The 72,089-nt window shown below is 44.9% G+C and overlaps 3 protein-coding genes across 4 annotated transcripts; all 3 read left to right on the plus strand.

The window, feature by feature from the left end:
- Positions 1-13,113: 13,113 nt before the first annotated feature.
- On the plus strand, positions 13,114-22,239 carry LOC129699378 (uncharacterized). Its single transcript, XM_055639100.1, has 2 exons — positions 13,114-13,338; positions 18,825-22,239. Exon 2 carries the CDS (start codon positions 18,843-18,845, stop codon positions 20,874-20,876), a length of 2,034 nt encoding a protein of 677 aa, XP_055495075.1. The 5' UTR covers positions 13,114-13,338; positions 18,825-18,842; the 3' UTR covers positions 20,877-22,239.
- Positions 22,240-26,099: 3,860 nt separating this feature from the next.
- LOC129699380 (uncharacterized) lies at positions 26,100-45,387 on the plus strand. The gene is made up of 2 exons (XM_055639101.1): positions 26,100-26,379; positions 39,955-45,387. The coding sequence occupies exon 2, from the start codon at positions 39,973-39,975 to the stop codon at positions 42,070-42,072; it is 2,100 nt and encodes a 699-aa protein (XP_055495076.1). The 5' UTR covers positions 26,100-26,379; positions 39,955-39,972; the 3' UTR covers positions 42,073-45,387.
- A 14,200-nt stretch (positions 45,388-59,587) lies between these two features.
- On the plus strand, positions 59,588-70,833 carry LOC129699381 (uncharacterized). Of its 2 annotated transcripts, none has more exons than XR_008723834.1 (2): positions 59,588-63,782; positions 68,703-70,833. XR_008723834.1 is itself a non-coding variant. In XM_055639102.1 (2 exons), the coding sequence occupies exons 1-2, from the start codon at positions 60,285-60,287 to the stop codon at positions 69,320-69,322; spliced, it is 1,116 nt and encodes a 371-aa protein (XP_055495077.1). In that variant the 5' UTR covers positions 59,588-60,284; the 3' UTR covers positions 69,323-70,833. The 2 variants fall into 2 exon arrangements, 1 of the variants encoding a protein (XP_055495077.1); XM_055639102.1 differs by having other exon boundaries at positions 59,588-60,780.
- Positions 70,834-72,089: the final 1,256 nt, after the last annotated feature.

Below are 72,089 nucleotides of genomic sequence, written 5' to 3' on the forward strand. Positions count from 1 at the left end.
CTCTATATGCAAACTGATGCTGATCCAGGGTGGGTGGGAGTGAGGATTTAATGTGGACCTGCCTCTCAAAGCACTTCATCACAGTTGAAGTGAGAGCAACAGGTCGGTAGTCGTTCAAGCTGGTGATAGATGTTTTTTTGGGAACAGGCAGAACAGTCTTGAAGCATTTAGGGGCAGTGCATGTTGACAGAGAGAGTATAAAGATGTTGCTAAAAACCTCAGCTAACTGGTCTGCACAGTCACGCAGTACTCTCCCTGGGATGCCCTGGGCCAGCAGCCTTTCTGGGGTTGACGCTGTGGAGTGCTCTCTGCTTACAACTCAATTGTATGAACATTGAATTTTCTAATTTTAGGCAACCTTTAACAACCCCTCACCCTCCCCTCCCCCTTTCCACCCACACCCCTCTTTTGTCCCACCCGTTCCTTGGTGCTGGACTTGTCCCTATTTCTCCTCTCCCCCTCCCCCTGAGATCCCTGACTCTCAGTCTGATGAAGGGTCTCGACCCAAAATGTCATCAATACATTCTCGCCAGAAATGATACCTGTCCTGCTGAGTTACTCCAGCATTTTGTGTCTATATATGGATAGAGTTCCCCTGGTCTTTGCCTTTCACCCCACCAGCCGCCGCATCCAACCCATCATTCTGCAACATTTCTGCATCTCCAATGTGATCCCACTGTCAGTCGCTTCTTCCCATCTCTACCCCTTCTGCACAGAGCACTCCCTCCCTCCGCAACTCCTTGGTTCCCTCATTGACAATCATCAAAACCACCCCCTCCCAAAGTACTTTCCTCTGCAACCACAGCAGGAGTAAACCTGACCTTGTACGTACATCCTCCCTGACCTCCATCCAGGGCCCCCAGCAGTCTTTCCGGGTGCAACAAAAGTTCACGTGCACCTACTCCAACCTTATTGCTGTGTTTAATATCCCCAATGTGACCTCCAGTACAGCGGGGAGACCAGACATTGACTCGGTGACTATTTTTCCGAACACATGTGCTCGGTCCGCCATGGCCTACTTGATCACCATGTTGCTAACCATTCCCTACCCAATGCCATGCTGACCTTTCTGCCCTGGGACTCCTCCATTGCAGCTAGAGTGAGGCCACATGCAACTTCAAGGAACAGTAACTTGTATTCCACATATGTAGCTTACGACTCCATCGTTAAATATTGAATTTTCCCGTTTTTGGTAACCTCTAACAAAGCCGCACCCTCCTCCTACGCTTTTTCACTCACACCCACATCCTCTGTGCCTCACCTGGACACTCCCCTATTTCTCCCTCCCCCTCTTCTATTTTTGTTCTGGCTTCACAATCCACAACCTTTTCTCTCACACCTTCTGTTTTTTTTTTTGTCATTTCTGGCCTCTTAAAGATAGCAGAATCAAGGGATAGGGGGAAAAGGCAGAGGGGTACTGATTGTGGATGATCAGCTATGATCACATTGAATGGTGGTGATGGCTCGAAGGGCTGAGTGGCCTACTCCTGCACCTGTTGTCTATTGTCTAACACTGCTATGGTAATCAACAGACGAGTCAAACAGAATCCAAAGCAGCTTTTCTGGGAATCAGTAACACACTGCGAGTTCGGTGCTGGGTTTCAAAGCATCTTGATTCGCAACTTACAGTTGTCACATCTTCAGACAAGAGGAGCTGACTAAGTCACGGAGTATTTCTGTGGGTAGAGGAAAGGTAGTAGGCAAGTTGGTTGTGGTGTTTACAGTTTGGGCTATTCCCTAGGTTGGCGTGGCCATTAACAGTACATGAGGTGCTAATTTCTAAGGTAGAAAGGGTTGAGAGATTGGCTAGTTCATATATTAGAAAATAGTTAGGAGTTCCATGGTGTCTTAGTAAAGTGGCTTTATATGGTAATTCTCCATTTACCATTGGATAGTCTAACAGCAGTGTGCTAAGGTGAGGTTAGAGTCACAATTATCAGGGAGCAAGAATACCGTAGTTACTACTGTACTGGCCTCCCTCTGAGGCAGAGAATTCCACAGATTCAATCTCTGTGTGAAAAAGTGCTTCCTCATCTCCGTTCTAAATTGCTTACCGCTTATTCTTAAACTGTCGCTCCTGGTTCAGGATTCCTCCAACATCGGGAATATGTTTCCTGCCTCTAAGGTGTCCAAACCCTTAACAATCTTATATGTTTCAATAAGATTGCCTCTCATCCTTCTAAATTCCAGAGTATACAAGCCCAGCCGCTCCATTCTCTTAGCATATGACAGTCCCACCATCCCTGGAATTAACTTTGTGAACCTACGCTGCACACCCTCAATAGCAAGAATGTCCTTCCTCAAATTTGGAGACCAAAACTGCACACAATACTCCATTAAGAGGGAGGAAGTGGAACTCAAAGTAGGCAGTACACAAAGCACAAGCAGCTCTGAGGCATACATACATTGTTGGTAGGGTGCAGCAAGGGAAAGGAGGCTTAAGATGGTACAGGGAAACTAGTGTGGAGTAAGGCAGGCTCAACAGAGAGGGGGGAATTGGTTGTTGAGCAGGTATTCATCAGGAGGAAGCAATGAGACGTATAAGGGCAGTAGCTCAGCTTAAGCAGGAAAATGGATGAATTGGGAAAGTGTAGAAAAGAGGAAGTTTAGCTGGAGGGACCTGTGGTGCATAGTGACAGTTCATGCAAGTTTCCTTATAAGGGCTATTTATGATGTGCTGCCATCACCACAGAACCTCAAACAATGGGTAGGTGGGGACATGGCGTGTTCCCTGTGTTCAGAGGTGGCAACATTGAGGCATATTTTGTCAGGGTGTAAGACCAGTCTTTCTCATGGTTGGATTACTTGGTGGCATAACTAGGTCTTGAAGTGCATATCTGCAGCAATGGAGAGGAGGAGAGCACAAGTGAATTCAGTAGACATCAGGACTGGGAGTGTAGCTCTTCATTTGGTCCGTGGGGGGTGGAAAGGTAGAGGAGGAAAGATTTCAGACAAGTATGAGTTAGGTCAGCTACGGGGAGCCAATGATTGAGAGACGCAGGTAGATTTGGCAGGAAAGCTTGTCATTCCGCAGGAAATAATTACTACCTGTTTGAGACCTGATATAGTGTTGTGGTCAGTTAGTCAACAGATAGTGAATTTTGTAGAACTGACGGTGCCTTGGAGAATTTAGTGGATGAGGCTTATGAAAGGAAAAAGCTCAGATATGTAGATTTGGCAACAGAAGTTGAGCAGCGTGATTGGAGAGCAAGACTACATCTGGTAGAGGTGAGTTGTAGAGTTTCATCGTGCGATTGACCACATCGCTATTAGGAGAGCTAGGAATTTGCGGACAGAGTTTGTGTCAGGCTGCAAAGCAGATGTCAGAGGCAGTAGAGCAAGGCAGTAAGGTGGATTTGGTAATGAAGAAATAGTGTCAGTTGCGGGCAGAAAGGAAATATATAACATACGGTATGTGTATTTCTTTGTAAGTGTTTCTATGTAAGTTTATCCCAGTGTAATGCAAGGTTGATATATGAGGCGTTACCACTGTTTAATGGAGGTTAAGTGAGTCATAGGAAGTGAGTGTTTAGCATTTGTTTGAGTGAATTAATCATCTGCAGTTTCCTTTATTCGGTAGATACTGGTAGCATAGGTGGTGAGAGCAAATATTGAAGGGGAGGGGGGTGGTTCTGGGACACCAGAACTAATTGTTGAGCCTTCCCGAGATGTTGTGTGGTGTCACTGAAACACCAGTGAAGAGAGGTGCCCACTTGATAACCCCAATGATATACTTGATATCTACACAATCAGCTGTTATGGATTAGCACTTCATTGCAGCAGTGGTGTACACCGTAAACAGTCTCGCTGCACTACTAAAAGCTAGGTTTCACGGTTTCAAGGTCAGTTTATTGTCACAAATAAACAGCAATAATAAAAAGATATCCCAAGAGTCTGCGAGAGCAGGGGCCGAAAAAGACACAGGTGGATTACCCGGCTCCAGACCATGGAACGGAAAAGACTATGGGTAGGTTTAGTGCCCCAATGAAGGACAGGGGCTCTGTGGTAAAGAAGCACCAGGTCTGCTCTTGTGGTGGCAGTAAATTACAACAGCAAAGGGCCTCAAAATACATCAGGGTAGGAAGAACTGCTTGTTCGAGGTAGTGCAGGGAAATCACATTGAGCAGTACTTCTTGAGAAGTCACGGTGGCTCAGCGGTAGAGTCACTGCAATGAATGCAAAGCCGGAGACCCGGGTTCGATCCTGACTACGGGTGCTGTCTGTACGGAGTTTGTACGTTCTCCCCGTGATCTGCATAGATTGTCTCCAAGATCTTCGGTTTCCTCCCACACCCCATAGACGTACAGGTTTGTAGATTAATTTGCTTTGTATGTGTAAAAATTGTCCCTAGTGGGTGTACGACAGTGTTAATTTGCGGGGATCGCTGGTCGGCGCGGACCCGGTGGGCTAAATTACATTGGAAAGCAGCTTCTCATTTCCTATAAATAAAACTAAAACTATGTTGCTGATTCACAGAAAGGCCACTAAGGTGTCAGCTTGACTGGTCTGTCGATTACACAGCAGTGCAAAATTATGTGGGATATTAAGGTTAATAAAAGCAGTTAAGAAGTTGTTCAGCTTAATGTATCATCTGAAGGATCAGCCCTTTCTCATAACTGCGCCACACATAGCTCGGCATTCCCTCAGTAGTGTCACACCTACAAAGCTTTGCTCCTTTATTACTGCCCTTCGCATAGCATGGCATTTCTCCACTACTGTCCCTGGCACAGTGTAGTGCTCCCTCAGTACGGGCCCAATATGGTTTGGTCACATATGTTTTTTTAACTTCATTATTTTTTTTTCCCCAACTGTTTGAATTCTTTCCTGACTTTAAAGCTTATAAGCTATGATGCTATAATCATGAAAGTTTAGTCCAAAATAACAGATTTATGAGAAGGCTTTGGAGAGGTTAACATATGTGCGTGATGTAACAATTGCTAAACGATTGTTTGTGCCAAAATGTTATGCAGTAAGAATCCTTGTTCTGTTTATACTTTTACAATATAAAATTGTCCCTAGTGGGTGTACGATAGTGTTAATGTGCGGGGATTGCTGGTCAGCGCGGACCCGGTGGGCTAAATTAGTCAATTCAATCGAGTGAAGTCCAGCAACGGACAGAAAACCACAGATCGCAGGATATTATCACCCATGTCACTGATGAGAAGGGAACAAGCGCTGTAGAGGGGGATGTAGCTGGTGGTGAGGTTAATCTGCCAGACAAGGAGAAGAACGGTGGGAGGAACAGGAACAGGAACAAAAACAGGAGAGTAGACTATTATCTGAATGGTGGCCAATTAGGGAAGGGGGAGATGCAACGAGACCTGGGTGTCATGGTACACCAGTCATTAAAAGTAGGCATGCAGGTGCAGCAGGCAGTGAAGAAGGCGAATGGTATGTTAGCATTCATAGCAAAAGGATTTGAGTATAGGAGCAGGGAGGTTCTACTGCAGTTGTACAGGGTCTTGGTGAGACCACACCTGGAGTATTGTGTACAGTTTTGGTCTCCTAATCTGAGGAAAGACATTCTTGCCATAGAGGGAGTACAGAGAAGGTTCACCAGACTGATTCCTGGGGTGTCAGGACTTTCATATGAAGAAAGACTGGATAGACTCGGTTTGTACTCGCTAGAATTTCGAAGATTGAGGGGGGATCTTATAGAAACTTACAAAATTCTTAAGGGGTTGGACAGGCTAGATGTAGGAAGATTGTTCCTTATGTTGGGGAAGTCCAGAACAAGGGGTCACAGTTTAAGGATAAAGGGGAAATATTTTAGGACCGAGATGAAGAATCTTTTTTCACACAGAGAGTGGTGAATCTGTGGAATTCTCTGCCGCAGAAGGTAGTTGAGGCCAGTTCATTGGCTATATTTACGAGGGAGTTAGATGTGGCCCTTGTGGCTAAAGGGATCAGGGGGTATGGAGAGAAGGCAGGTACAGGATACTGAGTTGGATGATCAGCCATGATCATATTGAATGGCGGTGCAGGCTCGAAGGGCCGAATGGCCTACTCCTGCACCTATTTTCTATGTTTCCATGTTTCTATGAAACCTAGTGCTGAAAGGCCAAGGGCAAGTAAAAGGAAGGAATGGGAAACAGTTAATATAGATTAAAGGCATTAGAGAGACTGAAAGGGTCAGTGGAAAACAGGATAGATAAGATGGGAGAGAGTATTCATCAACATGTGCGGACAGGTTTGGTGTTATTGCGAAAAAGAAGGTGCAGGTTCTACATGTGGTTATCTCTGGATGAGATCTAGAGATAAAAACCCTCTGCAGGAGCACAACACTTCCTTATCACCCTGACTCTTGCAAAGACACAAACTTATTTCTCTTCTCCCCTCCCCCTCCTCCTCTATTCCTTTCTATGGCTTCACAATTCGCAACCTCTTTCTTTTTATAACCATTTATGGCCTTATAACATCTCTGTTGTATTCTACAAATGAGTCAAACAGAAACCAAAGCAGCCTTTCCAGGAATCAGTAACACAAAATTGCATTTTTATTTATAGGAAACGAAAACCTGCCTTTGAACGACCACACGTCTCAATCACATGAAAAGTTTAATCAAAAGCAACACAGAGGCCATGTGTTGGAAGATATCTTCTTTATCGAGGATGAAAAAGAAGATATCTTCTAACACATGGCCTCTGTGTTGCTTTTGATACCACTTTTCATGTGATTGAGACGTGTGGCCGTTGAAAGGCAGGTAGGTAGAGAGACAGGTGGTAGAGAGACAGGTCATACATGACCTGCAGTTGGAGGGGAAAGTACTTTAGGTGTGCGTAATTTGTGTGGGTGAGTGAATCAATGAGTTGCATGGTGAATGGTCTGTGCAGAAGGTAGAAAGGGCTGGAGATGGGGAGGACTGACCGATGATGGTATTACATTGGAGGTGACAGAAATGTGTTGGATGAGGAGGCTATGGGGTGAAAGGCAAAGACCAGGGAAACTCTATCCATATTCTGTCTTGTGGGAAGGAGAGGGAGATAGAATGATGGGATACAGAGGGGACATGGCTGAGGGATCCATTGAACACAGCAAAGTGAAACCATATTTTCCAAAGAAAGAGGACATCTTGTGTGTCCTATGAATGGAAATTGCAATCTGGGGAGCAGACGCGGCAGAGACGGAGGTGATGAGTAGGGGACAGCACCTTTGCAAGAGGCAGTGTAGGAGGAAGCGTAGTCCTTCTGAGTGAAAGATTGTTGCTGTTTGCCCTGCACTCAGCAACTTTTTATTAAACTCGCCGTCAACGGTGTTGCCACTGTCGTCTGGCAGGCTGACACCTACCATGCGCTAGTTCTTGGATATCTCCTCATGCCTTCGCCTTGACCATGACCACACAGACGGACCCCAAGCCATCATCTCCCAGGCTATGTCTGATCTCATCACCTCTTGTCTTAGCGCATTCGTCTCTTTTGTTGTGAAGTTGTGACAACTGTGAATAAAGGAGCTTTGACACCTACCACTAAACTCTGAACATCCGTGAATAAAAGAAGTTCTCAGCCGTAGCCTCTATGCTGTGAGTTTCTGAATGAATTGCACATTTTATGCTTTCAATTAAACTGTCTATGTGATTGAGATGTGTGCTCATTGGAAAGCAGCTTCTCATTTCCTATAAATAAAACTAAAACTGTGTTGCTGATTCACAGAAAGGCCGCTAAGGTGTCAGCTTGACTGGTCTGTCGATTACACAGCAGTGCAAAATTATGTGGGATATTATGGTTAATAAAAGCAGTTAAGAAGTTGTTCAGCTTAATGTATCATCTGAAGGACCAGCCCTTTCTCATAACTGCGCCACACATAGCTCGGCATTCCCTCAGTGGTGTCACACCTACAAAGCTTTGCTCCTTTATTACTGCCCTTCGCATAGCATGGCATTTCTCCACTACTGTCCCTGGCACAGTGTAGTGCTCCCTCAGTACGGGCCCGATATGGTTTGGTCACATATGTTTTTTTAACTTCATTATTTTTTTCCCCAACTGTTTGAATTCTTTCCTGACTTTAAAGCTTATAAGCTATGATGCTATAATCATGAAAGTTTAGTCCAAAATAACAGATTTATGAGAAGGCTTTGGGGAGGTCAACATTTGTGCGTGATATAACAATTTGCCAAACGATTGTTTGTGCCAAAATGTTATGCAGTAAGAATCGTTGTTCTGTTTATACTTGAATAATTTATAACTCTGAAGCCGAACATACATTTGGGTTGTTACTTTTGACTTCCCTTTGTCCATGTACATTTTAGCATATTGCTTGATACAAACACGCCAGATATCGTGATGTCTGCCATTTAGTTGCTATGCTGAGCTTGCTTAATACTCATTGTGCCACCACTTTGTTGTACCATAATGTACTGTAATTAATTGCTGTAATAAATATTGCAAAATCACCATGGTTTCAGTGCATCTGAAAATACATGGATCTCAAGATCTGCATTATAAACTGCTAAAGTGAGCTTCTCTTAAATATTTAGAGATGATATACAGAATATTTTGTTTTAATGGTCTAAGCCATTATTGAAGGATGGCTTGTATACTTCTCAAGGTTCTTTGGAACATAGGTTTAAATAACAACTCACTAGAACATGGGTTGAGAAAAGCTATCTTTGGCAGAACATGCATCACTAGGACTTGTTTTCCATGATTGCTAAATAGAATAGGAATGATCCCTGTAATTATCAGATCCATTTGAGGAACCACTTCCAGCTCCTGCGAAGGAATTATTAATTAATTTGTGACTGTTGAACAACCTCTTGTATATTTATTTTACTCTTCTTTAGGATCATTTTAAGCACACTGGAATCGAGGAAGTAAACTGGAATACAAAAAAATCATGCATTTGGCCAAATTCTCACGCTCTCACGCTGATCACAAATTTCTCACACTCTGTCGTGAGAAATTCCGTGATCAACGAAAATTTGAAAACTCATATCAAGTGCATAGGCCGCGGGTGTTGGAGAGCCGGGTTGGAGGGAGGGATGGAAGTAGAAGCAACGGCGGGGGCAGATGCGGACGGGGAGCCGGGGCTGGTGAGTGTTTGCCGGGCTGACGAGTATTTGCCAGGCTGGTGAGTTGTTCGCTGCAGCTCCGGCCATGGAGCAGCCTCAGTGCAAGGGTCCCGGGCTGTCGGAGGCATCGGAAGCATTGCGCCGCTGCCGTGAGAGTCTCTGTGCTGAATTCGCCCAGTGACCAGCATGGACCAGGCTGCGGTTCGGTGCATCCTTGAGGACAACCAGTGGCTGCTTGAAGTAAGTACCAAGCACTGGGTAGATGCGGTGGAAGATAGTGGCCTTCAAATGGAGGTGGTTGGAGAAAGCATCCTGCTTGCCTGCTGGATTTTCACTTACTGTAACTGCAGGAAAAAAAATCCCAATGTTGGGGGAGTTCAGAACCAAGGGTCACAGTTTAAGAATAGAGGGGAGGCCAGTTAGAACTGAGATGAGGACAAACTTTCTTCACGCAGAGATTTGTGAATCTGTGGAATTCTCTGCCACAGAAGGCAGTGGAGGCCAATTCACGGGATGTTTTCAAGAGTTTCATTTAGCTCTTGGGGCTAGCGAAATCAAGGGATATGGGGAAAAAACAGGAAAGAGGTACTGATTTTAGATGAACAGCCATGATCATATTGAATGGCAGTGCTGGCTCGAAGGGCCGAATGGCCTATTCCTACACCTATTTTCTATGTTTTTATGCTTGAGTATATGGTAATAAAACTCGACCACTTGATTTTGAAGCGTTCATGTATGGTGGAGGTATAATGTAGTCATAGAGTGATACAGTGTGAAAACAAGCCCTTCGGCCCACACCTGCCAACATGTCCCAGCTACACTACCTGCTTTTGGTCCATACCTCCAAACCTGTCCTATCCATGTATCAGTCGAACTGTTTCTTAAATGTTGCGATAGTCCCTACCTCAACTACCTCCTCTGGCAGCTTGTTCCATACACCCACCACCCTTTGTGTGGAAAAAGTTATCCCTTAAAAAGTTACCTAAGAATACTTCAAACAAAATTCATACTTCTACAATACACTAAAACATGATTTTAATACATCAAATTTCAAAAAGTGCTTACTGTGGGACAGACACCCCCTCCCACACCCTCCCCCCACTCGGTTGCTCCACTCCCTCATCGGTACCCCCAAGGCCAGTGATCAGTGATCGCTCGGCCCCCCCCACTTTCAAAAATGCTCCGCGGCCCCTGGTTCAGACGGAGAACACTGCCAGATGTGAATGGGGAACTGAGGCCAGCTGTCCGTGATGTCTGGATCCCAATGCTCAGCGCTTCTTTTTTCAGAGTTGGCTAATGTTATTTATTTGTAGTAGTAGGCCCCCTTCGGTCATGACCGGATGCAAGCCTGGGTGATGTCATATGGGGGACAGGCTGTTGCCCATGCAGCACGTCCCCCCTCTCCATGTCGCTGATTGATCCAAAGGAACAGCAGGGCCATTACAGTTTGACACCAGTGCCATCGCGAGGTTGTAGACAACAACAAACTGCCTTAGGGGTTCTGACTACGGATTTTCTTGAGGTTTACTCCTGGAGCCTTTTCCAGGACTGGATATGGTCACAAGGCAGTGGAGGTTTTAAATCGGAGTTTTCCCTCTCCTAGATGGACTGTCTAACCAGGCTGACGAGCCCCATCTGCCCGAGACTCGTGGGGGCGGGAGCGTTTACCTTCCCGTGCAGGTGTATAGCACCTGCCCACTGTAATTGGCCTGATTTGTAATTAGTTGACTAAACCTTAATTTATTAATCCGGAATATCCAAGGGGATGGGATAAATGTAATATTAAAATGACATGCAAGGTGTCAGGCTGTCTGTCACAACATACAGCCCGATAACCCATTATTTCTTTCAGTTAAATATTGGGAAGGTAGCACTATTGTCATTTGCTACTAAACTATTACGTTTGTTTGTCTCACTATTTCTAACCCCCCCCCCCCACAATATTCCTTTGACAGGTTGAATAGAAATGTCCCCAATCTCGTCGTTTTATTAATTGAACACATAGATGGACATCTCAAGGAGTGTAATCAGATGGAAACGGATTCAGATGCGATGTTTAGAGCTTGTTCAAAGAAGGGGCATATTTTAAAGGAGTGACAGAGATACTTGCAGGGGAATGTGTGAGGAGGTTATTATTTGTCTTTAGTTTTAGCTTCACCAGGACATAGAAACATAGAAACATAGAAAATAGGTGCAGGAGTAGGCCATTCGGCCCTTCAAGCCTGCACCGCCATTCAATATGATCATGGCTGATCATCCAACTCAGTATCCCATACCTGCCTTCTCTCCATATCCCCTTAGCCACAAGGGCCACATCTAACTCCCTCTTAAATATAGCCAATGAACTGGCCTCAACTACCTTCTGTGGCAGAGAATTCCACAGATTCACCACTCTCTGTGTAAAAAATTATTTTCTCATCTCGGTCCTAAAAGACTTCCCTCTTATCCTTAAACTGTGACTCCCTGTTCTGGACTTCCCCAACATCGGGAATAATCTTCCTGCATCTAGCCTGTCCAACCCCTTAAGAATTTTGTAAGTTTTTATAAGATCCCCCCTCAATCTTCTAAATTCTAGCGTGTACAAGCCGAGTCTATCCAGTCTTTCTTCATATGAAAGTCCTGCCATCCCAGGAATCAGTCTGGTGAACCGTCTCTGTACTCCCTCTGTGGCAAGAATGCCTTTCCTCAGATTAGGAGACCAAAACTGTACGCAATACTCCAGGTGTGGTCTCACCAAGACCCTGTACAACTGCAGTAGAACCTCCTTGCTCTTATACTCAAATCCTTTTGCTATGAATGCTAACATACCATTCGCTTTCTTCATTGCCTGCTGCACCTGCATGCCTACTTTCAATAACTGGTGTACCATGACACACAGGTCTCGTATCATCTCCTCTTTTCCTAATCGGCCACCATTTAGATAATAGTATACTCTCCTGTTTTTGCCACCAAAGTGGATAACCTCACATTTATCCACATTATATTGCATCTTCCATGTATCTGCCCACTCACCCAACCTATCCAAATCACCCAGCAGCCTCATGGCATCCTCCTCGCTGCTCACACTGCTACTCAGCGTTGTGTCATCCGCAAACTTGGATGACACAATATTTAATTCCCTTGTCTAAATCGTTGATATATATTGTAAATAACTGGGGTCCCAGCATTGAGCTTTGCGGCACCCCACTAGTCACTACCTGCCATTCTGAAATTCCTACTCTTTGTTTCCTGTCTGCCAACCAGTTCTATATCCATGTCAATACCCTACCCCCAATACCATGTGCTCTAATTTTGAACACTAATCTCTTGTGTGGGACATTGTCAAAGGCTTTTTGAAAGTCCAGATGTACACCACATCCACTGGCTCTCCCTTATCCATTATACTTGTTACATCCTCAAAAAATTCCAAAATATTAGTCAACCATGGTTTTCCCTTCATAAATCCAAGCTGACTTTGATAGCTTCTGTCTACTTTCCAAATGTGCTGCTATAACATATTTAATAAATGATTTAAGCATCTTCCCCTATGGTCCATAATTCCCCTTTTTCTTAAAAAGTGGGGTTACATTGGCTACCAGGTACACAAACATGCTGGAGAAACTCAGCGGGTGCAGCAGCATCTATGGAGCGAAGGAAATAGGCGACGTTTCGGGCCGAAACCCTTCTTCAGACTACATTGGCTACCCTTCAGTCCACGGGAACTGATCCTGAGTCTATCGAACATTGGAAAATGCTTATCAATGCATCCACGATTTCTAGGGCCACACCTGAGTACTCTGGGATGCAGACTGAGCCCTGGGGATTTATTTGCATAGTCTCAACACTTTACCTTACACCATTTCCTGACTAATGTTCCAGAGTCCGAGTCTCTAACAATACCTGTTTATATATAACAAACATTTTATTCTTCGTGAGAAGTTGTTAAATGTGTTTTGTTAATATAAATTAGATTTATAACTAATCGACACGGAGGTTGAAATGTACAGATTCCCCACCCTGGGAAGCCAGTTGTAGCGTTTCCTGTTTTTACAGTTTCGACTGGTTGCTGTGGGAGAGACTCGAAAGCTGTCGAGCAAGTTCTTGTTTTGCTGGAAAGAAAGGCAGCTGGGAAGCGTTGAGCACATGACAGGAAGCCAATCGACCCAGGCCACAGCAGCCAAAGATACTAGAGGAGCACCTCTTGTATCTTTGACAGCAGCGGGCGTGGCGAAGAGCTAGGAGCTTTGTGGAAAGACGCGCATTCACACGGCAGACAGTGGGGTCTGCGAGTCCCTTCCTCTTCAAGCCTGCCGGATCAGAACTGCAACTACAAACCACCCGCAACGCCCGAGGTACATTATTACTTAAACATAGTGTTCCTGTTCCGCCCATTCTCATTTCTAGCCTTCCTGTTGCAATCCCACCCCGGTTAGAGTGAGCACACCCCAGGATGTAAAGGCAATGTCTCAGACTGTAAGTGGGAGAGGCTGTGCGGCGCTTACTCGGGGCCTCGGTTCATTTTACTGAAGGATGCTGCCCAGTAAAACCAGCTCATAAAATCGTCATTTTAAAGGACACACAGTGTGCTCGCCCTTTGTCTCGTCCCCCGAGGACGATACGGGGGATGAACAGAGCCCGCCAGTAGTGGGGTTGACACCAGTAACAGCTGGAGGCTGTCAGAGGGCAGGCGCTGTCTGGGGGAGCCAGACATGAGGTTTAATGTCTTCAAATTTCTCAGCAGATGGGGGAGCGAGACTCTGGAAGGGGGTGTATGTAACAACGTTACAACATTTTGACATTTTAAAAATCAAGACTGCAATTTATCCCATCAGATAAAGCATAAAAATAAGTTTAATTTGACACCTAATTCACTTTCATATCTTCAGTATTAAAAAAGTTATGGCCATTTAGCATCTTGTTCCCTATTGATTTTCCATTGACTTAACACAAAAGCTGTGATCGAGGACAGTGAAATGGCCATAACTTTATTAAAAATTAAGAGAACTGAAATACATTTTCAGTTATTATAGATTGAAGCATTCTGAAACAAATATGAAACAATCTTACTTGGATGACCTGAAATTAAAGCATATTAGTTAGTTACCCAATTGTAGCTAATTCCAAACTTCAATTACTAGATCTAAACATCTATCCATTTCTTAAGAAAAGATTAACATTTTTAAATAGCCTAAGTGTCCAAATAACATTCACAAAGAATTCACAATAAAACATGATTTTTAAATCTCATTTACATTAATCTATAGGCCAAATGGAAGGAATTTAGTGTTCAATTGCTGTAAATTAATGGCCATTTAAATCGGCTTTCAAGTGGGATCCTGTGGAACTTTGTGGAACGCGCTGGTTTGGAACGTTTCCATTGCGGTAGATTTGTACCCCCATATGCCCAGAAAAATACTGCGGGATTTAATGGGGCTACTCGCAACATAAAACTTTGTATAAAGGGATCTTAAGAAGCCCTTTTTAATGTAAAAATAAACAACCTACCTTCCGTTGTCCCCTGTATGAGATCCGTCCCGTTGTCGGCGGTCGCGGGTATAGAGGATAATTTTTAACCTACTATAACAATTAAATTAACCAATTAAGTTTAAAAATAGCCGCAGCGAATGAACCTCGCAGCAATTGTTCATCAGCAACTAAGTAGGCTGAACAACCTTGATTTGAATAGCCTAGGGAAAATCGCGTTTTAAACCCGTCCCTCTCTCAATGGCGCCAAAATCACGCACACGGGCTGGGACAGATCTGCAGCCCCGCTGAAGGTAGGTTTTGCAACATACCTAGGGTATGGTGGCAGGGGTGGAGAAAGAATGAGGGGTATAGTAAGGGGGATGATGGAGAGAGAAGTGGAGTGATAGTGAGGAAGTTGAGGAATGGATGAAGGGTGAGCCAGTGGTGATGAAGGTGGATGGTGAGGGAGCTGGGTGATGGTTAACGTGGGGCTGGTGATGACCCCTCTCCCCTCAACCCTCTCCCCTCACCCTCTCTCACCCCTCTCTCCTCACCCCTCTCCCCTCACCCCTCTCTCCTCACCCCTCTCTCCTCACCCCCCTCTCTCCTCACCCCTCTCTCCTCACCCTCCCTCGTCACTCCCCCTCTCTCCTCACCCCTCTCTCCTCACCCCTCTCTCCTCACCCCTCTCCCCTCACCCCTCTCTCCTCACCCCTCTCCCCCTCTCTCCCTCCTCCACTCCCTCCCCCTCATCCTCCCCCCCTCTCTCCCCTTCCACCGCCCCCACCCATCTCCCCCCTCTCCATTCCCCCTATCCCTCTCTCTCCTTCCCCACCCCCTCTCTCCATCCCTCCCCCACCACTCTCACATCCCCTCTCCCACCCCCTACCCTCTCTCTCCCCTTCCCCCCTGCCCGATCTTCTCCCCCTCCCCACACCCCGCTCTCTCTCCCTTCCCCTCCCCCCCCCCCCAATCTCCCTGCCATCACCACTCTTCCTCCTCCCCCTCTCTTCTGACACCCCTGTCCTCGCCCCTCTCTCCCCACTCTCCATATCCCCCTCCTCACCCCCCCTCACCCCATCTCCTCCCCCTCCTCTCACCCCATCTATTCCTCCTTCCTCTCTCTTCCTTCCTCTCTCCCCCCCTTCTCCTCCCTCCCTCCCTCTCTCTCTCTCTCTCTGCCCCCCTCTCCCCGCTCTCCTCCCCTCCCCCTCCCCACCCTCTCTCCCTCCCCTTCCCCCCCTCTGCCCCCCCTCTCCACCCTCCATCTCCTCCTCCCTCCCACCCGCCGCTCTCTGCGCCCCACCCAACTCCCCTCCTCTACCCTCCTTGTCCCCTCCTCCAACCCCCCTCTACCCCCCCCTCCCCCCCCCCCACCAACCCGCCTCCCCCCTCCCCCCTGTCCCCTCCACAACCCCCTCTCCCCTACTCCAACCCCTCTCCCCCCTCCAACCCCCCCTCCCCTCTACCCCCCTCCCTTTCCCTCTTCCCTCTCTCTTCTTTCCCCCAACCCCCCCCCCCCCTCTCTCTCCCCCCCTCAACTCTCTTGCCCCCTCCCTCTCTCTCCCCTTCTCTCTCTCCTCCTCTCTACCCTTTCCCCCCTCCTCTGTCTCTCCCCCTTCATTGGCTATATTTAAGAGGGAGTTAGATGTGGCCCTTGTGGCTAAAGGGATCAAGGGGTATGGAGAGAAGGCAGGTACAGGATACTGAGTTGGATGATCAGCTTGAATGGCGGTGCAGGTTCGAAGGGCCGAATGGCCTACTCCTGCACCTATTTTCTATGTTTCTAAAAAGTACATCCTTCCTTTGGTTGGAGACTGGTCCTGTGCACAATAATCCAATGACCTCTCATCAATGTAATTAAAACACACTATTTCTTCTAAAGATAGGCCCGAGCAGAAACGCTGCCTGTCCAATCCCATCACAGATGCTGCCTCACTCACTGAATTAAACCAGTGCTTTTGTGTTTTGCTCAAGATTCAAGCTTCTTATACTGAAATCTTGTTGCAATAAAAGCCGACGTATTGTTGGTCTTCCTGATGCTTTGCCGTACATAAATGTTAAAGTTCAAGTGGGTACAAGAACACCCAAGTTCTTTTCAACACTGATACCTTTCTGTTTAAATGGGAGGAACGCAGGAGAATGGGGTTGAGAGGGAAAGGTAGATCAGCCATGGTTGGATGGCAAAGTAGACTTGATGGGCCAAAAGGCATAATTCTGTTCCAATAACTTATGAGTTTCATCTTTCTAGTTTTATCACTACATATCAAGGAGGAAGTAAATACATTTCTGAAATATCAGAGAATTGAGCACGATGAGAAACTGGCACAGAAGAGGAGTTGGGGCCTGGTGCAGAGGAGGCATGATCATATGAATGGCAGGACAGGCTGAATGGCCTACTTTGCCCCTATTTTCTCAAGGTCTTTTCTGTGGGTGATGTTATATCCATGTTCTTGTGTGTTTAGTTAACCTGTAAACATCTCCCTGAAGTCTCTCTGCATTCTCCTCATGGCCCACAACGCCGGTGCCCAGCTTTGCTTCATTACTAAACCAGGATATATGGCAAATAATGCTCTCATGTGTCACTGATACAGATTGTGAACACCTGGGGCCCCAGCACTGATCTCTGCAACACCCACTAGTCACAGCTTTCCAACACTTTTATTCCAGCATTGTTGACTATTAGTTAATCAATCGTCATTCCACTTGTACCTTACTTGTAATACCATGTGTGCTCAAATGTTCCTTAATAATCTATGGTGAAGCACCTTGCTGATGGCTTCTGTAAGTCTGAATACATCACTTATCCATCCTGAAGATCGACACAAAATGCTGGAGTAACTCTGCAAGTCAGGCAGCATCTCTGGAGAAAAGGAATAGGTGACGTTTTGTGTCGCGGCCCTTCTTCAGATCTGTTTGTCCTTCACTATTCTGCTTATCAAAATAGACTCAACAAACTCTCCCTGGCTTGTCAAAAACCTGACATTTCATAAATCCAGGTGTGCTCTGTCAAATCCTACCATTAAGTTCTAAGTGTTTTGTAACGGCTAGGGCGTAAGGGTGGGGTGGTATTGGCAAGCAATGGCTGTTGGGACTCCGTGGCATGTGTAGTTCCTGTATTTTTCCAGTTTAGAGTGGAGTCAATGGGGATTTGAGGTCTGTTGCCAGGTTACCAATCATTTTAACATTACTGCCAGCATTTTCTTTATCAATTGTTCAGCATTTGAGCAAATTTGATCATTTGAATTTACAAATTGTAAGATGGGGTAGAATATAAATTAGCTTAAAGTAATTACCACAACAAGGAAATATTTACCTGACTGAAACCTTGATGGGCTGTCTAGTCTCATGAGGAAAGATTGGACAAGTTGGGCTTGTGTCCACAGGAGTTCAGAATAGTGTTGGGTGATGTAAATTGTAAGATGCTGAGGAGTGTGGGCAGGGTGAGTGTGGAGAGGACATTTCCTTTTGTGGGACAATGTGAGACTAGGGATCACTATTTAATTGATTTTATTGATGTACAGAGGGATCGTGGAGTCCAAATCCATAGCTCCTTGATAGTAGCGACACAAGTGGTCAGAATGGTAAAGAAGTGAATGGCATGCTTGCCTTAATTGGTCAGAGTATTTAAGTATAAGAATCAGGAAGTCCTGTTTGGCAGTTTTATAAAGCATTGGTAAGGCCACATTTTGAGTATTGTGTGCAGTTCTGGTTGAACTAATACAGGAAAGATGTTGAGGCGTTGGATAGAGTACAAAAGAGGTTTATTGGGCTGCTGTCCAGAGTGGAGGGTATTAGCTATAATAAAAAGTGATACAAACTTGGATTGTTTTTTCTGGAATGCCGGAGGTTGAGGGGAGATCTGATGGAAGTTTATAAAAGGCACGGATAAATTAGACAGTCAGAACTTTTCTCCCAGGGACGAAATGCCAAATACTAGAGGGCACAGCTATAAGGTCAGAGGGGGAAAATAAATAATGCAGGACACACATTTTGCATGGAGCGCTGCAATGACGTGTAGTGGAAGCAGATATGATAGTGGTGTTTAAAGGCTTTTAGGTGGGCGCATTAATTTTAAGGATACAGAGGGTTTATGGAGCATGTGCAGGATGAAGAGATGAGTCTGTCAGCACAGACATTGTAGGCTGAGGAGCGTGTTCTTTGCTGTATTGTTCGATGTTTGAAAATGGGCAGTTACCCGTTAAAGATCCCACACACCTGTGAAAGATGTCCCTCCAGCAGTAGAACCCCAAGTGCCTGATTAAGTTGATGTGAATCATAAACCTTCAACCTGTTGCTGAATGTGAAACTGATTGAACCACTTCTCACTAATATCTCTGACTAAGCCCAGTGTTCTTGTCTCTGTTACCAGGTGAATACATCAGATGCCATGGCAGCTGAAGAGGCTCAGGCCCTGGTGAAAGTCAACAGTATGATGATGCTGGGCGCAGCGGAGGAAGTCAGGAAGGATCTGGAGTTGATCATGAAGCCCTACGCCAACTGGGAAGAGTTCCTGACACCCGGGCCCATCTCCATAGCCATACTGGGCGAGCTGATCTTCATATCAGCAGCAGACGCCTTCCAGGTGAAACTCAATCCAACAGGGAGCCCCGTACGGTTCCTGCGGCATCCGGGATCCTTTCATGCCTGCCTGATGCAGGTGAGCGACCAGGGCTGGAAGGCCTTCAACAAGGCCCACAAGAACATGGACCAGATACGCCTCTATACCCAGATGGCCCCCAAGCACCTGGCCAGCGCCGTGCAGGTTCTGAGCCGTGAGCCCAAGGTAGTCAAAGCCATGCTGCCCAGTCGGCTGAACAGCCTGAAAAAGGTGGCGGAGCAGTGCCAAGCGCTGGCCGAGTCTGTGGAGGGGGAGTTTGCCTTGCTCATTGACTTGGTACAAGAACTGCTGGAGGTGTGCGCCAGCTCCCGGACTGAGTACAGCGACCAGATGGAAGAAGTCAAGCGAACACTGACGGAGTCACAGCTTAAGAAGACGACAATGGAGAAGGAGAAGAAGAGGGTGGAGGCTCAGGTCACCGAGACCTACGCCAGGATGGAGGAGGTGCGCGTCTCCTACCAGAAGGCGGTTAAGATGATCCCCAGTGGAAAGAACCTGGTGGGAGTTTATGTGACACAGTCTTTGCTGGACCTCACTAACAGCTTGGCCACGGAGTTGGTGGCAATGGGCATGACGGAACCCATCAGCTTGGCCCTCGAGATCACCGATGCAACCACGCAGCACTTCAAGAAGAAGATCCAGAACAAGAAGTCGGCAGGCTCTGTGGACCCAAAGGCCGATAGGGCCAAGCCTGTGAGCTCGGCCAATGTCTGTGTGAAAGCCCTGGAGATGGTGGTGGCCAGTACACTGCTCCAGGACCTGGTGTCAGACAGTGGGACCGTCAACCCCAGCCAGCTGGGCACCAGCTCGTCCAACTACAAGTCCATGTTCCTGAGTAGCCAGAAGCAGGTTGAGCAGGAGGAGGATAGTGATGCCAAGAATGCCACCTTGGAGCTGTGCCACAGTGGCATCGCTGTGTGTGAGCAGCTGGAGGAGATCGGCGAGAAACCCAGTGATGCCCAATTGCAAAACCTTGCCTCTGCCATTAATGAGCAGACCCGCAAGTTTCAGGAGTACATGTCAGACATTAGAAAGTCCAGCAACACCCCAGCCATTGCTCTGCAGCCACCAAATCTGACCAGTATCTCCAAGGAGGAGAAGGTGCAGGAAGGGCTGTCAAAAATGGTCTTGGATCAAGCCTGCTTCAGAGTTGAGCATGCAAAGTGCCAACTGGACACCAGTAGAGAGAACTACCAGAAAATAACCGAGACCAAGGAGAAGATGACCAAGGACCTCGAAGATGTCTTGCTGACTATGATGAGATGTCAGGTGAAGGAGATAGACTACAACACTACCCTTAAGCTGCTGGTGACAGGTCTGGGTGCTCTGAGCCAGGTCAAGGAGCAGTGGGCTAAAATGAGCAACTTCTTCCAGATGATGTCCAACCTGATTAAAGTCTCTCTCAATGACACCATCACCCAGTTTACCAGCGACAGTGAAGGCTGCGAACTCATCCCTGGCTATTCCCAGGACTCGTTTATCAAGGATATGATCTACACCGAGGCTTTTCAGGCTTGTAGTGTTGCAAACCTCTGCCACCTGATCTCTGGGACCTACGTGGAGGTTTCCCAGAAGCACCTGAGGGACCAAGTCACCAGTCTGGAAACTTACATCAACCTGAGTCCCTCGGATCCCATGTTTAATGTAAAGCGCAGCAAGCTCCAAGAAAGTTACACAGTCGCTATGGAGGCCATCAAGGAGCTGGTCCTTAAAAACAAGGCGGAGTTCGAGGGCCAAATTCAACAGAGAATCGAACGCATTAACTCAACTCTGCAAGATGCCGTGCCACTGGCATTGAACTAATAGATCGTGATTGTCACGATCCTCCCAGCCAATTGTCCAGCAGTCTCCTCATAGTCTGAAGACAGGGTGTGGAAGGCACATGTTGAATTTTGCCGTTTACAAGGTTACTTAGCTTTTGCTTGACCCAAGTAGTTCCCTCCACCCCATAGGGTCATCAGTGGAAAACAAGGATATTACAAGCTCATGAAAGGCGCCATAGAGGCAAGGCTGTGCTTTGGTTTTGACCTCGTAATGATGTAGTAACAGCAATATCTGCCTAAACTAATATGGAGGCCACGTCATTGGGTATTTATAAGGTGCTGATTGTAAGAGGGACAGGGATCATGGGGATAAGGCAGGGGAATGGGGTTGCGAGGGAAAGATAGGTCAGCCACGATTGAATGGCGGAGTACACTTGAAGGCCGAATGGCCTATTTCTGCTCCTATCCTGCTCTATGGTGCCTTTCATGAGCTTGTGATATCTCCGTGCTCCACTGATGACCCCACACCCTGAGAATGAAAGTTAGTTCTTGGAAACCAGGTGACAATCCCAGCCAAGTCTGGGGAGAGTCTACTCCTTGATACAGCACTGTGGCTTCCTGCGTCTGTATGGGCAGGAGAGAAAGTGTCAGTGGGTTAAATTGATCATGCACTTTTTCTTCTTTAAAAAAAAAAGGTTTTATATGCTTACTAAAACTGCAAAAGGCACAGCCAAATCCCTGGGTAGTCTGTGGTTTATGATCTTCCCAACACAGTTGAATTGTTGGTCCCTATGAGCTTGCCTTTGATGCCCACTGCTGTATCAGTGAGGTAGTTGTGCCCCAGACCATGCCTTGGTTCTAAAATCCCAAGGACTGGATGTCAGGAGATGGCATGGGGAGGGGTGGTTGTGGACTTATCAATGAAGCCCCCAGCTGGTTGGGGACCGGTGGAGATAGTGGTTTTGATGATTCCTCTTCCATGAACTTATATAAACCCTTGACAATCTTCAAGAGGGCTGCCTTGATATCAGTTCAGACCAAAGAGATTGGAAATGTGCTGGCTGGATCCTGTTGAGCCTCACTACACTAGTGTAATAATTTAGTGGACCGCAAAGAAGCCCACCAGCTGTATTTGAATACTGAACAAGGTCATTGCCACTGGGGGTAGATTCAAAAGTAAGTGCTTTAGGGCAATAGCTAGGGCGGGCCGGTGAAGGGAGAACCCCACGAGCAACTTAGTACCCTGGGTAATTCAAGAGTTTGGTTCAGGGAGGTTTGAACAAACCGCTGTGAATGAAAGTGCATAGATTCTGCAACAGATGCTTGCTTCCAAATGAAAATGGACCACTGAATGTATGTCTCTCTGCCTTCAAAGAATTGCTACAATAAATAATCCAAAAGCATCTGAGAGAAAGCAATTGTAAAATTATTATTATGTTTTTCTACTAATGCTGGGATACAGGGGACCGGGTCTGTCTACCCACCTACTCTACACTAACATTCAACCCCCATCATAACATTATCCTGTCCGAACACAACGTAATCTCCCCACACACTTGTCGAGTGGTGGTGCCATCGAGTGTGGCTGCCGAGCCTGCAGCTGTCCGTCCTTTCATTCTTTTTGTTATTTTTGTTATTTTTAATCTGTTTTAAAGTTTGTAAATCTTTTAGTCTTTTTTTGTGGGGGGGGGGGGACTGCTTTCTTGGTCACCTCCTGGTCGAGGATGCGACTATTCTCTGAGCCGCATCTTCGCCCCTTCTCCTTGCGGCCTACCACCTGGATTGGCGCGGCCTTTGCTGCCAGAGACCGGCCAGAGCCTCAGCTTCAGCAGCGGCGGCGCAGCACAGGATTCCATTGCGGAGCAAACGATGCCTTACCGTGATCACCGTGTTGAAGTTCCGGAGTGCAGAGACTGCCGGCTTTGACACCGTGGAGCTGTGGTCTGCGGAGCTTCCAGCTGCTGGTGACAATGACTTTAAAGCCGCTGGTGGTGCTGACTTTCCAGAAGGCAGGAACAGGAAATTGAGTGGGGATGATCAGCCATGATCACATTGAATGGCGGTGCTGGCTTGAAGGGCCATATGGCCTACTCCAGCACTTATTGTGTATTGTCTATTGTGTCATCTGTAAATTTGCTAATGTTAGTTTGATTCCCTTCATCCAAATCATTGATGTATATTTTAAATAGCTGCAATCCCAGCACCGAGCCTTGCGGTACCCCACTAGCCACTGCCTGCCATTCTGAAAGTGACTCGTTAATCCCTACTCTTTGTTTCTTGTCTGCCAACCAATTTTTTATCCATGTCAGCACTCTATCCCCAATACGATGTGCCCTAATTTTGTCCACTAATCTCCCATGTGGGACCTTATCAAATGCTTTCTGAAAGTGCAGGTACACTACATCCACTGGCTCTCCCTTGTCCATTTTCCTAGTTACATCCTCAAAAAATTCCAGAAGATTAGCCAAGCATGATTTCCCCTTCGTAAATCCTCGCTGACTCGGAATGATCCTGTTACTGCTATCCAGATGTGCTGCTATTTCATCTTTTATAATTGACTCCAGGCTCTTCCTCACCATCGATGTAGGGCAAACAGGTCTATAATTCCCGGTTTTCTCTTTCCCGCCTTTATTAAAAATAACATTAGCTACCCTCCAATCCACAGGAACTGATCCTGAATCTATAGAACATTGGAAAATTATCACCAATGCATCCACGATTTCTAGAGCCACTTCCTTAAGTATCCTGGGATGCAGACCATCGGGCCCTGGGGATTTATCAGCTTTCAGTCCAATGAGTCCACCCAACACCATTACCTGCCGTCAGATAGCATCTGTCGAGATAACAGTTAACGTTTCTGATTGAAGATCTCCCTCATAACAGGGAAAGAGAAAATACATTAGCGGCAAGTTGCTGAAAGATGATGAGGGATGCGTAGGACAAAAATAATATTTACAATAGGGTGATGCTAGTGTTGCCATTGGGGTGGGATGTATGAGTCTAGAGTCAGAAGAGCATTCAGTACAGCAGCAGGCCCTTTGGCCCGCCATGTCTGCACTGTCCATCTAGCATCCCGACACACTCGTTCTACACTATTTCGAGCACAAAGCACCCTAATATCAAACACAGGTGATCTGCAAAACGGTCTCTCAATCTGTGTTTGGTTTTTCCAGTGCAGAAAAGATCAAACTGATCAATGAACGCAGTGCAGTAGAATGAAAAATGAACAAGTAAATTTCTATGTCACCTGGAAGGTAACTGTGGTCTTCGATGGTTGAAGGGTAAAGGTGAAAGGACATTGTTACACTGTCTGCAGTTGCAAGAGAAAGTACATTTAGAAGGGGAGAGAGAGGTTGGGACAGAAGAGTGGACCATGGAGTCACAGTGATGGGGCAGGGCAGTGGTGATCAAAACTGTAATGGAATAAGATGGTCAAAGGGCAAGAGTGGTAGACAATAGACAATAGATGCAGGAGTAGGCCTTTTAGTTCTTCAAGCCAGCACTGCCATTCAATGTGATCATGGCTAATCATCTTCAATCAGTACTCCGTTCCTGCCTTCTCCCCATATCCCCTGACTCCGCTATCTTTAAGAGCCCTGTCTAGCTCTCTCTTGAAAGTATCCAGAGAACCGGCCTCCACCGCCCGCTGAGGCAGAGAATTCCACATGCTCACAACTTTCAGTTTGAAGAAGGTTCTCGACCTGAAATGTCACCCATTCCTTCTCTCCAGAGATGCTGTCTGTCCTACTGAGAGAATATCCTTCCTCAAATCAGGAGACCAACATTGCACACAATACTCCAGGTGTGGTCTCACTAGGGCTCTGTACAACTGCAGAATGTCCTCTTTGCTCCTATACTCGACTCCTCTTGTTATAAAGACCAACATGCCATTCGCTCTCTTCACTGCATGCTTACTTTCATAGACTGAAGACCAAAGACCCCGCAATCCCATTGTACTTCTCCTTTTCCTAACTTGATGCCATTTAGATAGTAACCTGCCTTCCTGTTTTTGCTACCAAAGTGGATAACCTCACATTTATCCACATTAAACTTCATCTGCCATACATCTGCTCACTCCCCCAACCTGTCCAAGTCACCCTGCATTCTCATAGCATCCTCCTCAACGTTCACACTGCCACCCAGCTTTGTGTCATCTACAAATTTGCTAATGTTACTTTGAATCCTTGCATCCAAATCATTGGTGCATATTATAAATAGCTGCGGTCCCAGCACCGAGCCTTGCGGTACCACACTAGTTACTGCCTGCCATTTTGAAAAGGACACGTTAATCCCTACTCTTTGTTTCCTGTCTGCCAATCAATTTTCTATCCATGTCAGCACTCTACCCCCAATGCCATGTGACCTAATTTTGTCCACTAATCACTAATGTGGGACCTTATCAAATGCTAGTGGGGAAAACTGCGAAGGGCAAGATTGTTCTGAGGCAAGTGGCCTGAGGCAAGACTTTCCTGGGGCAAGCCATTGGTGGGGTGAAGTGGTTGCCGGTAAATTAGGTCAACAAGACGGATGGGCAAGACAAATGTGGATTAAAACACATCGGGGGAGATGGCCAGTGGGCGTCATTCATGAGGTAAGTGTCGTGGAGCAATTCACCCATATGGGGTAAGATTGTTGACAAGACAGTTGTGAGGTCAGACAGTTATGCAATAAGATTCACATTGGAAAAGCTAGTCATTAATGGAACAAGATCGCCATGTGGGCAAGATGACCATGGGGCACGACTGCTGTTGGACAAGGCAGTTGTGCGGCAAACCAGTCATGGAACAAGATGGCCATAATTAAAACTTAAGTAAGAAGGTCACGGGGAAAGTTTGTCATGGGGCATAAAGTTCATGGAATTAGACCATGGAGTTAAAATGGTCATGGGGCAAGTCAGTCGTGGAGTGAGAGGGTTATCAGGTAATACAGTCTGTGGAATTATCTGCCATAGAAGGCAGTGGATGCCAAGTCATTGGATGTTTTCAAGAGTGAGTAAGATGTAGGGGCTAATGGATTGAGGGATGTGGGGGAAAAGCAGGAACGGGATACTGGTTTTGGTTTATGATCATCATGATCATGTTCAATTGCGGTGCTGTCTTGAAGGGCCGAATGGCCTACCCCACCTATTTTCTATGTTTCTATGAGACTAATAGAACAACCTTTCCGAAGATCCGGTACAACTGCCATGTGTGCTGTGAGTTTCAACATTGTGCTGTGCTGTGAGGTTTAACATTGTTGGCATATATTATTTTACTTTTGAAGTACCGATCTAGACGCTGTAAGATCTTTGCTAGTTATCTGAGGCGTGGTGGTCCCACGACAGGCTTTCGATTTCCCGTAAGTAAACCCAACTCCCGGAAAGACAGCTCTATTTTCAATTTGCTCCACCCTATCAGTGAAAAAAACGTCACTGATGCTGTGTATCGTTGCCAATTGTTTTCTTGATAAGCGTCTGCAACTGAATATATAAATAGCGGGACTTGCTGAACGCACTAAACGAATTGTCGTGGAGTCCCCCGAGTACAGTATCCAAGGACCATTTGGTAAGTACAAAATATTGGTGAGGTATGGTTCATCATATCATATCTAACTCTTGATCACATTAAATAAATGTTATAAGGAGGTGCGGTGCAGAAGTCAAGGACAAGAAGCGGCAATGAACGGCAAAGTGGCGCAGCGGTAGAGTTGCTGCCTCACAGCATCAGAGCCCGGGTTCAATCCTGATTATGGATGATGTCTGTACAGTGTTTGTACGATCTCTGCATGGAATTTCTCCGGGATCTCCAGTTTCTTCCAACATTGACGTACAGGTTTGTAGGTTATTTAGCTTGATAAAAATTGTAAATTGGCCCTGGTATGTGTGGAATATTAAATTTATTAGTGTATGGGAATCGCTGGTCGGCGCGGACTCGGTTTGGCCGAAGGACCTGCTTTTGCGCTGTATCTATAAACTAAACTATTATGATATATGGCGCCCACATCTGCAGAAAATGATTTCATCTTGAGAAATATATAATTCAGTGTTGATGAACCGGAGCTTTAGGGAAAGCAATGAGATAAAATATGCAATGAAATATGTTGCCAGTAACATCTGCGAGAAACGAATAACTATCTGCAAACGGTGAACTAGCGCAGAATCTTATTGACTAATGGAGCGCCTATAAGGGTCTCGACCCGGAATATCACCCATACCGTCTCTCCAGAGTTGGAGCCTGTCCCACTGAGTTACTCCAGCATTTTGTGTCTATCTTTTGGAAACACCATGTTGGAAGAAGCCGTGTAATGAGGTGCAAGTATGAAAACAAAAAGGGAAGAGGAATGGGAAGCACAAATAGAAAGATCTGATACAACAGAAAGTTGGCACATATTTTGCATTTGAAATAACTGTCTACCTGTTCAGAGGGATGATGGCTCAGGTCAGGCTTTCTTTTCCCCCGTAACTAAAACGGAAACTGACTCTTGATTCTCAAAAAGGCAGCTCGGTCTTCTATTGACTCTGCCCTATCTGTAGATCACAATGTTATTGATAGAAAGTGATGATTAAGTTGACCATAATCTCCGTGATAAATAAATAAATATATACAGTGAAAGCACAAAAGGAATTGCCTTGGAGCCCTCTGAGTACAGTATCCAATGAGTATTTGCTAAGTACAAAATATTGGTGAGATACGATTGATCATATTTAATTCTTGATGCCATGAAATAAATATTATAAGTCTGGGCGGGTGGGGTGTTGATGTTGAAGTCAAGGACACCAAGAGGCAAGGAGTGACATGGTGGTGCAGCAGTAGGGTTGCTGCCTTACAGTGCCAGAGACACGGGTTTAATCCTGATTTTGGGTGATGAATTTGTACGTTTCCCCCATGGATTTTTTTCCAGAATCTACGTTTTCCTCCCACATTTGAAAGACGCTCAGGTTTGCAGTTAAATTGGCTGAGTAAAAAATGTGAATTGTCCCTGGTGTGTGTAGGATAGTGTTACTGTATGAGGATCGCTGGTCAGCGTGGACTCGGTGGGCCATTAGGTGTGTTTCCACACTGCATCACTAAACTAAACTAAACTAAACAATTGGGATCTATGGTGACCACATCTGTAATAAATGATTGCATCTTGAGAATATATAACTCAGCGTTGACTCAGTTGGTGGAAGAGTCCAGGACCAGAAGTCATAGCTTCAGAATTAAAGGGTGCTCTTTTTAAAAGGAGGTGAGGAGGTACTTCTTTCGTCAGAGGGTAGTTAATCTGTGGAACATTGCCACAGAGGGCTGTGGAGGTCATGTCTGAAGATATTTTTAAGACATTGGTTAGAACAGGTGTCGAGGGTTATGGGGAGAAGGCAGGAAAATGGGATTAGAGATTAGCCAAGATTGCAGAGATCAACCATGATTGAATGGCGGAGTAGACTTGATGGGTCGAATGGCCTAATTCTACTATAACGTGTAAACTAGAGTTTTAGATTTGGGCAATAACATATATAAATAGCAGTGCCGAGCACTGCTAATATGGTTGATAATGAAGAAAGATATCAAAGACCGAATAATAAAAGGTCTTCAATCCAAAATGAAAATAAGGCAAGAGAAAAGGTGATAAATGAGAGGATATCACGCGTGGAGGAGATGCTGGACTTGGGAATGTAGGTCTACTTCAAGTTCAAATTTATTGTCACATGCACCAATTAAGGTACAGTGATATTTGAGTTACCATATAGCCATACTAAGTGAAAAGCAACAATACACACGGCCACAAAAATAAAATATAACATAAACATCCGCCACAGCGGAATCCACATTCCTCTCTGTGATGGAAGATAATAAAGTTAAATCATCTTCCTCCTTTGTTCACCTGTGGTCGGGGCCGTTGAACCCTCCCCAGTCACCGCTGCCGACAGTCCAATGTCCGAAGCCCTTGTGTCGGGATGATGGAAACTCCGCTGTCGGAAAACACCGCGGCATGGAGCTCCAGAGTCGGCCTCGTCTTACAGGAGACTTCATGGCGTTAAAGTCCACAGGTCACGCAGTTGGAGCTCTTCCATTGGCGATCCTCGGCAAACGATCGCACGCTCCGTGATGGTAAGTCCGCACAGTGCCCAGGGCTTGAAGTGCTGGGCCTGTCTTAAGGAAAGACCTACCACTCCACGATGTTAGTCCGCAGGGGAGATGGAGATGCGATACGGAGAAAAATCGCATCTCCATCGAGGTAAGTGACTGAAAAAAGTTTCCATCAATTTCACCCCACGCCCCACATAAAACAGACCAATAACATTCAAACATACTTTTAAAACATACTTAAAATAATAAAAACAGTGGCGACAGACAAACTGTTAGCGAGGCAGCCACTGCAGCAGCACCACCCGGTGGAGTAAAAATGAAAGTAATAGGAAAGGTGAATGAGGTGGTAGAGAATGTACACGGAAGACTTGGCTTTATTGACCTCGTTACAAAATGGCAGTCTAGCAAGGTGATGCTTGGATAGTACTAAACATTAGTTCCGTCACAGTAAGCATGACGTGCACAGTTCGGGTGATCATGACTAACATCATGTCCAAACTTCTATATTCAATAGCCTGATGAATGAAGGCTAATGTATCAAAGGTCTTCTTTACTACCTTATCTACCTGTGATGCCACTTTCAGGGCAGAATGTGCCAGCATTCCTATATCCCTCTTGCCTACAACGGTTTCCAGAGCTCTACTACTCACCATGAAGGTTCTAACTTGGTTTGACTTCCTGAAATGCAACACCTTGCATGTATCTGCATTAAACTCCATTAGCCATTTCTCAGCCCACTTGCCCAGTTGATCAAGATTCTGATTCCCAGCAAGGCAGCTTTAGTATCTGTTTACTCTGAATTATCCATATATTACAACAGTGAAGATCATAAATAGTACCATAATCTCCTAAATTAATGAATAACCAGCATTGTGGCCTGTTGACTAACCAGAGTGGCCTATTGGAGGTATCGTTTTGGGAGAGGCTGTATGTTGATTTGCAAGGCTGTGCTGAATGCAAGATCTGAGGCTTTGACTCATCAGGTTTTGGGGTGGAGACTGAGCAGAAGGTGACAGCAGGATAAGATAAGGCCTGTTTACTTTTAATATGTGACACTTCCTTGGTCTTAGTGCAATAGATAAGGCAGTTGGGGGCATTTGTATGCTCCTCTTCCAAGATGTGGGATGTCAAGCAGAAGGTGAGTGTGGCAATGGATGGAACAAAGGGAATGTCCATAATGGGGTGAAATAATGGACACTAATTGTTTATTTGCGTAATGTGTTGCTAATGTGAAGTCTGGGTAATGAAGCCTGGTATAAAGGGGCTGTCCCACTTTTGTGTCATTTGCGTGTCACGCAGATGGCGCGCGAAGATTTTGTACATCCCAAAATCCTGGGGTGCCGCGCGCCACCATGCATCACTGCCTACGTCACCACGCACCGTGCGCGCATAATGCACACCATGCACGCATCACGTGCGTCGTGACACGCAAATGATGATGCATAAATTACGTGCAAATGACGCCCAAGTGGGACAGGCCCTTAAGGCATTAAGCAGGCCAGAATAAATATTAATAAAAGAAGAAAAAGTGAAGAGGAATGGGAAGCTCTGCATCCCATCGTTCTGCTCTCCCTCCCCCTCTCCCAGTCACAAGGGCAGAGTTCCCCTGCTCTTCACCTTTCACCCCACAAACCTCTGCATCCAACACATTATCCTCCAACATTTTCTTCACCTCCTTTGTGATCCCATTAATCACTTCTTCTCATCTCCACCACATTCCGCCTTCTGCAGGGACTGCGTCTTCCGCAACTCTTTGGTTCACTCGTCCATTCCCACCCAAACCACCACCTCCCCAGGTACTTTGCCCTGCAACTGTAGGAGATGCAACACCTTTCCTTATACCCCTTCCATCGACTCCATGCAGGGACCTCGACAGACCTTTCAGATTAGACAGAGGTTCACGTGCACCTCCTCTAACCTCATCTACTGCATCCAGTGTTCCCGATGTGGGCTCGTACATCGGGGCTACCAAATGTAGAATCGGCGATCGTTTCGCTGAATACTTCATTTGGTCTGCTGGGGTTTACAGGATCTCCCGGTTTCTAACTATTTAAACTCCACTTCCCATTCTCATACTGACCTGGGCCTCCTCCATTGCCAGAATGAGACCGCATCCATTGCTCGAAGGGCCGAATGGCCTACTCCTGCACCTATTTTCTATGTTTCTATGCATGCAAATTAGAGGAACAGCACCTCGTATTTTACTTGGGTAGTTTACAACCCAGCAGAACACTGAAATCTCTAATTTTAAGTAATATCTACTAACACCCCCCTCCCCTCCACCTTCCCCTAACCTAGTCATTTAACCAGTTTCACAGTTTGCCACTATGTAGGAGATGCTTGAAATCACACCTTCCCTAGCTGACAAATGCGCACCACCCTGCTGAAGTCATTTGTTGCCAGCCCTGATTTGTCCTGGCCATTTCCCGCCTCCTGTTCTCCCTCTCCACACTCGACTCGTTACTTTTAGTTTGTGGAAGGGTTCCGACTCGAAACGTCACCTATTTTTCTCAAGAGATGCAGCCTAACCTGTTGAGATACTCCAGCACTTTGTGTCTATCTTTAGTTCAAGTAGATAGTTTCATGTAAACAACAAAGAAATGAAAGTTCACAAAATTAAAGTGCATTTTAATTCCTGGAAATCAGGCTTCAGTTTTCACGTAAGTAAAACTAAATGTAATTCATCCTGATTCCTAGATAGGTAGCTCCAGTTTCTATTTACACTGCCGTATTTGCAGATTACAACTGCACTGATATAAAGTGAGTTTCAAATTCAGACCCTCAGTCTGAAGAAGGGTTTTAGCCCGAAACGTTACCTATTTCGTTCGCTCCATAGAAGCTGCTGCACCCGCTGAGTTTCTCCAGCATTTTTGTGTACCTTCAAATTGACTATATTCTCCTTTATAATGATAAATCTACAACTGATTAATTGAATGCCGAGGAGACACGTGTTAGGGCCTCATTTATGATGGGAGAGGGGAACCCCCGTTCCCTATAAAATGAGAACATCTCGGATGCCCTGGTATGGAAAACGTCATCTTGGGCCCAGGTGTGGCTTAGACGGGAGAAGGGGATAGAGTCTTTGCAGGAAGCATGGTGGCAAGAAGTGTAGTCAAGATAGTTGTGGGAGTTAGTGGGTTTCTAACAGACATCAGTCGATAATCTTCTAGTGTCTTCTAGTGTCATAATGTAGATGGTGAGCTCAAGAAAGGGGAGGGATGTGTCAGAGATGGTCCAAGTCAATTTGAGTGCAGGATGGAAATTTGTGGTGAAGTTAATGAAGTTCTGCATGGGGGCAGGAGGTAGCACCGATGCAGTCATCAATGTAATGAAGATAGAGTTCGGGGATAGGACCAGTGTACACCTGGAACCTGTGCTTCACCTCTCTCTCCATCCACTCCCCCACCCAATTCACACTAGCTTCTCGTTCTCACCTGATACCAAGATAGGGGGTGTTGTGGATAATGAAGAGGATTTCCAAAGTCTACAGAGTGATTTAGGCCATTTGGAAAAATGGGCTGAAAGATGGCAGATGGAGTTTAATGCTGATAAATGTGAGGTGCTACACCTTGGCAGGACAAATCAAAATAGGACGTACATGGTAAATGGTAGGGAATTGAAGAATACAGTTCAACAGAGGGATCTGGGTATAACTGTGCATAGTTCCTTGAAGGTGGAATCTCATATAGATAGGGTGGTAAAGAAAGCTTTTGGTGTATGCTAGCCTTTATAAATCAGAGCATTGAGTATAGAAGCTGGGATGTAATGTTAAAATTATACAAGGCATTGGTGAGACCAAATCTGGAGTATGGTGTACAATTTTGGTCACCCAATTATAGGAAGGATGTCAACAAAATAGAGAGAGTACAGAGGAGATTTACTAGAATGTTGCCTGGGTTTCAACAACTAAGTTACAGAGATAGGTTGAATAAGTTAGGTCTTTATTCTCTGGAGCGCAGAAGGTTAAGGGGGGACTTGATAGAGGTCTTTAAAATGATGAGAGGGATAGACAGAGTTGATGTGGACAAGCTTTCCATTTGAGAATAGGGAAGATTCAAACAAGAGGACATGACTTCAGAATTAAGGGACAGAAGTTTTGGGGTAATATGAGGGGGAACTTCTTTACTCAGAGAGTGGTAGCGGTGTGGAATGAGCTTCCAGTGGAAGTGGTGGAGGCAGGTTCATTGGTATCATTTAAAAATAAATTGGATAGGCATATTGATGAGAAGGGAATGGAGGGTTATGGTATGAGTGCAGGCAGGTGGGACTAAGGGGAAAAAAAGTTGTTCGGCACGGACTTGTAGGGCCGAGATGGCCTGTTTCCGTGCTGTAATTGTTATATGGTTATATGGTTACATGGCTTCTCACAATGTCCTATGATACACGTCGTCAAGTCCTACAACTAATTATCTACTTGTTAACGAGAGGCTGTGTGTTAAGGTGCAAGTGCTGTGCTTAGGGCAAGCAATGAAACTTTGGCCCACGAGGCTTCACAGAGGAGGTGGACCAGAGGGTGACAGCAGGATAAGGGATGGTCAGTTTGTGGTTTTATTTTGTGTGACTCTTCCTTGGTCTTTATGCTGTGGAGATGACAGTTAGGGCAATCGTATGCCCTTCTTGCAGGATGTGGGTTTGTCCTTGCAACCCTTCTGAAATAAAGACACAGCATTATGCACATTCTAGTCTTTCCTGCTGATTTTTTCCTGGGTAAGGGGGGAGAATGAGGGCCAGAGTAGCTTACTGTTCTGGATGTCAGATGTGGGAGATCATGGAATCTGATAGCCCTCCAGACATTCACATCTGCGCCAGATGCATCGAGATAGAGCTCCTAAGGGACCGTATTAGGAACCTTGAGCAGCAGCTCGATGACCTCCGTCTGGTCAGGGTGAGTGAGGAGGTCATAGAGAGTAGTTGCAGAGAGGTGGTCACTCCAACACCACAGGAAGCAGACAAGTGGGCCACGGATAGGAGGGGCAGAGGCAGGGACTAGAGTAGCCCAGTGGCTGTAGACCTTGGCAATAAGTACTCCCGTTTAAGTACTGTTGGGGGGAACAACCTACCTGGGGGTAGCGACAGCAGCCGGGCCTCCGGCACAGAGACCGGCCCTGTTGCTCAGAAGGGTAAGGAAAAGAAGAGAAGGGCAGTAGTAATAGGGGACTCTATAGTTACGGGATCAGATAGGCGATTCTGTGGACGCAGTCAGGAAACCCGGATGGTAGTTTGTCTCCCTGGTGCTGGAGTCTGGAATGTGTCTGAACGTGTCCAAAATATCCTGAAATGGGAGAGAGAAGAGCCCGAGGTCATGGAACATATAGGTAGAAATGGCATAGGTAGAAAAAGAGAAGAGGTCCTGAAAGGAGAATTTAGGGAGTTGGGAGGAGAGTTAAGGAAAAGGACCGCAAAGGTAACAATCTCAGGATTGCTGCCTGTGCCACACGACAGTGAGAGTAGGAATGGAGCGAGGTGGAGGATAAATGCGTGGCTGAAGGACTGGTGCAGTGGGCAGAGATTCAAGTTTCTGGATCATTAGGACCTCTTTTGGGGAAGGTGTGACCTGTACAAAAAGGACGGGTTGCACTTGAACCCAAGGGGGACCAATAGCCTGGCGGGGAGATTTGCAAAGGCTACAGGGGATACTTTAAACTAGAACGGTTAGGCGTTGGGACTCGAATAGAGAAAGCTAGTAGACAGTGTGTGAGGCAGGAGGCAGAGAAGGGTAGCACTCAGACCCAACATGTAGGGGGGAAAAGAAGAAAAAGAGAATAAGAGGTGGTGTGTTTCTTAAATGTGTGAGCAAAGAGACAGAGGGGGTGTAAATTGAGAGTGGAAGCAATAGGTAGCAAGATGAAAAGTAAAAGTGGCAGGCAGCCAAATCCAGGCCAAAAATCAAAAAGGGACACTTTTCAACATAATTGTATAAGGGGTAAAAATGTTGTAAATACAAGCCTGAAGGCTTTGTGTCTCAATGCAAGGAGCATTCATATTAATGTGAATGAGTTGAATGTGCAGATAGCTATTAATGACTATGATATAGTTGGGATCACGGAGACATGGCTCCAGGGTGACCAAGGCCGAGAGCTGAACATCCAGGGATATTCAATATTCAGGAGGGATAGACGGAAAGGAAAAGGAGGTGGGGTAGCGTTGCTGATTAGAGAGGAGATTAGCGCAATAGAAAGGAAGGACATTAGTGGAAGATGTGGAATTGATATGGGTAGAGCTGCGAAACAATAAGGGGCAGAAAACGCCAGTTGCAGTTGTGTACAGGCCACCTAACAGTAGTAGTGGAGTTGGGGATGGCATCAAACGGGAAATTAGAAATGCGTGCAACAAAGGTAAAACAGTATAATGGGTGACTTCAATCTACATATAGATTGGGTGAATCAAATTGGCAGGGATGCTGAGGAAGAGGATGTCTTGGAATGTATGCGGGATAGTTTTCTAAACCAACACGTAAAGTAACCAACGAGAGAGCAGGTTATTCTAGACTGGGTATTGAGTAATGAGGAAGGGTTAGTTAGCAGTCTTGTTGTGCGTGGTCCCTTGGTCAAGAGTGACCATAATATGGTTGAGTTCTTCATTAGGATGGAGAGTGACATCATTAATTCAGAAACAAGGGTTCTGAACTTAAAGAAAGGTGTATGAGGGTCTTGAGGGTATGAGACGTGAATTGGCCAAGATAGACTGGCAATTGATTCTTAAAGGGTTGACGGTGGATATGCAATGGAGGTATTTAAAGACTGCATGGATGAACTACAACAATTGTTCATCCCAGTTTGGCAAAAGAATAAATCAGGGAAGGTAGTGCATCCGTGGATAACAACAGAAATCAGGGATAGTATCAAAACAAAAGATGAAGCGTACAAATTAGCCAGAAAAAGCAGCCAACCAGAGGACTGGAACTCAGAGTCCAGCAGAGGAGGACAAAGGGCTTAATTAGGAAAGGGAAAATAGATTATGAAAGAAAACTGGCAGGGAACATAAAAACTGACTTAGTCTAACATAGGTAGTGGGGAAACTGCTAGAGTCAGTTATTAAAGATAGGATAGCAGCACATTTGGAAAGTGGTGAAATCATTGGACAAAGTCAGCATGGATTTATGGAAAGGTAAATCATGTCTGACGAATCTTATAGAATTTTTCGAGGATGTAACTAGTAGAGTGGATAAGGAAGAACCAATGGATGTGTTACACAAAAAAGCTGTAGAAACTCAGCGGGTGCAGCAGCATCTATGGAGCGAAGGAAATAGGCAACGTTTCGGGCCGAAACCCTTCTTCAGACTGATCGGGGACGGGGGTGGGCGGGGACAAGAACCTTGCTGTCTCCTCCCCCTCCTCAGCCCCCCTGCTGTCTCCTCCCATCCCCCAGCCTTCAGGCTCCTCCTCCTCCTTTTCCCTTTCTTGTCCCCGCCCACCCCCGTCCCCGATCAGTCTGAAGAAGGGTTTCGGCCCGAAACGTTGCCTATTTCCTTCGCTCCATAGATGCTGCTGCACCCGCTGAGTTTCTCCAGCTTTTTTGTGTAACCTTCGATTCTCCAGCATCTGCAGTTCCCTCTTAAACACAATGGATGTGTTATATCTGGACTTTCAGAAGGCATTCGACAAGGTCCCACATAAGAGATTAGTATACAAACTTAAAGCACACAGGGGTTCAGTATTGATGTGGATAGGGAACTGGCTGGCAGACAGGAAGCAAAGAGTAGGAGTAAACGGGTCCTTTTCAGAATGGCAGGCAGTGACTACTGGGGTACCACAAGGCTCAGTGCTGGGACCCCAGCTATTTACAATATATGACACGAAGCTGGGGGGCAGTGATAGCTGTGAGGAGGATGCTAGGTCGCTGCAAGGTGACTTGGATAGGCTGGGTGAGTGGGCAAGTGCATGGCAGTTGCAGTATAATGTGGATAAATGTGAGGTTATCCACTTTGGTGACAAAAACAGGAAAGTAGACTATTATAATAATGTATTTTATTGTCATTGCATTTAGTATGCAGCTCCAACCGATGAAAAAGAAAAGTAAAATAAATAAATAAGCTTTGTGTCATGACCATCCGAGGGAGACAGTCCAGGAGGGGTGGGGGACACTCAGCAGGGCCAGTTCAGAGCCGCTATAGCTCTTGGAATAAAGCTGTTTCTGGGTCTGGAGGTACGGGCGTAGAAGACCTTCTAACGCCTGCTGGAGGGTAGTAGTTCAAACAGTTCGTTACAGGGGTGTGATGAGTCTTTATGGATGCTGACGGCCTTCCTGAGGCACCGTGTGTGGTAGATGCCCTCCAAGACTAGTAGCTCTGTCCCAATGATCCTCTGCGCTCTGTGGATGCGCTGAAGTGCTTTCCTCTCCGCCTCGGTGCAGCTGAGATACCACACAGAGATGCCATACGTTAATATGCTCTCTGTGGTGCAGCGGTAGAACGTTGTCAGCAACTGTTGGGGCAGACCAGTCTTTTTTAATGTTCTCAGGAAGGACTGTCGTTGCTGTGCCTTCTTGACCAGCGCAGCGGTGTTGGTGGACCATGTGAGGTCATCTGAAATGTGAGTGCCCAGAAACTTAAATCTGGCCACTCTCTCCACGCTTTCCCCGTAAATGGAGATTGGGGCGTATTCTCCATTATGGGACCTCGTGAAGTCAATAATCAGCTGCTTGGTCTTGGAGGTGTTTAGTGACAAGTTGCTATGTGTGCACCAGTTCGCCAGGTTCTGCACCTCCGCTCTGTATTTTGTTTCATCACCGTTGGTCATCAGCCCAATCACTGTAGTGTCGTCTGCAAACTTCACGATGGTGTTGGTGTCGAATGCAGGAACACAGTCATGAGTGAAGAGGGAGTATAGCATGGGGCTTAGTACACAGTCCTGTGGTGTGCCAGTGCTCAGGGTGATAGTGGAGGACAGTTGCGGGCCCAGTCTCACTGCCTGCGGTCGCTCCATCAGAAAGTTCAGGATCCAATCGCATATCGGCGAGCTGAGGCCTAGCTGGTGGAGTTTGGTTGTGAGCTTGGTGGGGATGACCGTATTGAATGCAGAGCTATAGTCAACGGAGAGCATCCCCACGTACGTGCCCTGTCTGTCCAGGTGAGTCAGTGTGAAGAGCCAGAGAGATGGCATCCTCTGTTGATCTATTTGCCCTGTATGCAAATTGATGAGAGTCCAGTGATGCTAGATTTGATATGGGAGAGGACCAGCCTTTCGAAGCACTTCATTGGGATTGGAGTTAGGGCAACCGGGCGGTAGTCGTTCAGGTTGGTGACTTTGGACTTTTTCGGCACCGGCACTATGGTGGCTGTTTTCAGGCACTTGGGGACTGTGCCAGAGATAGAGATAGATTGAAGATTCTCGTGAATACATCCGCCAGCTGTACAGTACAGTCCTTTAGTACCTTTCTCTGGACTCCATCCGGGCCTGCAGCCTTGCGTGGATTGATCCTTCGCAGAGCGCACTGTACCTCCTGAGTGCTCAGTGTCAAGGCCTGTTATCTGAATGGTGGCCGATTAGGAAAAGGGGAGATGTAATGAGACCTGGGTGTCATGGTGTACCAGTCATTGAAAGTAGGCATGCAGGTGCAGCAGGCAGTGAAGAAAGCGAATGGTATGTTAGCATTCATTGCAAAAGGATTTGAGTATAGTAGCAGGGAGGTTCTACTGCAGTTGTACAGGGTCTTGGTGAGACCACACCTGGATTGCGCACAGCTTTGGTCTCCTAATCTGAGGAAGGACATTGTTGCCATAGAGGGAGTACAGAGAAGGTTCACCAGACTGATTCCTGGGATGTCAGGACTTTCATATGAAGAAAGACTGGATAGACTCGGCTTGTACTCGCTAGAATTTAGAAGATTGAGGGGGGATCTTATAGAAACTTACAAAATTCTTAAGGGGTTGGACAGGCTAGATGCAGGAAGATTGTTCCTGATGTTGGGGAAGTCCAGAACACGGGGTCACAGTTTAAGGATAAATGGGAAATCTTTTAGGACCGAGATGAGGAAAACATTTTTCACACAGAGAGTGGTGAATCTCTGGAATTCTCTGCTACAGAATGTAGTTGAGGCCAGTTCATTGGCTATATTTAAGAGTGAGTGAGATGTGGCCCTTGTGGCTAAAGGGATCAGAGGGTATGGAGAGAAGGCAGGTACAGGATACTGAGTTGGATGATCAGCCATGATCATATTGAATGGCCAAATGGCCTACTTGAAGGGCTAAATGGCCTACTCCTGCAACTAATTTCTATGTTTCTCTATGTATCCATCAGACTTCAGCACATTATCATCTAGATTGCCAGCACCCTTCCAAGTACAGAACTCTGATGCCCCCTCACAATGTTTCCAGTGACACTAACTAGATGCCACAAATCCCTGAAGTCCATCTCGCATTCTGTCAGTTCCTTATTTCCCAGACACACGTTAAGGTTTTTCAGGGGTAAATAACATGGGTGTGTGGATGGAACTAAGGCTCGGATTAACCCTCCATCACATTTCATTTAAACCATCGTCAAAATGGTAACAATGCAGCGAGATGCTGGAAATAACTTAAATATTTAAAAGATTCCCAAAAATGACAGTGAACTGTTTCCCATCTGTCAATTGCCTCTGCACACAGTCCATCCTCCAGAATGAGCTGTTCGGATCCCAGTCACCAAGAAGACACTTCCACAGGATATCGGGATGATGTGAGTTACTGCTGTCTGCGAATCACTCCATGATTTTGTGGGGAGCGATGTCACATGGTTTAGAGATACAGCGTGGAAATCCACCAGATCTGCACCGACCAGCAATCCCTGCTCTCCTACACACACTAGCGAACATTTTCACATTTACCAAGCCAATTTACCTACAAACCTGTACCTCTTTGGAGTGTGGGAGGAAACCGAAGACCTCGGAGAAAACCCACGCAGGTCATGGTGAAAACGTACATACTCAATACAGACAGCACCCATAGTCAGGATCGAACCTGGGTCTCTGGCTCTGCAAACACTGTAAGGCTGTAACTCTACCGCTGTGCCACCATGCCACTCTAGAGGTTTACTTCTTTAATATTATGTCATCAAACATCCTTTGTGTTTACTGCAACTATTTCCCTTGCAGGAGAAGAGTTCAGTCACCATGGCCAGTGAGGAATGTAAAACTGTTGCTTCCATAAAGATGGCCATGAGGAGCGTCACCAAAGCATCTGACGTCAGGGAAGACAATGCTTTGTTCTTGCAGCCATACAGTAACTGGGAACAGTTCCTAATGCCTGGCCCACTCTCTGTAGCCATTTTAGGTGAAATAATATTCCTTTCCGCAGGAGAAGACTTTGCAATTGACAAGGGTATGCCCAAGGAAGGATTTAAGTTCATAAAATATCCCAAATCATTCCGTGCCTCTTTAGTGCAAGTGAGCAATGAGGGCGGGGAGGCTTTTCAGATAGCTCACAAGAACATGGACCAAATCCGGCTTCTCTCTGTGCTTGTCCCGACTGACATGAAGGATGTTGTGAAGATCCTCATGCAGAAGAATCCAAAGTTCACTGAAGATTTCCTCCCGACCCCTCTGAACAGCATCAAATCTACTGCAGATAAATGCTTGAAGCTTTCCACGGCTGTGGAGGAGAAATTTAATGCAGTCATCCGTCTGATCAATGAACTACTGGAGGCCTGTACAAGCTCCAAAGGAGATTATGATAAACAATTACGTGAAATACAATTTGAAAAGGAACGTGCTGAAATGCAGGAGAAAGCATCTAACGAAAGAAAAGCCATGATAGAAGAACATCATAAAAAACTGGAAACCCAAATGAAGGAAGCAAAGGAAGATTACAAAGCCAGCATGGATTCCATACCTGTTGGCTGGGATGCTGTGAAAATGTCTATGGCAGAAAAACTTATGAATGGTGTCAGTGCATTGATCAGTGGAAGCATGCTCAAGGCTGTTTTCTCTGGGGAAAGCAGTAATAAATGTTATAATTCCAGTTCAAGGAATGATCATAACACCAATCCGAATTCTGCGGAAGGAGTTGAGAATGATATCATTTATAAAGCAGACGCACTACAAAATATTATACAAGATATTCATCCTTTCCAAAGCAAGGATAAAACAATTAACTTGAGTAAGTTGAACAGTGCGGATGGTGCTGGCATTTTAAGCTTTTGTAAAGAAAACTTGGATAAATTGCAGCAGAAAGCAACAGATGGAGTGGACTGCAAAGAGAAGCACACAGCATTGAAGATCTGTGAAGCAGGAATTGGAATATGTGAGGAGCTGGTAACAATGGGAAAGTCTGAACAAGTTGACAAAAACAAAATGGCTGATCTAGCTGTGAAGATCAAACAAGTGATGCAGGATTCAATTACATTCACCTCTCGTAGCAAGGGAAAGACAGGATCCATGGGGTTTACTGCCAGTCCACCACACATTGCTACAGCTCAGCCAGCAGAGGGACCCAGTGGTTTACAGACAGCCAGTCTCAATGCCAGGATCAAAGTGGAACAGTCTGCAGCTCAGCTACGAGCCTCACAGGAGATGTACGAGAAAAGCTTTGAGAATCTAAAGGAGAATAACAAAGAACTCGAACAGGTCCTGGAGACTCTGAAGCGTTGTAATGTTCAGGAAATAGACTTTAATACAACTGTTGAGATGCTCCTGAAGGGATTGGATGCATTAGGCCGTGTGAAGGAACAATGGGGGAAGATGGTGCTCTTCTTCACCATGATGTCAAACCTGATCGAAAGCTCACTAAACCCATCACTTCTCAAATTCACGGAGTACAGTGAAAAGTTTTCTGGCTATTCACCGAACCAGCTGACACAGGATCTACTGTACACACAGATCTCTCATGCCACCAACATTGCGAGCCTTGTCCACATGATTGCTGAAACCTACGTACAGGTCTCCACCCACCACCTGATGGACCGAGTCAACAGCCTGGGGAAATTACTGGGACTCGACCCAAATCGGAACAGACTTAAGTTTGATCAGGAACATGAGAAGTTTGGATCGGACTGTGATGAAGCATCAAAAGCCATAGAGGTTCTTGTTCAGAAGAACAAGGACCAGTATAAAAAACGTGTGCAGGCGAGAATAGATAGGCTGAATAACAGTGTGCAGGCCTTGCTATCTCCAGCCACTCCAGGAGAAATTAAAGAAATTCAAGATGCCGTGCAAGGAGGCATCCAAGAGGGACTTGTGGAAATAGCAGAGGAAGTTATTAATGATTTTTACTAATCATCTGCTACCACACAGATCTCACTTATTATTCCATTTCCCAAAGATCGATGCTGTTTATCAATTCTATCTTCATTATATTTTAATAAAGAGGGTGTTGCTCTTTTTTATGATGGTGGCAGCAGGTTACATGAATAAAAGCATCTTCCAATATATTGAAAGCACATAGTCATTTTCCAAGGGCAGGGCTGTCAAGAACGAGAGTATGTATATAACCATATAACCATATAACAATTGCAGCACGGAAACAGGCCATCTCGGCCCTACAAGTCCATGCCGAACAAATTTTTTTCCCCTTAGTCCCACCTGCCTGCACTCGTACCATAACCCTCCATTCCCTTCCCATCCATATGCCTATCCAATTTATTTTTAAATGATACCAATCAACCTGCCTCCACCACTTCCACTGGGAGCTCATTCCACACCGCCACCACTCTCTGCGTAAGAAGTTCCCCCTCATATTACCCCTAAACTTCTGTCCCTTAATTCTGAAGTCATGTCCTCTTGTTTGAATCTTCCCTATTCTCAAAGGGAAAAGCTTGTCCACATCAACTCTGTCTATCCCTCTCATCATTTTAAAGACCTCTATCAGGTCCCCCCTTAACCTTCTGCGCTCCAGAGAATAAAGACCTAACTTATTCAACCTTTCTCTGTAACTTAATTGTTGAAACCCAGGCAACATTCTAGTAAATCTCCTCTGTACTCTCTCTATTTTGTTGACATCCTTCCTATAATTTGGCGACCAAAATTGTACACCATACTCCAGATTTGGTCTCACCAATGCCTTGTACAATTTTAACATTACATCCCAGCTTCTATACTCAATGCTCTGATTTATAAAAGCGAGCATACCAAAAGCTTTCTTTACCACCCTATCTATATGAGATTCCACCTTCAAGGAACTATGCACGGTTATACCCAGATCCCTCTGTTCAACTGTATTCTTCAATTCCCTACCATTTACCATGTACGTCCTATTTTGATTTGTCCTGCCAAGGTGTAGCACCTCACATTTATCAGCATTAAACTCCATCTGCCATCTTTCAGCCCATTTTTCCAAATGGCCTAAATCACTCTGTAGACTTTGGAAATCCTCTTCATTATCCACAACACCCCCTATCTTAGTATCATCTGCATACTTACTAATCCAATTTACCACACCTTCATCCAGATCATTGATGTACATGACAAACAACAAAGGACCCAACACAGATCCCTGAGGCACCCTACTAGTCACCTGCCTCCAACCCGATAAACAGCCATCCACCTCTGGCTTCTCCCATTTAGCCACTGTTGAATCCATCTTGCTATTCCTGCATTTATACCCAACAGTTGAACCTTCTTAACCAACCTTCCATGAGGAACCTTGTCAAAGGCCTTACTAAAGTCCATATAGACAACATCCACTGCTTTACCCTCGTCAATTTCCCTAGTAACCTCTTCAAAAAATTCAAGAAGATTAGTCAAACATGACCTTCCAGGCACAAATCCATGTTGACTGTTCCTAATCAGACCCTGTTTATCTAGATGCTTATATATATATATATATATATTGTCTCTAAGTATCTTTTCCATTAATTTGCCCACCAGTGAAGTCAAACTAACAGGTCTATAATTGCTAGGTTTACTCTTAGAACCCTTTTTAAACAATGGAACAACATGCGCAGTACGCCAATCCTCGGGGACTATTCCCGTTTCTAATGACATTTGAAATATTTCTGTCATAGCCCCGGCTATTTCTACACTAACTTCCCTCAATGTCCTAGGGAATATCCTGTCAGGACCTGGAGACTTATCCACTTTTATATTTTTCAAAAGTGTCAGTACTTCTTTTACTTTGAAACTCATAGTATCCATAGCTACTCTACTAGTTTCCCTTACCTCACATAATTCAATATCCTTCTCCTTGGTGAATACCGAAGAAAAAAAATTGTTCAATATCTCCCCCATCTCTTTTGGCTCTGCAGATAGCTGTCCACTCTGTCTCTCCAATGGACCAATTTTATCCCTCCTTATCCTTTTGCTATTAATATAGCTGTAGAAACCCTTTGGATTGACTTTCACCTTACTTGCCAAAGCAACCTCATATCTTCTTTTAGCTTTTCTAATTTCTTTCTTAAGATTCTTTTTACATTCCTTATACTCCTCAAGCACCTCATTTACTTCATGCTGCCTATAATTATTGTAGATCTCCCTCTTTTTCCAAACAAGATGTCCAATTTCCCTTGAAAACCAGGGCTCTTTCCAATTTTTACTGTTTCCTTTCAACCGAACAGGAACAGGAACAGGACATGTTGAAGGGGAGAAGGGAAAGATTTGATTGGAACCCGAGGGGCAATTTTTTACACGGAGGCTTGTTGGTATATGGAATGTGCTGTCAGAGGATGTCATAGAGGCAGGCATAGTAACAATTATAAAATATTTCTACAGGTACATGGATAGAAAAGCTTTAGACAGATATGGACCAAACATGGCCAAATGGAACTAGCTCAGATGGGCAACTTGGTTAACATGGATGAATTTGTCCGATGGGCTTGTTTCCATGCTGTTTGACATGTTGACTCTAAAAATCAAAACATTTTCACGTAAATTTATTAAAGTGGCAGAACGTAGTGAGCAAAATGGGGTCTGAAGCCACGGAAACAGAGGCACTGTGTCCAAAAGATGAGGTGACACTGAACATTTCTAAGGTTGGGTCACAACTGAAATATTCACCTGTGTTGTTGTGAAGGATTTGAAGATTCTGGAGAGAGTTAAGGAACGATCATGGCAGGATTAATTAAATAGAATGAACCTGTTCTCATTAGCAGCTCCAGTCGACACTAATTTTAAATGATGGGCAAATGACAAGTGATGTGTGACTAAATGAATTTTGTCCAGTAAATGGTTATAATCCGGTACTTGCAGGTTCTAAAGATGATGGAAATATAATTGATTGTAGCATTCCAAGGAGATTTGGGAAGGCATGTAAGCTAAATAAATTGAGGCTCCACGTAAATAAATTATAGGGCTCTTTGTAAACTGGAAGGATGAGTTTGAATAGATTTCTTGACAGACACATAACATTAACTCAATCACCCAGTTGGCCTCCTCCTTTGCTTCTACCTATTCTGTAAATCAGTAAAATATCTTACACTTCTGATTTATTATTTGATTATTAGAATATAATTGTTTTTAATTGCTTTAAGTGAGACACATGCCCAGGATCACATTTGCCTGAGATTAAGCTGTGTTGTAATTTGCTAAAGATATCCAAGAATATGTTCAATATTTAGCATTAACTTTTCAATAAACTTGATAAGATGCATGACCAAATCCTTGAATTTTCTCACATTCATTGATAATTCCTTTAAGATCACCGATGTGTCTTAATGACATTCTTTCTACTATCAGAGCTATAATAATCTGAGGACAACGGAGAATAAGAGCTATGTCCTTTCAAAGATTTTGAAGTCTCCAGTGCAACTTTGCATTTAAGGTCAATTACTTAAGAGAATAATTTTGTGAATTATATTCTTAACAAAGTACAGCAGAGAAATGGCCCTTCCAGCCCATGTCATCCTTGCCAACTGTGACTCTTAAATGTTAAAGCCATTTGCCCACATTAGGCCCGTATCCTGCTAGTCCTAGCCTCCCTTCATCTCCCTTGCCCTTGTCTCTCTTTTCTCCACTATAAATGTCTACCTTTTGTTTTCCCCTCCTCTATTGAGCCCCAGCTGACTTTGCAACTATCTCTTCGCTCTCCTCACCCTCCACCACCATTCCTTCCCCTAGCGACACAACTCGCACCTCGTCAATTCTTCAGCTTCAATATTTGCATCTCTATAATACTTCTGTGTTCATAGAAACATAGAAACATAGAAATTAGGTGCAGGAGTAGGCCATTCGGCCCTTCGAGCCTGCACCGCCGTTTAATATGATCATGGCTGATCATCCAACTCAGTATCCCGTACCTGCCTTCTCTCCATACCCTCTGATCCCCTTGGCCACAAGGGCCACATCTAACTCCCTCTTAAATATAGCCAATGAACTGGCCTCAACTACCCTCTGTGGCAGTGAGTTCCAGAGATTCACCACTCTGTGTGAAAAAAGTTCTGATCTCGGTTCTGAAGGATTTCCCCCTTATCCTTAAGCTGTGACCCCTTGTCCTGGACTTCCCCCAACATCGGGAACAATCTTCCTGCATCTAGCCTGTCCAACCCCTTAAGAATTTTGTAAGTTTCTATAAGATCCCCTCTCAATCTCCTAAATTCTAGAGAGTATAAACCAAGTCTATCCAGTCTTTCTTCATAAGACAGTCCTGACATCCCAGGAATCAGTCTGGTGAACCTTCTCTGCACTCCCTCTATGGCAATAATGTCCTTCCTCAGATTTGGAGACCAAAACTGCACGCAATACTCCAGGTGTGGTCTCACCAAGACCCTATACAACTGCAGTAGAACCTCCCTGCTCCTATACTCAAATCCTCTTGCTATGAAAGCCAACATGCCATTCGCTTTCTTTACTGCCTGCTGCACCTGCATGCCTACCTTCAATGACTGGTGTACCATGACACCCAGGTCTCGATGCATCTCCCCCTTTCCCAATCGGCCACCGTTTAGATAATAATCTGCTTTCCCGTTTTTGCCACCAAAATGGATAACCTCACATTTATCCTCATTAAACTGCATCTGCCAAACATTTGCCCACTCACCCAGCCTATCCAAGTCACCTTGCAGTCTCCTAGCATCCTCCGCACAGCTAACACTGCCCCCCAGCTTAGTGTCATCCGCAATCTCGTTCATCTCTGGTCATTGTGCAACCTTTTGCCTATAACCCGCCCCCCTCTTGCCTGTGGTCACTTATGACCTGTCATACTTTGTGTTGTTCCTACACTCCCAGCTTTCTCCCCACCCCACACCTACCCCCTGCCCCCAAGCTTGCAATCCATCTGAAGAAGGGTCCTGGCCTGAAACGTCACCCATCCATGTTCTCCAGAGATGCTGTATGACAGGCTGAATTACTCCACCATTTGTGTCTTTCCATTACTCCTTTCTTAACATGGAACATAGAACAGTACAGGCATTTAGGCCTACAATGTCTGTGCCAAACATAATACCAAGACCATCTCTTATATACCTGTGCATGATGCATATACCTCCAGACCCTGTATTTCCATATGCCTAAGCCCCTTAAATGTTACTATCGTATCTGCCTCAATCATTATCCCCGCCCGGCAGCATGTTCCAGGAACTCATCACCCATTGTGTGAAACCAGTTGCCCCGCACATCTCCTTCAAACTTTGCCCATCTTACATTAAAGCTTTACCTTGTAGCATTGGATTTTTACATTCTGCACCTGTCCACTCTGCTCTAAGATTTACCTGGATATATGTGAGATCTCTCTCCCCTTGTTTGAACTGTCTCCATTGTGGGGGATAGACTATTGACTCATGTCTATTTAAAAACCCACTGACTCCCACAGTTATCTGGACAGCATCTCATCACACCTTGACTCTTGCAATGTCACTATCACTTACTCTTAATGTCTTTGTCTCCACCGCATCTTATCCCAAGATGTGTCTTTCCATTCTAGGACATCCAAGGTCTTTATTTATTAAACATGGTTTCTCCCCTCCTGTCATAGATGGATCATTTATCCATGTCTCCTCTGAGCCCCGTAGTTCTGCTCTTGCTCGCCCTCACCCAGATAGAACAAGGATAGAGTTTCCATGGATCTCATCTTTCACCCCAACACATCCAACTGCATCCAACACATTATTATACAACATTTCCACCACCTTCAACATTATCCCACCGCTGGTCCCATCTTCCAATTCATACTCTTTTCCGCTTTCCGCAGAGACCTCTCCATCCGCAACTCCTTGGTTCACTCTTCCCCAAGCTGAAACATCACCAATTCATACTCTCCAAGTCTACACTTGGTCTCGCCAATGTACAGAAGGCCACATCGGGAACACTGGATGCAGTAGATGAGGTTAGAAGAGGTGCACGTGAAACTCTTTCTCACATGAAATGACTATTGGAGGCCCTGGATGTCTCAGATCTCAATAGATCTACTTCAGGTTCCTATGGGATGCAAGGGAAGAGATTCCTGGACTCTGACCTTGATTTTTACATCTCCATTTGCCAAAGGGGAGATGCCAGAAGACTGGAGGAGTACTATTTTTCTTCCTTTATATAAGAAGGGCAGCAGGGATAAGCCAGGTAACTACAGGACAGTGAGTCGTTTGTTAGTGGGCAGGAAATAATTGAAGAAAATCCTATGGGTAATAATAATAATAATAATAAACTTTATTACGGACTCAAGGTCCAGACGGGTCAACATTACATTAAAAATGCATTGCATATCAAATATCATAAATATATATAAAATTATGGTATATCACATAAAAACATCATCATTTATATTTAACAAAAACCCACAATACTTAAGTTAAAAATCCAGATTAAAAGATGATCAATGTCCTAGAACGAGACAACGATACCAGTGTCTCCACAACTGGGATTCGTAGCGTGTAGTGCTAACTCTTATGTTTGTCAAGGCCACAATAAGCACATTTTTAGAGTCATTTATCCTGCAAATGAATTTATACATGTGGTGTCTTAGTAGCTTCTAAAGTACTGACTCCTGCAGCCATAAACATATTACTGGCACTACACCATCTAGGTTGGCTTAGCAGTGTTCTCATGGCATCGTTATATGCCACCTTTAGTCTCTGCATATTTGTCTTAAATAGTTCGACCACAGGTGCGCAGTGTAGAGGGGTGTGCAGTATGCTCTAAATAGCGACATCTTCATCACTTCTGCACACGCACCAAATTTACACAAGAGGATATTTGCCTGTACATACAGCATGCGTCGTTGCCTATAAATATCCTCATCATCTGTTATTTGTTCTGTAATAATATGCCCTAGATATTTTATCTTATTACAGACACTAAGGTCAAGAGTCAATTTAATTGTCATTTGGACCCCTGGAGGTCCAAACGAAATGCCGTTTCTGCAGCCATACATTACACACAAATAGACCCCAGACACAACATAATTACATTTTACATTAACATCCATCACATAGCTGTGATGGAAGGCCAAAAAAAAAACTTATCTCCTCTGCACTCCACTGCACTCCCCCCCCCCCCCCCCCCCCCCCCCCCCGATGTCAGAGTCAAAGTCAAAGCCCCCAGCTGGCGATGGCGATTGTCCCGCGGCCATTAAAGCCACGCCGGGTGGTGCGAGGTCGCACACCGGGTCTTGGTGTTGGAGCCCCCGGTGTGCGCTCGTAAAGTCCCGCGGCCATTCCAGCCGCGCGGGGCGGTGTAGTGAGGCCCCGCTCCAGGAGCTCTTCGACCCCGCAACTCGGGCGGGAGAATTCGCCGTTGCAGGAGCCCCGAAAAGCGGTCTCTCTCCAGGGACCCGCGGGCTCCCGGTGCCGTCGTCCGCAGACCCGCAGATTGTGGTCAGACAATTTAAAAACAGGATATTTATGGCATTTATCCTCTTTGGTTCTACAGACCATAACAGCACTCTTACTAGCATTATATTTAATGTCATGTTCCATACCATACACGGAACATATAGTAAGGAGCTGCTGGAGACCAGCGCTAGATGGACTAAAGACCACAAGATCATCTGCATACATAATATGGTTCACTAAAATATTACCAATCACACACCCAGTGTTACAGGCTTTCAATTGTTTAGACAGATCATCAATATATAGACTAAAAAGGACTGGGGACAAAATTCCCCCTTGTCTAACACCATTGCTAACCCCAAATGGGGCTGAGACCCTATTACCCCATTTTATTTGCATAGTCTGGTGGGCATACCAGTAGGCCAGAATTCTAACAATGTATTCAGGCACCCCTCTTTGACTCATTTTACCAAACAGCTTTCTGTGATTAACACGGTCAAAGGCTTTGGAAGCATCAATAAAGCGCATAAGGATTGAAGAGTTTTTGCCTATAATTGTTTACAATCTCCTTTAGGGCATATATGCATAAGTCAGTGCCATGTTTAGCTTTAAAGCCAAACTGGTTATCTGTGGAGTTAACAAACTCATTTATTCTATCCAGCAGAACTCTTTCTAAGACTTTTGCCAATATGCTGGCTAAAGCTATGGGCCTGTAATTATTTAGGCTGCCTACTTTACCAGCTTTGTCCTTAATGACCGGCACTAACAGGACAGACAACATTGAGTCCGGTAACAAGCCATGAATCATAAAGCCAGTAAAACAAATAGCTAGGAGAGGAGCTATTAAGTATACACACATACTTAAGATGTTCAGCAGAGATATGATCCAAGCCACTTGCTTTGTTGTTGGACATGGCATGATACACCTCATGTGACATAATCACCATCGAGTCATTACTCTCAATATTTTCCACCCTATACAAGTCACCTTGGACACAGTTGAATAAAGTGCTATAATGTTGTCGCCATAACTCCGCGATATTAGCTGTTCCGGAGATTCCATCTACAGTATATGGTAGAGATGTTTTGCAACTGCTAAGAGCTCTCACTTCCTTCCAAAAATCTGTAGCATTGTTACTTAGCAGCTTCTTAGCCATGGAATCAGCCCTCATAGCTTGCTCATTTTTACAGATGAAGCGAACAGCATACTTATACCTTGCATTAGTGAGGGTAAGACACAGTGCTGGGGATGTTGGGCTGAGTGAGGACACAGACCTTGGTTCACGTGTCCTTCTTGTGAATTTGAAGGATTACAAAGACCTGAAGGCAAATAAACAACAGGAATCTGGGACCAAACTGATGGTGGTTGGAAAGAGGGTAGGAGACTCAGCAACTAGTTGTCAGACATACAGTTGGTTCCTCAGCACTATAAAAGCCATCTACAGTATGGACCAAACACCTAATGCTCAACTTTCTGACTGCTCAGAATGGGTGTGAGTTCAGCAGAGAGCAATGGAGTTGACACCTATTTGAAGCAAAACTTGGAAAACTTCATCAACTGTAATTGTCTTTCTTGCCATAATATTGAATCTACCTCAAACAAAATTCTGCAGGAGAGGAGGTACTCATCAGGCCAAATTGGAAAGTTCAATGTGCACTTGTACACTCAAAATCAAGGTCAGCCACATAGACCATAGCATATAGAGTAGTACAGCACAGCAGTAAATCCTTAGGTCCACAATGTCTGTGCCGAACATGATGCCAAGACCAACTCTTATCTGCCTGCTCATAATCCATATCCCTCCGTTACTTGCATATACATGTGCCTGTCCAAAATTCACTTAAAAGCCACTATCATATCTGCCTCTAATAATACCCCCAGCAATATGTTCCAGTCACTCACCCCTCTCTTAATGGAGGAAGTTGATTGGAAGGGCACCCAACCTGGGACAGAATTAAGTCAACAGGAATGGGAATGGGAACATTAGATATTTAGATCGGACTGTAATAAAGCATCAAAAGTCAGAGAGGATCTTAGTAAGATAACCAAGGAGCTGTTGAAAAATGTGTGCAGACAAGAATAGACAGGATTAATAATAGTGTGAAGACCTTGCCATTCACAGCCACTTCAGAAGAAATGAAAGAAGTTTGTGTTGTGCAATGAAACATCTGTAAAAAGCTCAAACTCACACGGATTGAAACACAAACATCTTTATTGTTCAGGCCATCAACTACACAGCAGGTCATCACACGTTCACACTGCTACTCAAACTGGCAAGCAGTGGGCAGGATCTTACACTATGAATAATACCATTAGGCGGGGTTATAATTACTAAGCATTCTAATTGGCTAACATGCTATAGCCAATGCTACATCTCTTCTTCTATAACTGAAAAGTAGATACAGCGTTATCACTACGATGAGTAAATAAATTGTTAAATGCAAAATGCCACATCTAAGAATAATGAGATTAAACGTAGTCGCCGTATCTAACAGGCGGCTTACTAACTTGCCCAGTCCGCGTACGGTAGGGAGCTGCCTCATCAACCATTTCTTCCGAAAATTTAAGGGCACGTCTGGGTGAGCCAACAGGGCTCTGGGGAGACACCGTAGGGGACGACCGTCGTCGGTGAACCGGGTACAAGGGGGGAAGAGTAGACCGACGCGGGGAGCGGTAGTGGGTGGCAGCTGCAGGCACTGGAACAGCGAACACTTTAAAGTTCAGTGGAGGGGCTTCTGGTCCCTGGGGCGCCGGACGTTGTTCTTTCACTGGAAGGATGTGTTGACGGTTGCGTCAGTAGATGGTGCCGCCGACATCAACAAGGTAGGAACGTGGCTCTTTAACGGGGCCGTGGATAAACCCCAGTTTGGTATGTCCTTTGTCTGTAAACAAACCACTTGGCCTTGGATTAGTGGCTTGCTGATCTTGGCACGTATTTGCGTGTCTCGATTGGACTGTACGCGTGTTTGAATTACAGTGGGGCAGAGAACTTTAGGTTTTAAGTGACCCTGAGTCATGGGCAGCTGGGGTCTTGTTCTCCGGGCCATCAGTCGTTGGGCTGGAGAGCCTAAAGCACCGTCTCTACCAATATTTCTCAGGTTCAACAGGTCTAGGTAGATGTCAGATTTTGCCAGGAAGGAGCGTTCCGTAAGTTGTTTAGAGCTGCGAACAGTGTGTTCGACAAGCCCATTGGACTGTGGGTACTCTGGTCTGCTGGTTATATGTTTAAAGTTCCAGCGCTTTGCAAAGTCTTTGAATTTTTGGCTGGAGAATTGTGTGCCGTTGTCAGTCTGAAGGCGGGCTGGAATGCCATGTACGGAGAAGTGCTGACGGAGTTTCTGGATGACTATTTCGGAGAAGATTGGTTGAAAATCAATTTCGAACCAACTCGTCTACAAGTTCACCAACACGAGATAGTGCTTCCCGTGCCAGTCGAAGATATCGGCGGCCACGGACGATCATGGTAGGGAGGGAGCAGGTTGGGACAGCAGCGGTTGTTTTTGCTGGTGTGGCGCTTGCCTGTGTGGATCGCGCATGACTCCGTTTTTTCTGGAATGTACTTGGTCATTCCGGGCTAGTAAATAATTTCCTTGGTGCGTTGCAGGGTGACCTCAACACCTGGGTGGCCACAGTGGATCTCCTCGTAGTACTCCTTACGCGGAGAGGGGGGGATGACCATCTTGTGACTCTTTACGATCACTCCATCCTGTAGCACAGGTTCATCATGTCCAAGAAAGTAGGGTTTTAGTTCAGTGGGAGTGTTGAATTGTTTGTTTGGCCAGCCGCTTTTAATGACAGAAGTTAGCAGCTGGGAGGTTTTATCCATGGCAGTGTGTTCGGCGAGGCACCGCAGGTGGTCAGTTGGAATGACGGAAACCTTTAGAACGGAGAATTCCTCACGTTCAAAAGGATGTTGTTCAATGGTAGCGCGTGGTGCCCGGGATAGAGTGCCTGCAATGTGCATGCCTTTACCTTTTTTGTAGACAATGCGGAAGTCGAACCGTTGAAGCTGCATCACCACGCGTTGAAGCCTTGCTGGGGCAGCGTGGATAGGCTTGCTCAGGATTGTGACCAAAGGTTGGTGATCTGTTTCTACCATGAAGGTTTTGCCAAAAATGAAGTATTTGAATTTGGAGCAGGCAAAAACCACGGCAAGCAGCTCTATCTCTATCTGGGCATAGCGCTGTCCTGTATCTGTTAGTGTTCTTGAAGCTTAGGATAACAGCAGAACATCGCTGTTGAAAGAGGTCTGCAGACATGCAGCACCTAGTCCATACTGGGATGCGTCGCAGGTGATTGTAACTGGCAGGTTGAGGTTGAAGTAAGACCGAGTGGGTGCACTAGCGAGCTGTAGTTTTGAAGTCTCAAAAGCTTGCTGACGGTTCGGGTACCAGGACCAGGTGTTGTCCTTGTGGGTTTGTTGACACAGGGGGGCTGATAGTTCACTGAGATTGGGGATAAACTTTCCCAGATAGTTGACCATGCCTAGAAATCGTTGCAGGCTGGTGACGTCAGTTGGTGTCCGCAGCTCGTTGATTGCTGCAGTCTTCAGCGGATCTGGTTTCAGCCCATTGCTAGTGAACACGTGGCCTATGTAAGTGACTTCGGGAACCCTGAACTTGCATTTAAGTGGGTTCAGCTTTAAATTGATGTCTCTGGCACAGTCCAGAACTTTACGTAGGTTTGCATCGTGCTCGGTGGCATCGCATGGGAATTCTGCAAACAGTTGTTCCATTGCACGCTGGAAGACTTCTCTGGCAGAGTTGATGCCAAAGGGCATTCTTTGGAATCGGTAACGTCCGAATGGGGTGGCAAATGTTGTTAATGCAGATGAGGCACGGTCTAACGGGATTTTCCAGAATGAGTTTTTGGCATCCAAGACTGAGAAAACCGTTGCGTTACCGATTTGTGCTGCGACGTCTTCGATGGTCCTCATAGGATAGTTTTGGCGTTTGATTGCTGTATTCAAATCTTTAGGGTTGATACAGATGCGTAACTCCTTCTTGTCTTTCTTTGTGGTAACAATCATGGTGGAAACCCAATCAGAGGGGCTCTCTGACTGGCGAGGACTCCAATGGAGACCATATGTTTAAGTTAATTGTGTATTTGCTCACGCATGCCATGCGGGACGCAGTGAGGGGCACATACGATTGGGGTGACTGTATGGTCGACAATGATCTTGTATATTGTAGGTAGTTTACCGAGTTGGTTGTCAAACAAATCTTTGTAGTTAGATAGCATCTGTTTGGGTGGTCCCTCTGTCAAACAGAGTTTGTGAACAGCATGCCCAAAATAGGCCAAACCCAGGTCAGGGCATGCATCAATGCCTAGCAGGATTTCAGAACTTGGCTGGATGATGTAAAATAGAAAGTCCTTGGTCTGTTCATTAATGGTACATTTGAAGTCGGCTTTGCCCAGTGGGTGAAGAATTTCCCCTCCATAAGCATGTAAGGTGGAGGAGTCTTTTCTCATGCGCTCAGTGGTTCTTATCTTGTTGAACACTTTGAGTGACATGACGTTCACGCGGGCACCGGTATCGACCTTAGCGATCAGCACTTTATTATTGACTATCATGGTCACAGCAGGATCAGTAACTTGCAGTAGGCTCAGTGCAGTAGGCTCAGTGCCTGAACTATCAGAGTCATTCCCGTGGGAAGATTCGTCTTGTTCATGGGAATCTGAATCTGACGGGTCTTGTTGGATCAGGTGCAGCTTCGACCTTGGAGCTGTACTCCCACTAGATCGACAACAATTTGCAAAGGGGTTGGGTTTTTTGCAATTATGGCATACTTTCCCATGGGCTATGCAAAATTGGCGCCCCCCTGGGGTGGAAATAGTTACAGTTTGTGCACCTCGTGTTAGGCATGTTCTGAACTTTGATGGATGCATTGAGAAAACTTTGCAGAGAATAACTAGTCATATTCACATTTAGTTGTTGATTAACATTCACTCTATCATAATCAGACAGTGGTGTCACAGTCTCAGCCATCCGACAAGCATGAATAGCCTGATCTAAAGTCAGTTCTGCATTTCGCAATAGTTCAGCTCGCAGCTTTCGTTCGCTCATTCCTCCCACAATTTTATCTCTTTCAAGCTAATTTGTTATCTCACCAAATCTGCATTGAAAACTGATGTGTCTCAGGTCGTTGATGAATCGTTCCACAGGTTCATCAGACTATTGCACTCGGGCAAAAAATCTTGTCCTCTCAAGGATTCTGTTAGATGACAGGTCGCACAGTTCTCTAAACTTTCTCAGCAACACCATGGAGTTGTCTATAGATTCTTCTAGCACCAATACCTGTCCATCCAATTGAGCAGGTGTAAATTCAAATGAGTCAGCGCGGATAATAGCCTCCAGACCCGCTAAATTCAGCAGTAGCGAAGCCAGCAAATCTTCGGGATTTTGCGGCGAACTATGTGTTTATAATGAGAGTAATCCTTCTCAAACATCCTCCATCGATCGGCGATATCGGAATCAAACACAAGCGGGCTAGGCTTTCGACAAGAGCTAGCCATATTTCCTAATCACAAAAAAACACGCAAATAAAAACGAATAAATGAAATAAATCGCGATATCCATAGCGGGGCAAACCCAATCTGACACCATGTAAAGAGCTCAAATTTACACGGATTGAAACACAAGCATCTTTATTGTTCAGGTCATCAACTACACAGCAGGTCATCACACGTTCACACTGCTACTCAGACTGGCAAGCAGTGGGCAGGATCTTACACTATGAATGTTACCAAGTCAAGTCAAGTCAAGTCAAGTTTATTTGTCACATACACATACGAGATGTGCAGTGAAATGAAAGTGGCAATGCTCGCGGAACAACAAAACAACCAAACAAATTATAAACACAATCATAACACACATATTATTTTACATAATAAATAATAGAAGGAAAAACGTTCTGTACAGTTAGTCCCTGGTGAGAAAGGCGTTTACAGTCCGAATTGCCTCTGGGAAGAAACTCCTTCTCAACCTCTCCATTCTCACTGCATGGCAATGGAGGCGTTTGCCTGACCGTAGCGGCTGGAACAGTCTGTTGCAGGGGTGGAAGAGGTCTCTCATGATTTTGTTTGCTCTGGAGTTGCACCTCCTGTTGTATAGTTCCTGCAGTGGGGTGAGTGAAGTTCCCATAGTGCGTTCGGCCGAACACACTACTCTCTGCAGAGCCTTCTTGTCCTTGGCAGAGCAATTCCCGAACCAGATGGTAATGTTCCCGGACAAGATGCTTTCCACCGCCGCTGCGTAGAAGCACTGGAGGATCCTCGGAGACACTCTGAATTTCCTCAATTGCCTGAGGTGGTAAAGGCGCTGCCTTGCCTTACTCACCAGTGCTGAGGCGTGTGATGACCATGACCATGTCATATCCTCAGAGATAGGTGGGGTTATAATTACAAAGCATTCTAATTGGCTAACATGCTATAACCAATGCTACAACATCCAAATACGACCCAGCGAACCTTTTATAAAGCTGCAATGCGACTTCCTGCCGCTTGTATTCAATGCCCTGACTGATGATGGCAAGCATTGCATTTGTCTTCTTTCTCATTATATCTACTTACCACTTACAAGTACATTTAGACTTGCACCCCACGATCACACTGTGCATCAAATGTGTGAAGGGCCCTGCCATTAACCGTATAGTTTCATCTTAGCATTTAACCTGGGGGGGGGGGGGGGGGGGGGGGGGGAGAAAGGGGGGGGGGGGGTTGTGGAGGAGTGGGGTCTCTTGTTCCCTTCTGCTCCTTACTGCTTCTCAACATCTGTTTGCGTTGTTCCTTGACCATCCTGCAACGGCGTCGATCTGACTTCAAATCAATTTTAGAGGCCCCCAAATTAAGATCCCTTTGAAGCCATGATGCCAATGTTAAATGGCCCTCGTTGCCCCCCTCTGATAGGGCCTGGTGTTGTTGGGATGCAGAATGGAAGGGATAACTTGATGGCTTTGCAATCTTGGTCCTTCTCTTGCTCAGAGCAAATTTCAGAACTTTGTGCATTGAAGTCTCGACGGTTTCTGAGCTGTTGTCAGGAATGTGAAGTTTGGAGAATGCCCTAGAACAACTTAATCAGCAGCTGGTCTGTAAGTGGCATTGAATTCCTTTACCACGGTGTTGTGAGTTGGCCATATTATTTTCAAAGCATATTTGGTCCGGGATGGGAAGTGTGTGAGATGGAGAGAGGGAAGGGCGGTGAGGAAGAAGAGCAGCGCTGTGGGAGGAAGAGATGGAGGGACGGTGAGGAGGGAGAGCCATGCTGTGGGAAAGAGGGATGGATGGTCAGTGAGGAGGATTTATATGCCTGTAAGTGGGATTGAATTCCTTTACCACAGTGTTGATAATTGGCCGTATTACTTTCTAAGAATATTGTACAACTTTACATTTCACAGTTCAATACCCCTGTCGAGTCCTTCGAGATCGGTCCGCGATGAGAAGTCTCTGGGAGGGAGGGAGGGAGGGAGAGAAGGAGGGGGGTCTGATAGTAAACTATAATACCCAGCACAGTGAAATAATGCTTGATTCACAGGCTTAAAGTCAATATCCAGTCGTGCTGATGTTATGTTGCAGAATGGAAGATGGTGGAATATTCTATGTGTGAAAAAGACAGTGAAGCTGCTTGAAGATTCTGTGTTTTAAAAGGCTGTTTTAGCTTTTTGAAACTTTAATCATCAATAACTTTTGAAATATAGCATGAAATGTTGATTACGGCATGGACGGTAAAAATGTGAGTTGCAATGTGGGAAAGGGCTACGGCATAGGGTTTTGACGGAAATACAAACTAACACATACATGGCCAGTCACATACATACACACATACCTACATACAAGATTAAACTTTTAATAGTATACTACACTAAGTGGGACCCGTTGGGTCCCAGCTACACATGGGAGGGCTGGTCTCCCAACACAATATCCCACCTCTCCACCAATTCCAATATTGCTGGCCAGTGGGGGGGAGGCTTTCTGGAGTGTTAGTATGGGTTTTATGGGCCGAAGGGACTGGTTTCCAGACCACATAAAACCACATAAAGGGCACTCGCAGTTCAAGAGACAGTGGTGTGTAGATTCCCAGCTCAGACTGAGTCGTGGCCTCTTGCACACCATCTTGCAACGACTGAGCCACGTGCAGACTTCTGGGTTTTATAATCTCTCCCCCCAGAAGGGGCGTGGCCTTCGTCATGGTGATTGACAGGAGTGAGAATCTCAAATTTTTTAAACACTAATAATTCTTTTACTTTTCATCTATTGGAAAAATCCTCCGGGCCTGATCATCAGAGGAGGACTGAGTAAAATGGCCAAAAAATCACAGCCATATATGGTAGCGTTTTTTTCTCTAAATTCAAACAACAACACAAACAGGAAGTGGTCAAGATGAGACTTTTAATTAGATAGATAGATAGATAGATAGATAGATAGATAGATAGATAGATAGATAGATAGATAGATAGATAGATAGATAGATAGATAGATAGATTGATAGATAGATAGATAGATAGAAGATAGATAGTAGATAGATAGATAGATAATAGCGATAAGGAATATAATATAATAAAATATAAGATAGAAATATAATATATCAAGATCAAAAAACCAAAATTAGTGCAATAGGTATTTTATAAAGAAATGGAAAAATGGAATAAAACAAGGTTATATAATTTTTTAAAAAAACAAAGAGTATATTATAAAGAAATGAATAAGTTAAACGCAAGGTATAACGGAATTACTTGCAATCAAGTCAAAAAACGAGCGGGTATAAAATCTTTTAAAGAAAAGAAACCTAATAAGCGCAAGGTTAGTTTTTTTGGACTCTTCACTTCCCCGAAGCCGAGCCGAGAAAGTGAATCTTTAAAGCATAATAAAAACAAACATATTAGATATATATAAATAAACAAGAAATAAAAATAAATATAAATATATCAAAATATAAATATAATATAAAATAAAAAATAATAAAATATAAATAAATAATAAAACATAAATCAAGTAAAAGAAATAAATAAAAGCAAGGTATTTTTTAAGCAAGGAATCTTTTTTTTTTTTTTGGAACTTGGGCCGAGAGGGAATTTTAAGCAGGTTTTAAAATAAAAATCTCTTATCTTTAAAGATGGCAAAAATGAAGCTGCTGGAAAAAGGCTGTCTGTGAGAAGTGTTTTAAGCTTTTTTTTAAACTTTAATCATTAATAACGTGACATATAGGATGAAATGTTAAGTGAACCTGATATGGGCATGGTCGGGTATATATACATACACATACACACATACTCAAAACAAACAATTATTGTGTAATAGTAATAATAATCATTTATTGTAGTTCAGAGCTTATGTGAGGTTGTAGTGTTTATTAGCCTCATGGCTGTTTGGAAGAAGCTGTCCCTGTTTCTATGCAAGATCTCTAAACTAAACTATGTTAATCTACACAGGACATGGGAAATGTGTTAAATGAGTAATTTGCATCAGGATTCACCAAGGGAAGGACATGCGAGCTGGGAGAGGGATCTTGTGGGCTGAGGCAGTATGAGATCAAGATGGGCATGGGGCTGGGTGTTTTGAAGAGCATTAAGGTGGACATGTCCTCAGAGTATGATTGGATCTATCTCAGGCTATTAAAAGAGGCAAAGCAGGAGAATACTGGGGCCCAGATGAAGATCTTTGCATCCTCACTATTAACAGTCCAGATCCTGGAGGATTGGAGAGCATAGTTTGTTCAAAAGAGGAAATAGAGATAATCCAGGACCGTGGAGGCCCCAACGTTATTAATATCCCTCCTCTGTATTTCTAAAAGGACCATGGCGGTTGCAAAGTATTCTATGGAAGCAGAAGCTACCAACAAGATTGGGAAACGTCTCTCAAAACAGGTCGAAACTGTGGGGTTGCTGGCCAGCAAACTGACCACGATTGGGAACAGAGCCCCGAATAAAGCAGATGTTCATGTGATCCAGTGGCTGGTCCAGAAAGCACACTGTGAAGCAAAGGAGGCCTATGACATGGCTGTTGGCTATCTGAGAGAGGTTCAGTTCGTCTGTGAGAAACTAATGGAAGAGAAAGGCAGAATGCAAGAAGAGATGAAACTGAAGAAACAGGAACTGAGTGCCTTACAAGGACAGCTTCCAACCATTAGACAGGAGAAGGTCAACCAAGAACATTACATGCTTAGCTTAAGAGAGTCACTGAGAGTGGCAGAGAGAGCATTGGCGGCACAAAGGGAACATGAGAGGTCTATGGAAACTGGGCGGAATGTGAGCATGTGGCTAATGCTTATTCCCATTATTGGCACCATAGCAGGTGAGTTATTGCGAAGTGAAGATCCAAATATAGATTGAATGTATTAGTTCATCCAGGTTTTGATTTATCAGAAGTCCGAGTGAGAGGGAAGTTCAGAACATCCAGAAGCAGTTCTCAGACTACGGATATTGCAAAGGATCTTGACAGTAAATGAAAAGATGTTAAACACTGACTCGTTCCTTTCCAATAAAACTGTTGGACACATATAGTGGATCAGGCAGGATCTGTGGACAAAGAAGATGCGTTAACGTTACAAGCTATCTGATGAAGGGTCTATGACCTTTCATCAGAACTGTGTAAAAATGGAAATAAATCAGTTTCAAGATGTGGAGTACATCTTGAGAGACTGGCAAGATCTGTGATCGGGTGGAGGATGGAGGGTTTTAGATGACAAAAGGTGTTCAGTGAAAGTGGAATCGAGAATAACAACAGGTGACTGGGATGGTTGATTATCTCAATGCCCCAAACTCAGTGTTGATTCCCAAAGTTGTGTCCCATTGGGAGACGAGGTGCAGTCCCTGAGCTTAAATGGGCTTCATTAGACCAGTGGTGGTGAATGCAGCCTCGGTTAAGTGGGATTGGGAAAGAAAATGTCTTCCGAATTTCCAACAATTGACGCAATTTGCTTTTGTTTTTTTTTGCTGTGGATGCATGAATGAAAACAAAAATTAGGATCTCAAGAGAAGCTTTTGAGAAGAGCATCATATATGACTCCCGTGTTCAAGGAGGTAGTTATGGTCCAATTAATCTAACATTTTTTTATTGGCAGGGTGCTAGTGAGAAATCAAAAGATGAAGTAGCTGATTTTGTAGGAAACCAAGTCAACACAGTTTTATGATAGGTAAAGCCTGTTTGACCAATTTGCTGTCATTACATGGGAATTTGACAGGGAAACTTAATAAATACAATATATCTTCAAGTTTGTTTCAGCGAGGGTGCAGGTTTACCCAAGGTGAAATATTTTTTTTAATTATTTTTTTTAAAGTTTTTGTTTTCAGAGTGGATGGTGAGTATTTGGAACAAATCTCCAAGAATGGTGGTGGAGGCAGATACAATCATTACATTTAAGAGGCTTTTAGATAGGCATTTAGACATACAGGGAATGGAGGAGTATAAATCACATGTGGGCACACGAGATTATTTCAGATTGGCATCATGTTTGGCACAGACATTGTGGGGCAAAGCGCCTGTTCCCGTGCTGTACTTTTCCATATTCTCTGTGGCCCTCTAGAATTCCAAAACACGTTTGACAAGATACCGCATAAAGGTCCAGGGCATAAATGAAGAGCTCATGGTACTGGAGGAAGTGTGTCCGAAGTTGATGTCAATACTGACTGGCCACAATTACATTAGATTAGGGACAGACCTGAGGGATCGTGGCCTTATCCTGCTGCTGTAAGAGAGAATTTCTGCTTACTTCAAACAGCACAAAGTGCTGGAATAACTCAGAGGATCAGGAAGCATCTCTGGGGAAAATGGGTGTGATGTTTTGGGTCAGGACCCTTCGTTCAAGTCAAGGTTATTCGTCACATACACATACGAGATGTGCAGTGAAATGAAAAGTGGCAATGCTCGTGAACTTTGTGCAAAAAGACAAACAAACAAACTATAAACACACTCATAAACACACACATATTCTTTTACATATTAAATATTGGAAGGAAAAACGTTCAGTAAAGTTAGTCCCTGGTGAGATTTACAGTCCGAATGGCTTCTGGGAAGAAACTCCTTCTCAACCTCTCCTTTCTCACAGCATGGCAACGGAGGCGTTTGCCTGACCGTAGCAGCTGGAACAGTCCGTTGCAGGGGTAGAAGGGGTCTCCCATGATTTTATTGGCCCTGGAGTTGTACCTCCCGATGTATAGTTCCTGCAGGGGGGCGAGTGAAGTTCCCATAGTGCGTTCGGCCGAACGCACTACTCTCTGCAGAGCCTTCTTGTTCTGGGCAGAGCAATTCCCAAACCAGATGGTAATATTACCGGACAAGATGCTTTCCACAGCCGCTGCGTAGAAGCACTGGAGGATCCTCGGAGACACTCTGAATTTCCTCAATTGCCTGAGGTGGTAAAGGTGCTGCCTTGCCTTATTCACGAGTGCTGCGGCGTGTGATGTCCATGTCATATCCTCAGAGATGTGGACTCCCAGATATTTAAAACAGCTCAACCTATCCACAGGATCCCCATTTATCCTCAATCGTCACACTGATAAATGACGTTTCAGGTTGGGTCCCATCTTCGGACTCTTCTTCAGTAGTTCAAGGCTCTGCTTACTTCAGTTTGAAGCGACCAGTTCCTTATCTTGTAGTTATGTCTCATGCACCACATTCTCCCTGTGGTGAAAACATTTGTGTCAAATCTTCCTTATCATCTGACATGCTTGGATGACAACAGAAAATAGTTGCAGGAGTAGGCCATTTGCCAGCACCGCCATTCAATGTGATCAAGGCTGATCATCCACAATCAGTATCCCGTTCCGGCCTTCTCTCCATATCCCTTAACCACTATCCATAAGAGCTCCATCTAACAGTCTCTGGAAAACATCCAGAGAACCGGCCTCCACAACTCTCTGAGACAGAGAATTCCACACACTCACAACTCTCTGTGTGAAAACGTTTTTCCTCATCTCCACTTTAAATGGCTTATCCCTTATTCTTAAACTAGGGCCCCTGGTTCTGGACTTCCCCAACATTTGGAACATGTTTTCTGCCTCTAGCATGTCCAATTGAATGGCGGTGCAGGCTCGAAGGGCCGAATGGCCTACTCCTGCACCTAATTTCTATGTTTCTATGTCTATGTTTCTAACCCTTAATAATCTTATATGTTTCAATAAGATCCCCTCTCATCCATCTAAATTCCAGAGTATACACGCCCAGCCGCTCCAATCTATCAACATGTGACAGTCCCGCTATCCCGGGAATTATCCTTGTAAACCTATGCTGCACCCCTCAATAACAAGAATGTACTTCCTCAAGTTTGGAGACCAAAACTGCACACAACTCTCCAGGTATGGTCACACCAGTGCTCTGTACAACTGCAGGAGGAGATCTTTGCTCCTATACTGAATTCCTCTTGTTATGAAGGCCAACATGCCATTTGCTTTCTTCACTGCCTGCTGTAGTACCTGCATGCTTACTTTCAGTGACTGATGAACAAGGACTGCGTTGTACCTCCCCTTTTCCCAACTTGACACCATTTAGATAATAATCTTCCTTCCTGTTTTTGCCAGCAAAGTGGATAACCTCACATTTACCCACATTAAACTGCATCTGCCATGCATCCAACCACTCATCCACCTTGCCCAAGTCACCCTGCATTCTCATAGCATCCTCTTCTCAGTTCGCACTGACACCCAGCTTTGTGTCATCTGCAAATTTGCTAATGTTACTTTTAATCCCTTCGACCAAATCATTAATATTTATTTTAAATAGCTGCGGTCCCAGCACCGAACCTTGTAGTATCCCACTAGTCACTGCCTGCCATTCTGAAAGGGACCCGTTAATCCCTACCCTGTTTTTCCTGTCTGCCAACCAATTTTCTACCCATTGTCAGCACTCTACCCCCAATACCATGTGCTCTAATGTTGGCCACTAATCTCCCATGTGGGACCTCATCAAATGCTTTCTGAAAGTCCTGATACATTACATCCACTGGCTCTCCCTTGTCCATTATCCTGGTTACATCCTCAAAAAATTCCAGCAGATTAGTCAAGCATGATTTCCCCTTCGTAAATCCATGCTGACCTGGACTGATCCTGCTACTGCTATCCAAATGTGCCGCTATTTAATCTTTTATAATTGATTCCAGCATCTTCCCTATCACCGATGCCAGGCAAACTGGTCTATAATTTCCTCTTTTCTCTCTGCCGCCTTCCTTAAAGAGTGGGATAACATTAGCTACCCTCCAATCCACAGGAACTGATCCTGAATCAATAGAACATTGGAAAATGGTCACCAATGCATCCACGATATCTAGAACCACTTCCTTAAGTATGCAGAACATTCTGACGCTGGGGATTGATCAGCCTTCAGTTCCATCAGTCTAACCAATACCATTCCCTACCTAATGTGAATTTCCTTCAGTTCCTCCGTCACCCTAGATCCTCTGGCCACTAGTACATCAGGGAGATTGTTTGTGTCATCCTTAGTGAAGAGGGATCCAAATTCCTGTTCAACTCATCTGCCATTTCCTTGTTCCCCATAATAAATTTACCCTTTTTCCGTCTTCAAGGGTCCAACTTTTGCCCAAACTATTTTTTTCTCTTCATATATCTAAATAAGCTTTAACTCTTCTCCTTTATATTCTTGGCTAGCTTACCTTCCTATCTCATCTTTTCTCCCTGTATTGCCTTTTTAGTTATCTTCTGTTGCTCTTTAAAAGTTACCCAATCCTCTGGCTTCCCGCTCATCTTTGCTATGTTATATTTCTTCTCTTTTATTTTTATACTGTCCCTGACTTCCCTTGTCAGTCACGGTTGCTCCTTACTCCCATAGGACTCTTTCTTCCTCATTGGAATGAACTGATCCTGCAGCTTCTGTATTTTTCGCAGGAATAGCTGCCATTGTTGTTCCACTGTCATCCCTGCTTGGGTATCTTTCCAGTCAACTTTGGCCAACACCACCCTCATGGCTCCATAGTCCCCTTTGTTCAATTGTAATACTGATGCCTCTGATTTACCCTTCTCTCTCTCAAATTGGAGATTAAAACATCATATTATGGTCACAACCTCCTAATGGCTCCTTTACCTCGAGTTCCCTAACCAAATCTGGTTCATTACACAACACTAAATCCAGAATTGCCTTCCTCCTGGTAGGCTCCAGTACAAGCTGCTCTAAGAATCCAAGAAGGTCTGTAGATAACTCCCATTATGGTCTTTTTACCCTTACAATTCCTCAGTTCTATCCATGCTGACTATATCTCCTGATTCTATATCACCCCTCGCAAGGGACTGAATTTCATTCCTCACCAACATAGACATAGAAACATAGAAACATAGAAAATAGGTGCAGGAATAGGCCATTCGGCCCTTCGAGCCTGCACCGCCATTCAATATGATCATGACTGATCATCCGACTCGGTATCCTGTACCTGCCTTCTCTCCATACCCCCTGATCCCTTTAGCCACAAGGGCCACATCTAACTCCCTCTTAAACATAGCCAATGATCTGGCCTCAACTACCTTCTCTGGCAGAGAATTCCAGAGATTCACCACTCTCTGTGTGAAAAATGTTTTTCTCATCTCGATCCTAAAAAATTTCCCCCTTATCCTTAAACTGTGGCCCCTTGTTCTGGGCTTCCCCAACATCGGGAACAAACTTCCTGCATCTAGCCTGTCCAACCCCTTAAGAATTTTGTAAGTTTCTATAAGATCCTCCCCTCAATCTTCTAAATTCTAGCGAGTACAAGCCGAGTCTATCCAGTCTTTCTTCATATGAAAGTCCTGACATCCTAGGAATCAGTCTGGTGAACCTTCTCTGTACTCCCTCCATGGCAAGAATGTCTTTCCGCAGATTAGGAGACCAAAACTGTACGCAATACTCCAGGTGTGGTCTCACCAAGACCCTGTACAACTGCAATAGAACCTCCCTGCTCCTATAGTCAAATCCTTTTGCTATGAATGCTAACATACCATTCGCTTTCTTCACTGCCTGCTGCACCTGCATGCCTACTTTCAATGACTGGTGTACCATGACACCCAGGTCTCGTTGCATCTCCCCTTTTCCTAATCGGCCACCATTCAGATAATAGTCTACTTTCCTGTTTTTGCCACCAAAGTGGATAACCTCACATTTATCCACATTATACTGCATCTGCCATGCATTTACCCACTCACCTAACCTATCCAAGTCACCTTGCAGCCTCTTAGCATCCTCCTCACAGCTAACACTGCCCCCCAGCTTCGTGTCATCCGCAAACTTGGAGATGTTGCATTCAATTCCCTCGTCCAAATCATTAATATATATTGTAAATAGCTGGGGTCCCAGTACTGAGCCTTGCGGTACTTCACTAGTCACTGCCTGCCATGAAAAGGACCCGATTACTCCTACTCTTTGCTTCCTGTCTGCCAGCCAGTTCTCTATCCACGTCAATACTGAACCCCCAATACCGTGTGCTTGTATACTAATCTCTTATATGGGACCTTGTCGAAAGCCTTCTGAAAGTCCAGATATAACACATCCACTGGTTCTCCCTTATCCACTCTACTAGTTGCATCCTTGAAAAATTCTATAAGATTCGTCAGACATGATTTGCCTTTCATAAATCCATGCTGACTTTGTCCAATAATTTCACCACTTTCCAAATGTGCTGCTATCCCATCTTTAATAACTGATTCTAGCAGTTTCCCCACTACCGATGTTAGACTAACTGGTCTGTAATTCCCCGTTTTCTCTCTCCCTCCCTTTTTAAAAAGTGGGGTTACATTAGCTACCCTTCAATTCTCAGGAACTACTCCATCCCCTCCGCCCACCTGTCTGTCTTTTCGATAGGACATATATCCTTGAATATTCAGTTCTCAGCCCTGGTCCTCTTGCAGCCATGTCTCTGTAATTCCACCAACATCATACTTGCCAATTTCTAACTGAGCTTCAAGATCATCCACTTTATTTCTTATACTTCGACAATTCATATACATCACTTTGGCTTCGGTATTCACCTCCCCTCCCACACCGGTCACTATTGGCCCTGACCTTACTCAATTATCCCTTTTTGAACTTTCATTCCCACTAACACGGGAGTCCTTTGTCACTTTTCCTAAACTCACTTCCCCTTTATCTCCATCTTTATACTCCCAATTTGTCAATCCCTCCCCCCGACTATTTAGTTTATACCCACATGTGTAGCACTAGCAAACCTGCCTGCCAGAACGTCGGTCCCCCTCCAGTTAAGGTGTAACCCGTCCCCTTTGTACAGGTCACGCCTTCCACAGAAGAGATCCCAGTAGTCTATGAAGCTAAATCCTTGCTCCCTTCACCAGCCACAGATTCAGATCCCCAATTTAGCTGTTCCTGCCCTCACTATTACAAGGTACCGGAAGCAATCCAGAGATAATCACCCTAGATGTCCTGCTTTGCAGTTTTCTTCCTCGCCCTCTAAAATCGCTTTGCAGAACCTTTTTCCTCTTCTTCCCGACGTCGTTTGTGCCCACGTGCACAACTTCTGTGGACTGTTTACCTTCCCTCTTGCGGATGTTTTGAATTCAGTTTGTGATATCTTGCACCCTGGCACCAGCGAGGCAACAGATCATCCTCGCATCTCGCCTGACGCCACAGAATCTCCTGTCCGCACCTCGGACAATGGAGTGCTCACCACTATAGTTCTGCCCGACGTTGGTCTCGCCATTCGAGTCTCATCACTAGGCATGGAGTCACCGAGCTGTCCGCCGCTTGGTCTGGAAGTGTTGTCTGCTTCGACAGCTCCCAAAAGGTTGTACCTGTTTCCATCTGGCACAGCCACTGGGGTCTCCTGCACTCCATGGTTACTCCCCTTTCTCCCAGAAGACAAAAGTCTCAATTTCCAACAAGTGTAGCCTCCTTGCCTCAGCCTGCTCGCCGAACACTCTTGAGCCAAAGACTCGCACTTTTCTCACAAGGCACTTCCCTCTACTGGCCGCTCCCCGACACATGACAGGGAACAGAGACCAGGAATGGAGACTTTCCAGGGAGGATGATTTCAGAGAGAAGATGTGGCAGGGATGGCTCTTTCCTATCCCTACAGTTTGGCTGATGGGCCAATTTCTATGCTGCAAAATCTATGTCACATAATTTGGTGAATTGTTGCTTATTGAGCAACATTTTTCATGAATGGCCTTGTCCACTGGCCAGATATCAGTATTTAATCCAAAGCACAGCAAGCTCGTCATTGAGTGTTATAACAATTAATAATGAAAATTAAATATTTCATTCAGTAAAATCATTTCTGCCCACAGGAGGTATATCTGCCATTGCTTGTGAAGTCAGCAGAGCTCAGGCAGAGGACAATTGTCGATCGCTTGGTGAAGAAGTGCGGAGAGGAGAGGAGAAAGTTTCAAAATGTTCATCAGATCTGCAATCTTGTATCTCACGCATAGAGAAGATGGGAAACGAGATTCACCAGACTGAAAAAAGAATACAAGCTGTGGACGATCAACTGAACAGGCAGCAAGAGCGACTGGAATATTTCTTTGCTATAGATTGCCAGCTGAAACATGGAACACTCAGTATGAGTGAACTGCTCGGGAAAGTGGAAGTGCTGAAGTGGCGCAGTGAGAAATTCCTGAATCTGGATGTTCTGATCATTGTTGTACAGGACGTAATTGCCCACATATTAAAGCTGCCTAACCTGCTACAGGGGAAGATTCTGCATTTGGAGCCAAACACTGTTAACATGCTGACAACCTTCAGTCATCAGCTGAGGGCGATTGAGTGGTCAGATTCAGATGTCAATGAGCAGGAGAACTGTGTTGTGGCACATGGCACTGTGTCACTTAAGGCAACTGATGTAATCTATGCTTTCTTATTTCTCTTACTCTCTCTGTCCCTGTGGCTCGTGATGAAGTTTTATCTTTAAGGTGTTGCGTCATCCAGCACAGAAACATGCCTTTCGAGTTAGGCCAACCACAGCCCACCCATTTACAATGACCCTGCATTAATCTCATATTGTTCCTCCCACATTTCCACAAAACACCATGTCACTGCAGTGCTGTGATCAAAGTTGTCTTATTCGACTCTCTCTCTCTGACCTCAGGTCCCTAATGCTATGTTATCTTCACAAGTCATTGAGTCACCCAGCGGCGAGTCTAGGCCAACCATTTACATTAATCCTGAATAAGATAATTTTTTTATTTTTCCTGCATTCCCACCACCTCCCCACAGATTCTCCTACTCATACACTCACACACTCCCACACAACCCGGGTCTCTGGCACATATATTATATATTTTTACAACCACACAAAGAGATGTTTAGGTTAATACCAGCATAAAAATTCTAGGAAAATATATTTAACTATCTAGATGAAGTTGAACATTGATATTGAGGGATATGGTTCAAATATTTGCAAATTATTCCCACAGTTTATAATGATTCAAGGCACTGATCTAAGCCACATGTCGTTCACAGTGATTTTAATCAGATACATCCAACTGTCTGTGCAGCCTTGTTAAGTTTCCAGCTGGCCATGACTAAATCATATCAACCAATATCTTGTATTAGAAACATAGAAACACAGAAAATAGGTGCAGGAGGAGGCCATTCGGCCCTTCGGGCCAGCACCGCCATTCATTGTGATCATGGCTGATCGTCCCAAATCAATAACCCGTGCCTGCCTTCTCCCCATATCCCTTGACTCCACTAGCCCCTAGAGCTCTGTCTAACTCTCTCTTAAATCCATCCAGTAATTTGGCCTCCACTGCCCACTGTGGCAGGGAATTCCACAAATTCACAACTCTCTGGGTGAAAACATTTTTTCTCACCTCAGTCTTAAATGGTTTCCCCTTTATTCTAAGACTGTGGCCCCCTGGTTCTGGACTCGCACAACATTGGGAACATTGTTCCTGCATCTAGCTTGTCCACTCCTTTTATAATTTTATATGTTTCTGTAAGATCCTCCCTCGTCCTTCTAAATACAAGCCTAGTCTTTTCAATCTTTCCTCATATGACAGCCCCGCCATCCCAGGGATCAATCTCGTGAACCTACGCTGCACTGCCTCAATCATAAAGATGTCCTTCCTCAAATTAGGAGACCAAAACTGTACACAATACTCCAGATGTGGCCTTATCAGAGCTCTATCTGCAGAAGAACCTCTTTACTCCTATACTGAAATCCTCTTGTTATGAAGGCCAACATTCCATTAGCTTTCTTCACTGCCTGCTGTACCTGCACGCCAACTTTCAGTGACTGGTGTACAAGGACACTCAGGTCTCGCTGTACCTTCCCCTTACTTAACCTAACCCCATTGAGATAATAATCTGCCCCCTTGTTTTTGCCGCCAAAGTGGATAACCTCAATTATACTGAAATGTTTGCACGGTGATTTAAATGATCCATGTATCACTATGCTTGTTATTAAATATGAATATGCAAATACATGATTTGCAGTTGGACTTCATCATTGATTTAGAGAGAAAGATCTCATTCATTCACTCAGCAGTGGAGACAATTTGCGTGATGTCTGATGGTTGATGAGGCAGCAGATTATTGTGTGCTGCCGCAAAGCTGCATTTTCTAGGGAGCGTCTTAACGGTGGAAGGAAGGTCAAGGGAGTTCCTGAGCTTGGGGTCTTGGCATCTTCCTATGGTTGTGAGAATCAAAATAGGGCATGTACATGGTGCCAGAACTGGAGGAGAGCAGTCATCTGGGAAGGTTCCAGAATTGAAGCAGATTTCAGAGTTTCGGATTACAGGAGAGCACGAGCGAGGAAGAGCACAAAAATATTACGATTGAATCTTTGTGCTTGCTGACCTACTTAATTTCCCAGTTAAACAGTGGTGAGAGTTAAAGCATAGCAGCAGTGTTCATGAACATCCTGTGTTCACAGAGGTAAGCAAGAAAGGCAATTCGTGAGTGCGGTGGAGAACCAAGTCTAGAGATCAGGCATGTATCTGTACATTGTAAATGGATTGGTTGTAATCATGTATAGTCTTTCTGCTGACTGGTTAGCATGCAAGAAAACATTTTTCACTGTACCTTGGTACACGTAACAATAAACTAAACTGAAACTAAACTGAAACTGACTGAGAGCGACAGACAAACTAAGAATTGGGGAAGTAACAGGCAGAGAGGTTGGAATCGGAGAGCTTGTAGCAAGGACCAAAAATATTGAATTCAATCCTCCAATGTTGAGTTGAAGGAAATTCCCACTTACCCAGTCCTGTATATGAAACATGCACGCTGACAGTTCAGAGACAGCAGAGCATTGAGAGACCTGGGAGTTCACATGATAATGAAAGAAAGTGGTTCTGTATTTCCTGGAGGAAATTGCTGAGGGTCAGAAATGAAGATCAAGGCCAGTTTCTTAAACTTAAAATGATGTGTGCAAGGAAATCATTGATGCCGAGTCTCTAGCTGTGAATAGATGGATGGGAATATATGGAGGAAAGAATGCTCCAACCCAGTTGGACAGTGATGCTGAGGTTTAAGCTGGGCATAGCCTTAACATCAGAGATGGTCATTCAAAAGTGTAGCAGGAAGCACGTTGTACATACTTATACAAACCAAGTCAAAGATGGATTTCTCTCCCCAAGGGAAGATCTACAGATCTACTCCAGATCCAAGATGGGCCAATGACATCAACATATAGGTAAATGTAATCGTGCACCAGATCCTTAGGCACACAT

This window comes from Leucoraja erinacea, chromosome 8, assembly GCF_028641065.1.
Source record: "Leucoraja erinacea ecotype New England chromosome 8, Leri_hhj_1, whole genome shotgun sequence".
Lineage (NCBI taxonomy): Eukaryota > Metazoa > Chordata > Chondrichthyes > Rajiformes > Rajidae > Leucoraja > Leucoraja erinaceus.

Bases quoted from the DNA above. Each gene is read 5' to 3' on its own strand.
- LOC129699378 (XM_055639100.1), top strand. From the start codon at position 18,843: ATGGCAGCTGAAGAGGCTCAGGCCCTGGTGAAAGTCAACAGTATGATG.
- LOC129699380 (XM_055639101.1), top strand. From the start codon at position 39,973: ATGGCCAGTGAGGAATGTAAAACTGTTGCTTCCATAAAGATGGCCATG.
- LOC129699381 (XM_055639102.1), top strand. From the start codon at position 60,285: ATGGCGGTTGCAAAGTATTCTATGGAAGCAGAAGCTACCAACAAGATT. The intron at 60,781-68,702 runs GTGAGTTATTGC...TTCTGCCCACAG, and splicing joins CATTATTGGCACCATAGCAG to GAGGTATATCTGCCATTGCT.